This window comes from Rutidosis leptorrhynchoides, chromosome 6, assembly GCF_046630445.1.
Source record: "Rutidosis leptorrhynchoides isolate AG116_Rl617_1_P2 chromosome 6, CSIRO_AGI_Rlap_v1, whole genome shotgun sequence".
Classification (NCBI taxonomy): Eukaryota; Viridiplantae; Streptophyta; class Magnoliopsida; order Asterales; family Asteraceae; genus Rutidosis; species Rutidosis leptorrhynchoides.
The window spans coordinates 342342713-342414801 of NC_092338.1; the positions used below are offsets into that span (position 1 = coordinate 342342713).

The following is a 72089-nucleotide window of genomic DNA, read 5'->3' on the forward strand; positions in this document are numbered from 1 at the left end:
ATTTTTTAGGTGCATAACTATATGCATCAATCTTTTCTCCCGTAAATGAAGTGCGGTTGGTTCATCCTATTGATTGAGGTATTTTTCAAGAATCATGAAAGGTTTGAACGCAGAATGTAATTGTGATGATACGAATGGGGTTTAAAATGAAATCAAGTGGCAAACTTGAAGAATTGTTTTAGTTTCATATATTATAATCAATATTTTAATTTATTTTAATTGTCCAATGTTATTAGTCTACAGTCAATAGTCCACAGTTGACATCCAATAATTCATATATAATTTAATATATAATATTCGAATTAATTAATACGTATCGTGACCCGTATACGTCTCAGACTCGATCACAACTCAAAGTACATATATTATTATAGAATCAACCTCAACCCTGTATAGAGAACTCGATCATTACTGCATATAGAGTGTCTATGGTGATTCTAAATAATATATATAGATGCGTCGATATGATATGTCAAAACTTTGTATACGTGTCCCGATATTTAAAGTGCGTAAAATAAATAACAGAAATTAAATGACGATAAATAAAATTACGAGAATATAAATTGCGATAAAATAAATTGCGATAATTAAATTGCGATAAATAAATTGCGATAAATAAATTGTAATACGGAATTAACAGTTAGCTAGGAACAGTTAGCTAGGATTTTGTTAGCGTGGATTCTTAATAAAATTTCATATTGTTAATTAGTCTGTTTCTAATCAATTTTTATTGTGCCCATTATTTCTTCATTATGCCACTTGTTGGATTCTGATAGTTCAAAATCCAAATATGTAATTGGATGAATATGGTTATTCTGTGGTGAACGGATTTGTATATCGGTGGATGTAAGTAGGATAGTATATGACTGTTGAAACAGATTCGAAGAACGTACAATGTAACTTATTAATGTGAAATTTAAATAGTTCTCGGGTATTACCTACCCGTTAAAATATTTTCACCATTACCAGTTTTTACAAGAGAATTTTTAATTTACAATCTTTATGAAATTATATAAACATGTATATTTTTTTCAGATGTAATTATAGATTTAATGAGTTAATATGATATTAAACTCATTTGGTTTACCGTTAGAACTAGAATAAATAATCTTTAAAATTTTAGAGATTACATATTCGACATGTCGAACGAAGATCTTACTCAAAGTACAGATGATGATATTGAAGCATGGATTGTTGATGGTACTGGTGCTGTTATTGATTGTACTGTTGGTGCCGGTGATATTGCTGAAGCTGGTACATTTTGCACCAAATTCTCCTGAATTGATTATTCGAGCGCGAAGTTCGCTAATTTCTTCTATTATTTTGGGATGATTGTCGGTCGGAACGAGCGGATGAATAAGGTTCAGAATTGTGGATAGGATATAATCTTGTCAAGTTACCTCGGAAATGAGACTGAAAATGGTGTCTCGAACAGGTTCGCCGGTAAACGCTTCAGGTTCATTGTCAAGAGGTGAATTTGGTTGGTGAAAGGGATTGCCTTTTGCGCGTTTCCATTAATTAAGTCAACTACGAACCCATCAGATGAATTGATAATGGCTGATTGGTTGATTCATGCCGATGACGCTGTTTTCGGAGCTTAGGTGAACATCTATGTCGGAATAGCTGTCGGAATAACTATCGGAATAGCTTATCGGAATCTGAGGGACTCGAACTGGTTTAGGGATTCATCCCGTACGATCAGATGAATGATTTTCGATAAGAAATAGATTATAGGATATAGATTAGTACCCTGCAGTACATAATTTACATATGCATATATAATACTAAAATCTCATAAGTTACGGAGGAATCTACGGAAGCTGTCAGGCATCGGTAACAATAACATGTACGCTAAGGTATGAATTAGCAGATATGCTAAGATATAAATTTTTGTCTATACACTAATCATGCAATTAATGCAATAAGATGTGTCTAGACTAAGGATGATAAGCAAGTGATTCTCTAAGAATGATAAGCAGAAAATTTTCGAAACAAAATGATAATCAAAACTTTTGACATGCAGACACGGTCGAAGTCCAGACTCACTAATGCATCCTAACGACTTATCAGTTAGACACACTAATGCAGACATGGTTCGCTAAGACCACCGCTCTGATACCAACTGAAAGGACCCGTCCTAATCCATCCGGACGAAGTCCATATCGATTATAAACGATTCACAACAGTTGATTACATCGCGAGGTACTTGACCTCTATATGATACATTTTACAAACATTGCATTCGTTTTGAAAAGACAATCTTTCATTTCATCTAAAGTTGACGGACATGCATACCATTTCATAATATATCCAACTATAATTGACTTAATAATGATCTTTGATAAACTCAACGACTCGAATGCAACGTCTTTTAAAATATGTCATGAATGACTCCAAGTAATATCTTTAGAATGATTAAATGCATAGCGGAAGATTTCTTTCGTACCTGAGAATAAACATGCTTTCAAGTGTCAACCAAAAGGCTGGTGAGTTCATTAGTTTAGCATAAATAATCATTTCATAATTTTAATAGACCACAAGATTTCATATTTCCATTTCTCATAAACATACGTCCCATGCATAGAGACAAAAATATCATTCATATGGATTGAACACCTGGTAACCGACATTCACAATATGCATATAAGAATATCCCCATCATTCCGGGATCCTCCTTCGGACATGATATAAATTTCGAAGTACTAAAGCATCCTGTACTTTGGATGGGGCTTGTTGGGCCCGATAGATCTATCTTTAGAGTTCGCGTCAATTAGGGTGTCTGTTCCCTAATTCTTAGATTACCAGACTTAATAAAAAGGAGCATATTCGATTTCGATCATTCAACCATATAATGTAGTTTCGATTACTTGTGTCTATTTCGTAAAACAGTTATAAAAACAGCGCATGTATTCTCAGTCCCAAAAATATATATTGCGAAAGCATTTAAAAAGGGAATAATGAAACTCACCTAATGTATTTTGTAGTAAAAATACATATGAAGACATTTAACAACTGAACAATGCAGGGTTGGCCTCGGATTCACGAACCTATATCATTTGTGTATATATTAATACACATGTGTGAAATCGACAATTATATATATGTGAATTTATTAGTTCTATCATATTTATATTAGTAATTGTATATGTTCCCTATATTCATTTTGTATATAAATTTTGTTATGTTATATGTATTACATATATTCATATATATATATTCATATATCGTTTGGTTGCTAATGAAAATATTAATTATAACAATATTAAAATAATATTAAATATGGTAATAATTATAATACTTTAGTTTTCTAAGAAAATAATAATGTTAATATTTCTATTAGTGATAATAATAATGATATGAATATAACTATAAAAATATTAATTTTTCTATTAATGATGGTTATGATAATGATGTTAGTAATTACATAATAATAATACATATTCGCATTTTATAGTTTTACTAACAATTAACTTAACTATAATAATAATCATATTGATATAGATAATCATTTTAGTGATATTAATTGTAATATTATTAATAACATTTATATTAATAACAAAGATAGTAACGATAAATATAATGATAATACTAATTTTTAAGGATAATAATAATAGATCCAACATGATAATTATAATAATACACATCTTAATAATAATAATAATAATATTCAGTTTTGTATTTATAATCATAACAATAATAATATTTACTATTTGCATTAATAATAACAATAACTAATAATAAGAATAATAATAACAATAATAATAATAATAATAATAATAATAATAATAATAATAATAATAATAATAATAATAATAATAATAATAATAATAATAAAACATGGGACTACCTTAGGAGTCTAAAAAGAAATAACCCGCCAGAGCCGGGACTCGAACCCGTGACCACTCGCTCGCCCGCAACACCCTCTACCACTCATCCCTCTCTGCTTTTCTGTTTTAATCTAACCATTACATATATATAAACTGTATTTATTTTTGTTCCAGCTTTCCTCTCCTTCACAGACTCCATCGACCGAAACCTTTAAGCATCGATACAAATCAAATCTTGGTTCTATATTTGAAAATAGAAAAAGATTTTTAATTTTGAACATCAATAAACTCAACAAACAACCAAATAAAATTAATAAAAAAAAAAAGGAGCCACTGCTCGTCGCTAATGAAGAAGAAAAAAAAATTTGATTTTTATTTTATGAAAGTTTTAGAGAATTGTTATAACATAAAAAGGGTTAGAAATCATTTATGTAATCTTTTTGAATTGTCAATTGATCCTAAAACTTAACAACCAAATCGAATTTTAACCAAGAACATAGCATTTGACTTTTGAATAAATAACTTTGACTCAGAAATTGAAGTTTGATATCATGAATTGGAATACAAAATTTTGCAGAAAGATTGTTTAGACTATTCCTAACAAAACTGTATTATCACAATTTAAGATGGTAATCGAATTCGAACCTTGACTTGAAAGATGCAGTAAACAGGGAACGACCCTTTATATCTTTATCTATTTCTCTTTTAAAATCGATTAGACAAAAAAAAATGTGAGAAGTGTTTGTGATAAATAAAGGAGGAAAGCTGAATGATTCTCTTATGAATGTAACTGATTTGATTTATAACAGAAAGAAAGAAAAAAAAAATATAGGTGTCAACTAACCCAGACAAAAGAGAGAACAGAAGAACAAATAGAAAAAAAAAAAACACAATTTCTAATAGAATCAGACAGGAAATAAATTAGGTAAAAAGTGATGGTGATATCAAACGAATTTTGGACTTATCAACTGATTATATACATATTTATTACTTATAATTTAGTAAATATAAATAAATATATTAATAACAATAATAATTTTAATAATAATAATAGTTAATAATGATAATAAAAGTATTAATTTTAATGAAAGTGATAGTTTTAAGATAATAATACTTTTAGTAATGATGATAATAATAATACTGATAATCATAAAATGATACAAGTAACACTTATTGATAATACTAATAACAATATTGTTAATCACAATAATAGTAACAAAAGTGATAATAATAATAATAATAATAATAAAAATAATAATAGTAATATTACATGTAGCAAGTTTATGTTTCACTAAATTAATTTGTATCTTAGTTTACATACTTAGTTTTAATGTTTAATTTTTATAATTTTATGAATCTTAAATTATTATATGTACATACATTTATATATAAATATATATATATGTATTTTTTTTATTTACAAACAATTGTTCGTGAATCGTCGAAAATGGTCAAAGGGTAAATACATTCATGTAATCCGTTCCAAAGTTTTTGAGACTCAACATTATAGATTTTGCTTATCGTGTCGGAAACATATAAAGATTAAAGTTTAAATTTGGTCGAAAATTCCCGGGTCATCACACATAATAAAGGGAATATGCCACATTAATTGTTAAGTATGATTACCGAAGCGCTCAACAACTTATAGAATACTTTTATACACTTGCGAGTGTACATATATATACATATATATATATAAACAGAAATCTTGTGGTCTATTAAAATATTGAAGTGATTGTTATGATAAACCTATGAACTCACCAACCTTTTGGTTGACACTTTTAAGCATGTTTATTCTCAGGTATGAAAGAAATCTTTCGCTGTGCATTTGCTCATTTTAAAGATATTACTTGGAGTCATTCATGACATATTTAGGTCAGTACCTCGCAATGGGACCAGATATTGATGACTTCATCCAGGTGGATTAGGACGGGTCATCACAATGTACAACTTGATGGTAAAACATCCAATGACCATATATACAATATTTGAAGCAGTGTTGTAAAAAATTCGATTACTCACCGATTAATCCCCGATTAATCATTTTTAAGAGCAATCCGTTTCGATTTTCCAAAATTCGTTTAATTAATCGGTCAACTTCAATTGATGGGTCAAAATCGAATTTTGTAATCAAATTTGGTCAAAGTCAAAATTGGTCAGCATTTTAAAATGATTTTAAACTAGAAATTTATAGTTTTTGAATAAATTCAACAAATTTAGACAATTATGTTAAAGTATATGTTTATATATATGATTTTCTTCTATATTTAAACATATAATTTTTGAAATTTAATATTTATGCATAAAGTACAATCTGATTAATCATCAATTAATCCCCGAATTGCCGATTAATCCTTCCAAAGTTCTGACCGATTAATCCCCGAATAGCGAATTTTGCAACCTTGATTTGAAGTATTATATACAACCTCATGGTAAAACACCTCATGACTATATGTACAATATTTGAAGAATTAGATACAACCTTATGATAAAAACACTCCAATAACCACATATACAATGTGTAAAATAAATTATACAATATTTTACAAAACACATCATGAACACATGTACAAACTTTGAAGTATATTGTACAACCTTCCTATAGTAATGGTATTTTAATTAAAAAAATTTAGTGTCATTTGTTATTACTATTACTAGTAATTATTATTAAAAACATAAATATTTAATTCTTAAGAAAACTTTATTACCTTATAATTATAATTATTATATTATTTTATTATTATTCAAATAAATATAGGTTCTTTTTAAAGGGATTAAATATGTTACATATACATAATTATAATGTAGGTTTTTATAAAAAAGAAAATAGTAATTGTGATGAAAATTAAAGAAGAGTGGTGAGAGAATGAAGGTAGTTCATTTATATGTTTGTAGTTTATCTTTGATTATTTTAGATACATATGTTACGGGAAAAATATATGTGGTACGCTTTCGTTGTAATTATTTGCTATATGCATTTTATAAATTTGAATTATTTAATACACCCGTGATTTCAAGGGTCTTTTACTAGTTGTATGATATTAGGGAAATATAAAAAGAAAATTTCTTTACATAAAATTATATAAATATAGTAAAGCTAAAATCTCTTTACATAGAATTATTAGTTAAAGTTATATTTATTATAATATAATTTAGTTAATATTCTAAGTATTAAAATTATTTTGTGGCACTTTTATAAAAAGTAAAATTACATGAACTTAATTATTATTTAAATAATAAAATTAATATAATTAATTATTTATTTATGTAAAAACTAAAATAAACATATTTATTTATTTAAAAATCGATTATTAAAAAATAATAAAAAGATAATAACAGTTTTTTATCATTTTCTAGAATTTTCCAAATTTCATCAATCTTTTTATATTAAGATAAGATTGTACATTTAAATTTGAAAAATAATTTTTTTCTAAACCTTCGGCCGAAATTTTTTATAAGGGAAGGAGATAATGTTTTATTAAATGCAAATCTTATTCTCCAAGTATTTTAATTTAACTACAATTAGGACTAGATTCAATTTCTTGTTGTCAAAGTTTTTTTTGTTTTTGTTTTTAATTTTTTTTCAGTATTATCTCTTTATTTTTTAAATTTTTATTAAACCCACATCTTCTTTTCAACTATAAATGCCCCATCAAAAGTTTAAAAAGTTTAAATCAAGTTATTTGAAAAAGCTCTCTAGAATTTTTGAAAGAAAAGATTTTAAGGTATTTTTTATTTTCTTTTCAGTTTCTTTTTTTTTCCGATTGTTTTTTTCTATAAATTGTAACTTAATTTAATTAATAATGTTATCTTATAATAATTATTAATTATTAAACCTAAATCTAATATCTATGATTAATATTAATGTAACATCGATTAATATATGTATTTATAATTATTTATAAATTATAAATAATTAACACTTTAATTATACGTAATATTGTATATAATATATTATGTAAAATTTATAAAAAATAATTCTATCTATTGAAATACTTATAATCGGAATAATTATATATATTTAATAATCAGTTATATATTTATTTATATTTAATGAAATTGAAAATATATATATATATATATATATATATATATATATATATATATATATATATATATATATATATATATATATATATATATATATGTTATAAAATATCTAGATTGGATGTTAATTTTATTATTATTATATTTCTTGCATAGTAATATTTTATGCTATAAATAGACATGTATGGTAGCCATTTAAGGCGTACCATTTCTCTTGAAATATCAATATCAATATTTCTTCTCTCCTTCTTCTCTCTTTTTCTCTCTTTGTTCTTATAACCATTAAAGGTAGTTATAAGCCTACTGAATTATAACACGTTATCAGCACGAAAAGCTTAGTGTAATTAAAAGATATCTCAAATGATCACGAATCACTAATCAAGGTATGAAATTATTAATAATTTTCAGACTCGAATATATCAAATTTTGGACTACTAACATTTATATTTATGTTATTTAAGTTATATATGGTCGGTTATACCACCTGAATTATATTTCTGTAATCTAACTTTTACTAACTTCACTAACATTTATATTTATGTTATTTAAGTTATATATGGTCGGTTATACCACCTGAATTATATTTCTGTAATCTAACTTTTACTAACTTCACTAACATTTATATTTATGTTATTTAAGTTATATATGGTCGGTTATACCACCTGAATTATATTTTCTGTAATCTAACTCTTATTAACTTCACTAACATTTATATTTATGTTAATAAGACCTCATGATTGTACGCAACACGTCATTTGACAACACGGTACTTTATGTACGCAACACGTCATTTGACAACACGGTACCATGGGTCGAGATTAATTCCGATCAATACGAATACGACGGGGTCTTTATATGTTATCTAACATTTATGATTACTTATGCAATTAATCATTATTTATTTCATGCATACTAATGTTTATTCTTAAATTTATAATTTTAAAAGTTAAAATAAAAAAATAGTTTGTATTTTTATTAAAAGTAAATCTTAAAAGTTAAAATAAGAAAAAGTAGTTTGTACTTTTATTAAAAGTAAATCTTAAAAGTTAAAATACAAAAAGTAGTTTGTATTTTTATTAAAAGTAAATCTTAAAAGTTAAAATAAGAAAAAGTAGTTTGTATTTTTATTAAAAGTATATCTTAAAAGTTAAAGTAAGAAAAAAAAGGGGATGGTAAAATGGAGTAGCTTTTTGTCAAAAATGAAGTATTGGAAATGAAGTGGTCTCCTTCTATAATAAAAAAAAATATACTTTCATCAAATGAATTTTTTTTGTGGCAGACAATTCCAAACACGAGTCAGTGTTTAGTTTATCAAGAATATCTCTTGCTTTGGTGAAAGGTCACGATCACGATATCGGGTGTTGTGAAAGAATTAAAAATTGGTCAAGTGGCTTTTTTTTAAAAAAAACTAGAAAGTTTATTTTTTAAACAAAAAGTTTTTTTTATATATTTATAATTTACGGGTAACGTAAAAAAAGAAGTTTTAAAAAAAAAAAAAAAAAAAGAAAGTGTTTAAATGAGTTTTACAGAAAGGGGGAAAGCAAAGTAAAAAAATTTTTTTTTTTTCAAAACTTGTCAAATGTTTTGTTAAAAACGTGACCGTTGAAAAAATGAGGTTGAATAATAAAACTTAAAAAACAAATTATTTTTTTTAAGAGTGTGCATCAAAATGACCCGTTTAATAATGGGGAGTTAAAAAGATAGTCAAATTGTTTCAACGAACAAGGGTTCAATTGGATGTTTCTTAAAAAAAAAAATTCCAAATTTCCAGTTATTTGATTTAAAAAAAAAATAAAAAATCCGCGGGTACGGGTGATGGATCCAATGGATCCGCATCCACGACCCACGGATGCCATCCCTAATTGTGACGAGTACAAATCAACTAAAAGTCTAAAAGATAAATGCTCTTATAGGGACCAAATGTTCACAATAATTGCCTAAGCTATATATGAAACAAATAGTTCATCAAAAAAAAAAAAAAAAAGGTCGTCGTGCGTTTTCTGGATAATAGCCGAAATACACTTACAAAAGTAGGTCAGCCGTCAATTCTTTATGGCCATATCAACGTAGATCAACAAAATCATTTATGGTTTTGATAAAAGATTAATTGAAAATTAATTGTTTTTTTGGTCTTGGATTCTCGGTAACAAAAGCAAAGGTTGTTTTTGGTTGTCACAACAAACAAGACAGAGGTTGTTGACCTTTGTTGTTAAACATGGCACAAGTGAACAATAACAATAGATTATTGTTTTTTTTTAAAAGAATAATGATGCGTTAATTTTATTGTATAAAATAAAATTAAAGAAAATGGTTTTCATTGATGACTATGAACAAACGCAAACAAAGTGTTTGTGGTATTTGGTGATTAAAAAAAAGTGCATCTAAAGCTTCTACTGAAAATAATATGCATCTAAAGCTTCTACTGAAAATTAATGTGCAAGGTACAACATATAACTATATGGTCAAATTCATTTGAGCCTTCAGAGTCACAAGTATATGATGTATATATATATTACTCAATTAACAAAATAGTAAATCTAAATTAATTCATATGAATAGTAAAACGAAATTAATTAATTTACTATTCACATAAAAAAGCGCATATGATAAAAAGCGCATCGCATATGATAAGCGCATATGATAAAAAGCGAATATGATGAAAAGCACAACGCATATGATGAAAATCGCATATGATTAAAAGCGCATATGGTGAAAAACACAGCGCATATGATTAAAAGCGTATATGGTGAAAAGGATATATGATAAAAAAAAAAAACACATATGGTGATTTATAAAAAAAAAAAAAAAACACATATGGTGATTAATGGAAAGCACATATGGTGATTAATGAAAAGTATATTGTGAAAAAGAATCACAAATGTTTCTTGAAAGAATTCAAGGTAAGATATATGAACCAATTCATCCATCATGTGAACCATTTTGATATTTCATGGTTCTAATAGACGCATCTAGCGGATGGTCTCATATTTGTATGTTATCAAGCCGTAATATGGCATTTGCAAAGTTTCTTGCACAAATTATTAAATTGAGAACACATTATTCTGATTACACCATTAAAAGGATGAGACTTGATAATGCTGGTGAGTTAACATCTCAAGCATTTAATGATCATTATATATCTACAGGGATTGTTGTTGAACATCCAGTTGCTCATGTGCATACACAAAATTGGTTTAGCTGAATCAATAGATAAACGCTTACAGCTAATAACTAGACAATTGATAATGAGTACAAATCTCTCAATATTTATATGTGGACATGTAAATTTACATACTGCGACATTAATTCGCATTATACCATGTGGAAGTGGTAAATATTTTCACTTAATACTTGATTTTGGCCAAGAGCCAAATATTTTCTACCTTAAAACATTGGTTGTGCAGTGTATGTTCCAATTGTATTACCACAACACAATAAAATGGTTCTTCAAAGAAAGATGATAATATATTTTGGATATAAAACATCTTCAATCATAAGATATATTGAACCCATGATGAGTGATGTTTTTACAGCACGTTTTGCTGATTGTCATTTTAATAAAACATTGTTCCCTAGATTAGGGGGAGAAATAAAAATAAAAAATAAAATGATGCTTCATGATGTGAACATCAATTAAGGTATATTGAACTCGCACAAAAGAATGTGAAACGAAAGTTCAAAAATAATGCATATGCAAGAACTTGCAAATTAATTACTTTATGCATTTACAGATATAAAAAAGTGACTAAATCATATATACCAGCGATAAATGCTCCAGCTCGAACTGAAATTCCAAAAGCTGGCAATAATGTCACTGTTGAGTCTTTGCCACACATCAAACGTGGAAGATCAATTGGTTATGAAGATAAAAATCCTCGAAAAAGAAAATCAGCTGATAATGAGGTAAGAGAAAGTGTTCAAGAAGAACCACAAATCAATATTCCTTCTGCAGAGGATATTGATAAATGTAAATACTAAAATTGTGATAAATTATGCAATATTATGGAATCGAAATGAAACTAAAATCTCTATGAGATATTTTCATATAATGTTACAATGACATCATGAATAAAGATGATGATCTGGAACTAAAATCTGTCATTGAATATACAAAATGGACATGATTGAGCTCAATGGAAAGGAGCAATAAGAGCTGAATTAGAATCGCTCGATAAAAGAAAAGTTTTCGGATCAATCGTTATCACTTTTAAAGATGTGAAACGTATGGGATACAAATGAATTTTTATCCGAAAAGAAATGTGCAAATGAAGTTACAAGGCAAAACTAGACTTGTAACTCAATATTTCCCACAAAGACCAGAAATGAATTAGGAGGAAAAATTATCCTCCTGTAATGGATACAATTACTTATTAGATACTTAATCAACCTGGTAGTTATTTAAATGCATCTCATGAATGTTGTTACTACTTATCTGTATGAATCACTTAATAGTGATATATATGAATATACCTAAAGGGTTAAGGTATCATAAGCATCTAATGTAAAACCCAAGGGAATATATTCCATTAAATCACAAAGATTTCTAAGTGGGTTTATACAAACGGGACGTATGTGGTATAACCGATTAAATGACTACTTGATAAAAAAAAGGGTATAAATATAAACTTATTTTGCACGTATGTATTATAAAAACAATGTTCGGATATGAGATCGTAGTTGTTTATGTCAATGTTCTTAACATCATATGAACAAATAAAGAGATCTATGAAATCATTCAACTTCTAAAGAATTATTTTGAAATGAAAGATCTTGAAAAAACCAAGTATTACCTTGGATTGCAAATTGAGCATATGCCTAATGGTTTACTTGTACATCAAACAACTTATACCGAAAAGATTTTAAAACATTTTTTTTAAAAAAACAAACTCATTGTTGTTAGATCACTCAATATTGACACTGATCTATTTCATCCCTGCGAAGATCATGAAAATCTTAAACAGATCGGAAGTTCCATATTTTAGTGCAATTGAGGTTCTTATGTATCTTATAGATTGTACAAGACCTGACATTTCTCTTGCAGTTAATTTTGTTGGCAAGATTCAGCTCAAATGACAATGGAGCGGGATCAAACACATATTTTGATACCCTTGAGAAACTGCTGATTTAAAATTATTTTATTCTAACGTTTCAAAACAAGATTTGGTTGATTATGTATATGCAGGTCATTCATCAAATCCTCATAAAGATAAATCTCAAACTCGATATGTATTCCTAAATGGAGGTACCACAAAATCATGGCGTTCTTAAAACAAACACTTATTGCAACATCATCAAATCATGACGAAGTGATTGCATTATATAAAACTACTCAAAAATGTGTTTGGTTGAGATCAATAACACAAATCATTAATGATTCTTGTGGACTAGAACGCTATAAAAGACCAACAACTATCTTCACCAATAACTATATATGAAGATAATGCAGCTTGCATAATACAAATGAAAGAAGAGTATCAAAAGTGACTGAACAAAATATAAATACTGAGGAGGCGCCAAAGCCATAGACGGTCTTAACGGTCACAAGTTTGATGGAAAAGAATGGTATGTTGGTAAGGCTCAGAAAAGACTACAAGGGAATAGGAATTGAAACAAGGGTTTGAGCAAACCATGAAGGAGACTGTAGACAAATCACAGGGGCTAAATTTGTACATAAAAGATTTAGATGATATAGTTTCAGATGAAAACCTCAGATTCTTCTCATATACTCAAGATCTCGTAAAAGACAACCAGATTAAAATGAGATACGTTCAATCAACAACTCTGCTGATCTTTATACCAAAGCACTGCCAACTGCTATTTTCAGAACACACGTTCATAATATTGACATGAGGCATGTTCAGAAGATGTAACAACTCAGACGTTGCCTACTTGAGGGGGAGTCAACTCTATGCTGCACTATTTTTCCCTTAGCTAAAGTTTTATCCCAATGGGTTTTCTTTAGCAAGGTTTTTAACGAGGCAGTACTAGTTATTCTCTAATAAAATTGTCATCCAAGGGGGAGTGTTATAAAATATCTAGATTGGATGTTAATTTTATTATTATTATATTTCTTGCATAGTAATATTTTATGCTATAAATAGACATGTATGGTAGCCATTTAAGGCGTACCATTTCTCTTGAAATATCAATATCAATATTTCTTCTCTCCTTCTTCTCTCTTTTTCTCTCTTTGTTCTTATAACCATTAAAGGTAGTTATAAGCCTACTGAATTATAACAATATATATATATATATATATATATATATATATATATATATATATATATATATATATATATATATATATATATATAATCGGTTTAATTTTTTTTATTCGTTTATATATTTATTTTTTATTAACCGAAATATATTAACATATATATGTTAATACAAATATTTAAGATAAGTAAATAAGATGTATTTATTTATTTAAAACTTTCGAATATATATATATATATATATATATATATATATATATATATATATATATATATATATATATATATATATATATATATATATAATTATATATATATTCGGTATTTCTAATTATTAATATATATTCTATATCAGTACAAGATAGTCAAAAGATTCAAGGTTACTTCTGACCAGCATAGGATGTATGCAGAACCAGCACGAGCATTCAAAGAAGAACTAGCATCTAAAGAACCAGCAGAGGCAGGAGCAGCACACAATACTTAGACAAATCATGCTCCATTACTAGCATGATGGTTTCCTGTGTTGTCTACAACAATTGGCACTATTCAACTGACATCGAAGACGAAGTTGAACAGTGAAGGAAATGAGTCGATGGCTGGCAAGTGACCTTACAAGATGACAAAGGAATGCAGAAGCTTAACCCATGCGCAGTTCATGGTTAACGCTTTGTCAACACCTAGGGAACCCAACATTCTATTTATTTAATCAATTCGAATGTCCAAAGGGGTGTTCCTGCAATTAACTACCAAAGAAGGAAATGGGAGCCACGTGCTCTCTGCAACAGTTGTTGGCTGAGTACAAACATCCTTTGTACTAATGGACAATAGATCGATTACACGATTTCTAGGGCTCCTATAAATAGATCAAACCACAATTGTATAAATTAGTGGTGCGAGTATTAAATCGATAGAGTCCATACCTTGTATAAGCTTCATTCGTTTGAAAGATATCTTGGTTTTGTAATCTGTATCAACCGTTTATCTATTCCGCCAAAGGATAACCGTGATTCTTTGAGATTTATATCAATAAAAGAATATCGTTGAAAATTACATATGACTCTGATTTAATTGTTTGTTGATTATATGCTTAAACTGCTTAACTTGTTTAATTAACAAAAAGAATTGTATTTACCCCCTCTACAAATTTCTTGTTGTTAAATCGGGACCAACAATTATTAATATTAATTATTATTACTATTTTATTAGATTATTATACTATTAGAAGAGTGCCAGGTCGGATTAAATAGGACTGACTGTGAATAAGCTGAGCTGCTCGAGACTGACTCTTTACAAACTCTATTCGAGTCGAACCTAAACGAGCTCGAGCTCGAACATATTTTGAAGCTCGTTTACGCTTATGAATTATTGTTGGATTTAAGATATGTTATTTATAAAATTAGTTTTGACAATATATATAAAGTAAGTTTGACTAAATTTATTTAAAAAGAAAAATGATTTTTCCTGCTACCTTTTGTGCCTACTAATCCAACTACTCAATAGGATGATGACAAGTGTTTTTCTTTTTTTAAGTAGTCAACAAATATTAATTAAGCCTTTATATTATACCTAATATGCCCTTTACTAATTAATTTAGGGAGTATTTTACAATACGGAGTATCCTTTACGAAAGGGGGATGATTCTCACACACACTTTTTTGATCCTCACACACCTATTTTAACCTTTTACTCTTCTAATAATACTCAATTGGTGTGTGAGGATCAAAAAAGTGTGTGTGAGAATCATCTCCCTTTACGAAAGTAACATGACATTAGGTTTTTACATTCTTCATCTTTATCCTTTTGCTATTTTTATTTTTCACTGTAATTAATTTTTCAATCTCAATATGCATATTAGAAGTTAAAAATTATCAAATCATAAATGTCATCCAGTTAACCACTAAACTCGATTACGAATTGAATTCACAAGATACAAACTTGGTCTAATTAATTCAAGAACATATTCGTTATAGTCACGTACTCACATCAATCACGTTTATAGGTATGTAGCACCAGGTATGCGAATCCACTAACAATTAACATCAATCACATTGTTATTAGTAATATAAAACTCTAATTAACACAATACGAAGATCGTTGTATTTTTTAGCCGGAAATTTAGATAAATCGGAAACCGGTATGAGCTTTGAAACGGTTTCAAGAAACAACCTGTGGTAGTCTTCGCTCGAACTCCGATTATGGTGTAGTGCTGTATTCGAATGTTAGTGACGTTGAAGTAGGTTGATCGAACGTCGAAGATTGTTGCCGAGATGATTCCCGGTCACATCGTGAGGAGAGATCACGATTGGGATAATGATAATTTGTAAAAGATACGCAAATTAACTAGTTAGGGTAAATTAGGTAAAATGTAATAGATTAAATATTAATTATTGGATGACAAATAAAAGAAGACACATGTCATTATTTGATTGAGTATGTTGATTTGGTAGGCATAAATGGTTGTAAAAAAAATCATTTTCCAATTAAAAAAACTTAATTTTTGAGAGTAATAAATCAGGATAAATAGTGAGTTTAATACTAGTATTTAATAACAGATATTTTTTTTTTGCAATTAAACAAACAAGTTTTGGAGGTCAACCGCGCTTCGCTGCGGTCGAAGTGCAGTTGATCACGTAAGAGCTTGTCGATTTCTGTAAGAAAAAAAAATAAAAAAATTACTCCCATGACTTGAAGCTAAGACTATCCAATAAACATGCAAGACACCTAACCATTCATCCATTAATATTTTTGTTTTTTAAATACAACATTAATTATTTATGGTTTAAATAAATTGGTGTTTAAGATAATAAAATAAATAAATAAGAAAACAAAGCCCATCCATAAGCTCGAACCCGAGGCCAATCATTTGAAAAAGCGGGAACCGAACCAATAGGCCAACGACGTACTTCTATTGTGTTTCATAACTACTTATGAATACTTATTTTAAAATAGGGGTTTTAAAGTCAAAATCAATTTTGACTTCTACTGGTCATATATTCTTTAATTGAATATACATACTCCGTAGAATATTTTTATATTGGAACATAATTAAATAATAACGTGTTTATTTATTTTAGATGGAGGGATTATGTTTTTAGCCTAAGGTCACTCTTAACCATGACGTTATATCATGATTCGCGGACTGCCACATCAGCGCCACATCAGCACTTCCTTTCCATCACTAACCAATAACTAACTGCTAACAACCATGACATACCCTTCACACTCTTCCTCATACACACTAAATTAATTAATTATTTACGGGTACAAGTAATGAGGCAAAATGTACAACAAATATTAGCATCTCTTCCGTGATTGAAATTGTCATCCAACGACGAAATGCATCACGGATCAAGCAACGGCGGCCCTTGACGGATTGCTAATATTGGCGCTAATCAACCACGGATGCATTCACGGTTGAACCACGGAACCGATAAGACCCACCTAAAAACAAAAAGAAAAAACCCATAGATATATCGGACGCCTCAAATTTAATGGATAAAGAAACAAAGTCCCAATCTTCTTCGTCATCACACAAACTCACAGACCGGCCAAACCGACTCATCAAAAAAAAAAAAAAAAAAAAAAAACACACACACACACACACAGATACACACTTTGACTCTGTCTATTTTCATTTGGGTTTAGTTTTAGGGTTTGTAAAAATAGTCTTGATTGATTTTCTAAAATCAATCATCATAATAATATCATAATTCATATTCATATTACTATACTATTATAGATTATAGAGTCTCAATTAAAATAGTCTTAATTGATCTCAAATAAAGCAAAAAATAATGTCTCAAAGTGGGAAATTAATGCCAAATATTGATCAAAACAGCACAAAAATTCTTAATCTTACAGTTCTTCAAAGAATGGATCCTTACATTGAAGAGATCTTGATCACTGCTGCTCATGTCACTTTCTATGAATTCAACGTTGAACTCAATCAATGGGTTTGTTCTCTTTTAGTTATATATAAACATACATACATACATACTTATTGTTGTGTTGTTGTTTATGGTTGATTATGTTTTGTTTCTAAATTATTAGGCTTTTCTTATTATTTCAAAAGATTGGATTTTTTTCAAGGCTTTTATTAATTGTAGTGTGAAGTGTGATTGTTTTGTTACTATACTTTTATGATTCAAATATATATAGGTGTACTAAAACTATGCTTTTGTGATTCATATATATATATAGGTGTACTAAAATTATGGTGCTCTGGTTTTAGTTTATTTTGGATGGATGAAAAATAGAGAAGGTTGTTGGAAGGGATTGTTGTTTCAATTTTAAAGTGTAGTGATTTTTAGGTCTAGTGACTTGCTATGTAACCAAGTTTCAATTTTTATTCTACTATTCAATGCAATAAGTGGATTTGTCATCAATTTATGAAAAAAGGTGAAAACTTGGTTATGTTTTGAAGTTGAGAAGGCGAAACTTTGTTGCACTCTTAAGACCGAGTTTCATTATTGGTTGATAAGTGGAAACATGGTGAAATGAATTCATAACACGGAAAGTTGGTTGCATTAAAATAGTGTTTAGTTTAATATTTGAAAAAAATTTCCATCTTTTTATGAATATACGAAGTTTTTTTACTATGCTTTTTCTTGTTTTTGATCAATCTAGCAGGCTTTTTGAACTTCTTCAATTGCATGTTGATCGTATGCCATATAAAATAACCTTAAAACAACACAATGGCATGCTATAAAACATCCGGAATTATGTGAAAATGTAAACATACAAAATCCGTAAAGAAAGTTCGTACCTTTTACACTATGGTTTCTTATACATTATCATTATTTTCTTCAAGCTTGACACTGAAACTAAAATTCATAAAAACTATAGATAAAAGTATTAGTTAGACTAAAATTTGGTATGTTCTGCATATATATCTTCAATGTTAAACTCAATAGTCTTTACCTAAGTTCAAATTATACATCATGAGTAATATTCTTTTCAATTTAAAAATATTTTGAGCTTTCTTTGTTATCTTCTGCTTCTCAGAGTCGAAAGGATGTTGAAGGGTCACTCTTTGTTGTTAAAAGGTAATAGTTTGTGCACATAATGTTACAGAAATATCAAATTGCAAAATGACTTATCTGATGTAATATCTTTTCCACTCTAATCACAGGAACACTCAGCCAAGGTTCCAATTTATAGTAATGAATCGACGAAATACAGGCATGTTTTGTTTAAAATTTTCCCACATTCTATGATTTTTTAAAATTTAATATTCTTGACATATCTTCTATAAATTAGCAGAAAACCTTGTGGAGAATTTGCTTGGAGATTTTGAGTTTGAACTTCAAGTTCCGTATTTGCTTTACCGAAACGCTTCTCAAGAAGTCAACGGTATTTGGTTCTACAATAGTCGTGAGTGTGAGGATGTTGCAAAGCTTTTTACTAGGTACGTAAACTTATGTTTATCTCTTCAGTTTCATTTTTATAGTTATAGTTATAGTTACCTGTCAATAGTTAAATACAAAATCAAAAACTAATTAAGAATGATTGATCAAACACAACATTATCATTTTCCGGCCATATACTAAACCTTATAATTTTGGCTGTTGGTACATCATTTATTAACCGAATTGAGGAATCTGGAGAACCTGTAACCCAACTCAATGAACATATATGGATTCAATTTATGCCCCTTATTATAATGAAATTAAACCGAATAATTTAATTGGGTATAAATGGGTTGCTTTAGGTTGTTTTTTTTTATCTCATTAAATTTGGTATAACTAAATGGCCAATTTAACTAACAAGCTGCTCAACTACATTGACTGGGTACAATTAGTTCAGTCGTCTCAAGTGTATTTAAATGCCTAAAAAGTAAAATCCTTCTAATTCACTTTATCAAGGAAAAAAAGGATAAAACTGTTTTAGTAATAGTATAGTCTTGCAATATTTTATAACTAATAAGCTATTTATACAATCAAGGAAATGGATTAAATGGTGTTTGTAGATCAGAACAAGTTAAGCTGAGTGTTTCGAGTTTCGACCCATAATGAAAGTTAGCTCTTTTTAACTCATTACGCAATCCCTCTGATCTTCCTTTTTTTTTTTTCCACCTCTGCTTATGGTGGTGCGAATAGGTGTAACTGTAAGTTCATTTTGTGTGATATAGATGTAAGTTCATTTCAGACAAACGGTTTTTCGGTTTTCCAATTCTTTAGTTCATTTTGTGTGATATTCTTCATTTGTTAATTAATGTGTTACATTATTTTTAATACTCATGTATCATGATGGTAAGGAGAATATCTTTAATGTAATGTTTAATTGTTCTCGCTCCAATTTTACTTGGTACTATAGTATCATGTTTGTACATTTGAGCATAATTGGCATAACTACAATATAAACTTTTTTTATACTTATATATTTACATAGTTACATTTATAATCTACAGGATACTTGGTGCATATTCAAAGGTTCCCCCAAAGCAGAAAGTAAACAAAAGGTAGCAGCCAGTATCATATTGTAATTTTTAGTCAACTTTTGTTGCTCAATATTGGATGCAAAATCCAACCTATTGAGTGCGATTTTGAAACATTCAAATTTCTATAATTATTTTGTCTCCGTTTTCTAGATTTGATAAATAAATCTAATCTATAGAAAACTAGTAAAATTTTTTAAAAACGTGTTGAAATGTTATCACTTTCTACTTCAAAGAATACAATGATGCTTCTATATTTGAAAGAACAATAATTGAAAACTGCTGAACGGAGTTTGAAAAGGTGTAGCTATAAAATAGAAAAGTAGTTCATAATTTTCGATAATATATTTATAATGGAAACGTCATATATGAATCCTACCAACAAAATTACATATATTGACCCATTACCCAACCCACCCGACCTACCCATATTCCTACCTCAAAGTTACAGTGTACCTAAACAGCTTTGGGTGGTTGTAAGTTTTTGATCCAATTTTTCGTTTAAACTTGTGTTATATATTAGCTCATACTACTACAAATTTGTCGGCTAGTTTTTACCAATTTTTTGTTTTTATTTTGTTGTGTAGTGAGTTTGAGGAACTTGAAGCAGTACCTACCTCTGCTGTTATTGAAGGACCGCTTGAACCAGGGTTGACTACCGCTCGCACTACAGATGTACCTGAGGATACTTCATTTGTGAACTTCTTTAGTGTATGTATCCATCTATCTATTTATCATCGTTTTTTAGAATTATATGTTTGCTTCATATGGCTGGATGATAGGTGGCTAACTGGGCGGGTCAGTGGGTTGAGGAATGTGCCAAGTGTATCGTTAGGTAATGAGTCGGATTGCCCCGAAACATTTCTTGTCTAATTGTCCTATTTCGATTTTATTCCTATACATTAAAGAGTACACAACTTCACCAAATTTCTCATTCTGGGTACATAAATTGTCCTATTTCGACTTTACTGTACTTTATCTTATGTAAAGAGATTTTATGATGATGTGATTCTTCAAAACGCAAATAATCACTTTTTATGGTACAGTTCAGAACAAAGTCCCACAACCATCCATAGAACATCTTTTCAACTATTATGTCATAATGCTTCTAAAGATAAAATTATGATCAATTTTGATGGGATAAAAAAACATAGCTACCCTAAAGTGATTAAAAATGTTAAATAATTTAAAATGATATATTTTGTGTAGCTGGCTTATTTTTTGTTTTAATACTCTTTTAAATAGAAATTGCAATGAACTTTATCAATGATGTCGTTTTCCGTTTTACTATAACAGCATTCATTTCTTTATCGTTACTAAAAGCTAACTAGATATTATTTTCTGCCAAGTTGAGTATCATGTTCCATTATATGTAGTAGTTTATATGACTTGGTATCATTAATTAATTATTATTATTTTTAAATTAAAATTATGTCATAACTTATCTTAATATTTTGTATCTTGTTTTTTAAGTATTTTGATAAGTAATTATTACTGATAAATTGATAAATCCAAGTAAACTAAAGTTGGGATTCTAGATTGGAAAAAGGGTGACATGTCCCAAATTTTTGTGGTTTGTTTTTACATTAAACAGTCATAAGCTGAAACTTTATTTCATTAATCGTTATATTTGAAAATTTATTATAATCAATAGTTTTTTTGTCTATAATTCACTATGTTTTCACTTCAATAAGCCCTGAGGTTTTGTGCATGCACTTGCATATCCTTATGGTTCACTTTTATTACCGCGTAACACATCTTCTATTTATACTGTAAATTTTTTATTACTGCAGACTGCTATGAATTTGGGACATAATGCTCCAAATCCCCCCGTACAACCTTACCGGAATTCAATGACGATTCCGTTATCTTCACGTGACACACCTTCTCCCACTCTGTCATCAACCCCACTGATGCTGCCAAATGACAATGTTGACCCGGTCAACATCAACAATCATTTGACTAATCTTATCAAGCCTCTTTCTTTCTTTACACCCTCTTCTTCATCATCATCCTCAACGTTGATGAGACAACCGTCACCGGTGCCGGTTACCGCCCTTCAGCCGCCACAAAGAAACGTTGGTATCCCGTTGCTTCAACCGTTTCCGCCACCCACACCACCGCCATCACTCACTCCTACTTCAACGTCTGGGTTGACCAGGGAAAAAGTTCGAGATGCACTTATTATGCTTTCGCAGGTACTAAATTATTTTATCATTTTCATATCGTTAATCATGATTTTGGTGTCTTAAATGGGTTGAAATGTGTTTGTTTTATGTGCAGGATAACCAATTCATTGACATGTTCCACCAAGCGTTACAAAAAGTGCACCAGTCGTAACATATTTAGGTTCCATCAGAAAATTACATATGTAGATTGAGTTTGAATATACACCCAAATCCTTAGAAGATACATGGCCGATCGTTGTTGTCATGAAATTTCATTTCTAGTAACGTAACTCGGTACAATTTGAAGACTTCTATATCTTTCCCTAGAACATGTTAAGTTTATTATGGTTGTATTGTCTGAACTTCAGGTTATAATTCAACTTTTATTTGTATCTTATTATGCAAGTGCATTATTTTTTTTTTTTTTTTTTTTGTTATGAAAATAGTATAAATTTAGATGTGGATGTAGCTGAGGCACAAATATTACACTCTTTACGATTATGTATTTGCGAAATTATCCGAAGTGACAAATTCACAAAGTAAATGAGTCGAGATTGCCGTCTATAATAGAGTATAGCGCATGCTGTTACAACACCAAAGTCCCTAAGATGATGTTCGATACCGCATGATTATGAACCAGATAACAGATGTGAAAGAAAGTTGATACAACACACATGTACCACCTTACATCATCAGACCGCCGATTGAGCAACACCAAAAATTCTATATTCACCTAAAATAGGGGCTACTACTACAAACTAAACTTAATCTACAATCACTCAAAATTACGGCCAAACCCTCAGACAACATAATAAAAATCAACATAATAAAAATCGCTGATTGAACTTTTCCTGGTCGGGGCGAAGCCGGGAGTTGACCCAAGTTGCCGAAAGTAACCCACCAAAGCAAACTGCTAATAAAGTGAAGTGCGGCATCAACAATTGGTTTGACCAGAAGAGGAGAACATCACCGAGCTTAGGAAGGACAACTACACGAGAGCTTGGTCAATTAGTTCGTTACATAATGTTATGCCAACACACTTTTTGATGAACTACTTGTATGTTCTATAATTTTATGTTTTATAATTTAGATTGCTGACATGATCAACGATAAATTTTGTGACAAACACGATTGCCTATCATATGAGCCGGCGGTAATGCATCATGTTTTCTCTTAAAGTTTTAATAGGTTCGAACTTGTTAATTAAACATGTTGGAGTTGCTAGGAGAATGGTTGGAAACAGTTATGAAATACCTTAATTAACTACAAGAAAAATGATCTTTTCAGACGCCACTTTTACGGGCGACATATAGTCGTCTGAAATACTTGCACCGCACGACAAAAATTCTAGTTTTTTTACCAGATAACTTTAACTTAACTACCGAATGATACGTCGTCCGAAAATATAAATGTATTAATAATATGACGATGTAATGTGGGCGTGATGTATGATGGTGGAATGTGAGGGAAATGTATGACAGTGGAATGTGGCTGTGACGCATGAGGGTGGAATGTGGCGGTGATGTATGACGGTGGAATGGGTGGTGACGTATGACGGTGGAATGTGTAACGTGGCAGTGAGGTATGACGGTGGAATGTGGCGGTAACGTATGAAAGCGGAATGTGGCGGTGATGTATGACGTTGGAAAGTGGTCGTGATGTATGACGGTGGAATGTCGGGCGATGTATGATGGTGGAATGTGGCGTGATGTAAGACGGTGGAATGTGGCGTGATGTATGACGCTGGAATGTGGCGTGATGTATGACAGTGGACTGTGACGGTGGACTGCGACGATGATGCACGACGATGGACTGTGCGGTGTTGTATGACAGTGGAATGTGACGGTGATGTATGACCGCGAAATGTGACGATGATATATAATTATTGATCAAACCAAAATCGTTATGGCGAAATAGATTTCGGGTTTGAGTGTTGATTTGTGGAAAAGAGTGGATTGAATGTTTTAACTCCAATAATTGTGCGAACCCCGATTTGAAATCTGGATTTCAAGGTCGTAAAAAAATCGATGGGATTAACCTTGTTCGATCAGAATCGAATAAGTTAATATCTTAGAGTGGAGATTAATTCCGATAATGACCGGAATCTTTATCGGAATTGTATTATTAGCTGGAGAGATGTTATTGTAATTAATTTGAGCATAGTAACATTAATGCATCTAGTGTTGTTGAATGAATGACTTTGTCCGTGTATTTATAGGTGTTATGAGGGAATGGTAACGTGACACATGTCCCTTTCATGGTCATAACAAACTTTGCTAATCCCGAGGATTGACGTGGCATCTATCCCTTTCATGGGAATAACAAGCAGATCCTAACAAACTTTCTTAGATTTGTGGGCTGACTTGGCGTGCAGTTGTTTGTGTCTTTGCTCACGGATCATGTGCTTGTTCCTGGACGGCGCACTTATTCCGGGACAGTATGCTTGTTCCGAGATGGTGTGCTTGTTCTGGGACAACGTGCTTGTCCCGGGACCAGATACCTAAGCTGGGAAGACATGGTAGTTCCGAGAGTGTGGTAGATCCATCTAGTTTGTGACGGGTGGATGTCTTGCTCTTTGTCCAGGCAAGAAGGTTTTGCCTGATGTTTATTCCAAGTGTTTCTTCACGGTAGTGTTATAACCGGGCAAGATTGTTGCCGGTTTATAAGTAACTTTGTAATGGTTGTCGGATGCTAGACGCTCATAGTTCATCAGGCTTTTTTGTGCGGTGATATGGTTCTTGGCTCCTTAATGCCTTTGCATCCGGCTAGGTGATGCCGGTAGCCGGCATACCTGTCCAGACTGGAATTTTATGTAGCGTTCCAGCTGACCTTTGTCTGGTATGATCTTTCACGGATGCGTACATAAGTAACCTTCTGATCAGGTTACTAAGATGAGGCTGGGAAGATGTTCTTTGCCCGTGATGATTTATGCCGGATATACTCTAGCCGGGATGCTGCTAATAGTGTACCTTTGAGACGGATTATTATGCGTATCATCAATTATATTAATTTAATAAAATATAATATGAATATAAAATAAATAATATATTATATCTAATTATATTAATCTAATATGATAATAACAAGCATGAGGTCACCGCGCGCTGTTGCGGAAGAAAAGCTTTTCTTTATATACAACTATAAGTTTCATATTAAATATTTAATCGTTAATAATCGTAACATAACGAAAAAGACAATATTGCCTAATATAATCTCCAATAGTTAAATTAATTGAAATCAATATAATTCGAATACATTTTTAAATAACAATAAAATGTAGGAAAATAAAAAATTTGTAAAAAAAGAAGAAAAAAGTTGTTAAAAAATATTGTAAAATAGGATTGAATTGGAATTAAAAATATTAAAAGGGTTTAGTATGAAAGATAAAAAACAGGAGGATTAATAGTTAGAATTATAAAATTTATTAAACAAAAAGGAAGGGGCTTAGTACACGACAACTTGGTCAATTAGTTCCATACATAATGTTATGCCAAAACACTTTTTTGATGAAGTACGTGTATGTTTTATAATTGTATATTTTATAATTTAGATTGCTGACATAATTAACGATAATTTTGTGTCAAACAATATTGCCTATCAGATCAGCCGGTGGTAAGGCATCATGTTTTCTTTTAAAGACTTAATAGGTTTGAACTTGTTAATTAAACATGTTGGAGTTGCTAGGAGAATGGTTGGATACAGTTATGGAATACCTTAATTAACTACAAGAAAAATGATCTTTTCAGACGACACTTTTAAAGGCGACATATAGTCGTCTGAAATACTTTCACCGCACAACAAAAATTCATAGTTTTTTTATGATGTGGTAGCGGAGTGGTATAAAATAGTTATTATTTTTAGTGCGAAATACTATTAAATATGCTACAATTTTACACAAGTTATTTATTTATTTATCGAGTGGATATACTTAAACCTTGCTACAACACTTATAGGCAGTGTACCTAATCGTATTATAGTATAGTTTTTAGTAAGTCCGGTTCGTTCCACAGGGAGCTCGTGAAGTATAACACTATATTTTTTTTACACACAATAATTGTAAAAATACAAATATATATATATATATATATAAGTAATATTATTATTATAAAGGGGGGTTTTTACCGTTTAATGACCGGTTTGTCGATTTTAAAACTTTAGTCGCAGTTAAAACCAAATGTAAAATATTAAAAATAAATACAAGACTTAAATTAAAGCATAAAGTAAATAACGATAATGAAATTGCGAATAATAAAAGTGCGATAAAATAAACTTGCGATAATTAAAAAGTACGATAATTAAAAGTGCAATTAAATACAATAACAATAAAAATGCGATAATTAGAAGTGCAATTAAATATAAAATAAAGGAAATTAAATATGAAATAAAAGAATTACGCTTATTTAAACTTCCGTAATCATGATGTTTGACGTGTTGATTTTAGTTTTATGCCCATGGGTTAATTGTCCTTTGTCCTGGATTATTTAATATGTCCGTCTGGTTTTTGTCCATAACAGTCCATCAGTCATAAATATAAAGTGCGAGTTGTAGTGACCCGAACTTTTCCATGTTTATATATATTAATTGAGATTGATATTTACATGATTAAATGTTTCCAACATGTTAAGCAATCAAACTTGTTAAGACTTGATTAATTGAAATATGTTTTATATAGACAATTGACCACCCAAGTTGATCGGTGATTCACGAACGTTAAAACTTGTAAAAACTATATGATGACATATATATGGATATATATATATATAGTTAACATGATACTATGATAAGAAAACATATCATAAAGTATATTAACAATGAACTACATATGTAAAAACAAGACTACTAACTTAATGATTTTTAAACGAGACATATATGTAACGATTATCGTTGTAAAGACATTTAATGTATATATATCATATTAAGAGATATTCATACATGATAATATCATGATAATATAATAATTTAAAATCTCATTTGATATTATAAACATTGGGTTAACAACATTTAACAAGATCGTTAACCTAAAGGTTTCAAAACAACACTTACATGTAACGACTAACGATGACTTAACGACTCAGTTAAAATGTATATACATGTAGTATTTTAATATGTATTTATACACTTTTGAAAGACTTCAATACACTTATCAAAATACTTCTACTTAACAAAAATGCTTACAATTACATCCTCGTTCAGTTTCATCAACAATTCTACTCGTATGCACCCGTATTCGTACTCGTACAATACACAGCTTTTAGATGTATGTACTATTGGTATATACACTCCAATGATCAGCTCTTAGCAGCCCATGTGAGTCACCTAACACATGTGGGAACCATCATTTGGCAACTAGCATGAAATATCTCATAAAATTACAAAAATATGAGTAATCATTCATGACTTATTTACATGAAAACAAAATTACATATCCTTTATATCTAATCCATACACCAACGACCAAAAACACCTACAAACACTTTCATTCTTCAATTTTCTTCATCTAATTGATCTCTCTCAAGTTCTATCTTCAAGTTCTAAGTGTTCTTCATAAATTCCAAAAGTTCTAGTTTCATAAAATCAAGAATACTTTCAAGTTTGCTAGCTCACTTCCAATCTTGTAAGATGATCATCCAACCTCAAGAAATCTTTGTTTCTTACAGTAGGTTATCATTCTAATACAAGGTAATAATCATATTCAAACTTTGGTTCAATTTCTATAACTATAACAATCTTATTTCAAGTGATGATCTTACTTGAACTTGTTTTCGTGTCATGATTCTGCTTCAAGAACTTCGAGCCATCCAAGGATCCATTGAAGCTAGATCCATTTTTCTCTTTTCCAGTAGGTTTATCCAAGGAAATTAAGGTAGTAATGATATTCATAACATCATTCGATTCATACATATAAAGCTATCTTATTCGAAGGTTTAAACTTGTAATCACTAGAACATAGTTTAGTTAATTCTAAACTTGTTCGCAAACAAAAGTTAATCCTTCTAACTTGACTTTTAAAATCAACTAAACACATGTTCTATATCTATATGATATGCTAACTTAATGATTTAAAACCTGGAAACATGAAAAACACCGTAAAACCGGATTTACGCCGTCGTAGTAACACCGCGGGCTGTTTTGGGTTAGTTAATTAAAAACTATGATAAACTTTGATTTAAAAGTTGTTATTCTGAGAAAATGATTTTTATTATGAACATGAAACTATATCCAAAAATTATGGTTAAACTCAAAGTGGAAGTATGTTTTCTAAAATGGTCATCTAGACGTCGTTCTTTCGACTGAAATGACTACCTTTACAAAAACGACTTGTAACTTATTTTTCTGACTATAAACCTATACTTTTTCTGTTTAGATTCATAAAATAGAGTTCAATATGAAACCATAGCAATTTGATTCACTCAAAACGGATTTAAAATGAAGAAGTTATGGGTAAAACAAGATTGGATAATTTTTCTCATTTTAGCTACGTGAAAATTGGTAACAAATCTATTCCAACCATAACTTAATCAACTTGTATTGTATATTATGTAATCTTGAGATACCATAGACACGTATACAATGTTTCGACCTATCATGTCGACACATCTATATATATTTCGGAACAACCATAGACACTCTATATGTGAATGTTGGAGTTAGCTATACAGGGTTGAGGTTGATTCCAAAATATATATAGTTTGAGTTGTGATCAATACTGAGATACGTATACACTGGGTCGTGGATTGATTCAAGATAATATTTATCGATTTATTTCTGTACATCTAACTGTGGACAACTAGTTATAGGTTACTAACGAGGACAGCTGACTTAATAAACTTAAAACATCAAAATATATTAAAAGTGTTGTAAATATATTTTGAACATACTTTAATATATATGTATATATTGTTATAGGTTCGTGAATCAACAGTGGCCAAGTCTTACTTCCCGACGAAGTAAAAATCTGTGAAAGTGAGTTATAGTCCCACTTTTAAAATCTAATATTTTTGGGATGAGAATACATGCAGGTTTTATAAATGATTTACAAAATAGACACAAGTACGTGAAACTACATTCTATGGTTGAATTATCGAAATCGAATATGCCCCTTTTTATTAAGTCTGGTAATCTAAGAATTAGGGAACAGACACCCTAATTGACGCGAATCCTAAAGATAGATCTATTGGGCCTAACAAACCCCATCCAAAGTACCGGATGCTTTAGTACTTCGAAATTTATATCATATCCGAAGGGTGTCCCGGAATGATGGGGATATTCTTATATATGCATCTTGTTATTGTCGGTTACCAGGTGTTCACCATATGAATGATTTTTATCTCTATGTATGGGATGTGTATTGAAATATGAAATCTTGTGGTCTATTGTTACGATTTGATATATATAGGTTAAACCTATAACTCACCAACATTTTTGTTGACGTTTAAAGCATGTTTATTCTCAGGTAAATATTAAGAGCTTCCACTGTTGCATACTAAAATAAGGACAAGATTTGGAGTCCATGTTTGTATGATATTGTGTAAAAACTGCATTCAAGAAACTGATTTCGATGTAACATATTTGTATTGTAAACCATTATGTAATGGTCGTGTGTAAACAGGATATTTTAGATTATCATTATTTGATAATCTACGTAAAGCTTTTTAAACCTTTATTTATGAAATAAAGGTTATGGTTTGTTTTAAAAAGGAATGCAGTCTTTGAAAAACGTCTCATATAGAGGTCAAAACCTCGCAACGAAATCAATTAATATGGAACGTTTTTAATCAATAAGAACGGGACATTTCAGTTGGTATCCGAGCGTTGGTCTTAGAGAACCAGAAAATTTGCATTAGTGTATCTTATCGAGTTTGTTAGGATGCATTAGTGAGTCTGGACTTCGACCGTGTTTTCTTTAAAAATGATTGCTTAACATTTTTGTTGGAAACTATATATTTTTAACATATGAATATTATGTGATATATTAATCTCTTAACGTGTTTGATATTATGTGATAGATGTCTACCTCTAGAACAAGTCCCATTGACTCACCTAATAATAATGAAGAGTCAAATGTAAATTGGAATGATTTGTGGACTGATTCACAAGTTCCCGAAGAGGAACCGGAAGAAGAGTCGGAACCGGAAGAAGAATCGGAACCGGAAGAAGAATCGGAACTGGATGAAGAAATAGAACCGGTGGGGGAAATAATAAAACGGTTAAGTAAAAGAAAATCCTCAACCAACCGACCAAAGTTAATTATGGTCAATCGTGTTTCCGCCAAGGAAGCAAAATATTGGGAGGATTACCAATTCTCCGATGAATCGGATTCCGACGAGAATTCCGATGATGTTATAGAAATTACCCCAACTGAATTTAAAAAGGCAAAAGAAAATAATAAGGGAAAGGGCATAAAAATAGAGAAATCTAATTCCAACCCCGATGAACTTTATATGTATCGTCAACCCCCGAAGTCATTAAGTTGTAACAATGACCCGGGAACCTCTAAACCACCAGGTTTTTCTAAACCAATGTGGACAACGACGGCTCGTATTAGGGGAACATCATATATCCCTAGAAACTTGGCAAAACGAACCAAAACCGAAGAAGAAGAAACGAGCGAGTCGGAATAAGATAGTTGTATTCGTGTGGTGTAATATATGTAATATAGTGTTCTTATGCTTTATGATATATGTAAAAATTGCTTGTATTAATAAGTATTTTTTTTATGAATCTAACTCTTGTCTATTTTACAGTTTAAAAACACAAAATGGATAGACAACCCAATATTTTAAGAGACCTACCCGGAGACATGATTGATGAAATCTTGTCTAGAGTCGGCCAGAATTCTTCGGCACAACTATTTAAGGCGAGATCAGTTTGTAAGACATTCGAAGAACGTTCCAAGAATGTCTTGGTTTATAAGAGACTTTCGTTTGAAAGATGGGGGATATCACATTGGGAAACCCATAAGTTACGATGTGTTTACTTTGACGCATATATTGCGGGGAACCCAAATGCTATTTTACGCAACGGGTTAAGAAATTATTTTGACTCAATATATCCGAATATTGGACTTCGTGATTTAGAAAAAGCGGCTAAACATGCAACATAAAGAAGCATGTTATGCTTACGGATTAGTAATGTTCGCTTCTCACCAAAGTGAGAACAAGAACATCGGGCTACAACTATTAAACAAAACGTTTCCACAAGTGACGGAGTCGGTAATTGGGGTAAGAAATGAGGTTTTTAGATTATTATGGGACTGTTGGACGTTACGTAACCCTCGTCCCTTTGATGACGTTACAACACGCTGTCTTATCAACAGCCATAACGGTTATGTTGCACAAGACCAAGGATGGGAAGTAGTCCTAGTAAAACCGGAATGCATGACTTGTTTCTGGACGTATGAATTACGTGTCTTTATTGCCTTTGCTGAACGACTTGTGTACTAGCTAGAATTGTCTTCACAACTATCTTGTATCAAAGTTATTGTGTGCTATATTTCATGCTTTATGTAAAATAAGCGGTAATGTAAGTTTGTAAAATATTGTATAAAAGTTTGAACGCGAAATATTATTATAATCAGTTTTTCATATAGAATTGTAGTAGTTGAATTGTATATTAGCTACTAAGTATGAACTTAACGGGTAGGTACTACCCGAATTTAAACTTATAAAACGCTAATATGAAGAAAAAGCTTTTATAAATGAGTTCATATTATGCTACGAAATACTATTAACTACTCTTAATATTCTGTATGATTAACTTGTTCCATTTAACTATTTTGAAGGAAATGGCACCGACTACTCGACACACCGTGAATATGAATGAAGAGTAATTCCGTACTTTTCTAGCTTCAAACATAGCCGCAGTACAGGCTGCGCTACATACCAACAATAACCTTGGATCTAGCAGTACAGGAAATCGTGTAGGATGCACCTACAAAGAATTCACTGCCTGCAAACCTTTGGAATTTGATGGAACCGAAGGACCGATCGGATTGAAACGGTGGACCGAGAAGGTTGAATCGGTGTTTGCCATAAGTAAGTGTACTGAAGAGGACAAAGTGAAGTACGCTACGCATACCTTCACAGGTTCTGCGTTAACATGGTGGAATACCTATCTAGAGCAAGTGGGACAAGATGATGCGTACGCACTACCGTGGTCAGCATTCAAGCACTTGATGAACGAGAAGTACCGTCCTAGAACCGAGGTCAATAAGCTCAAGACAGAACTTAGAGGGTTACGAACCCAAGGATTTGATATTACCACGTACGAAATACGATTCACAGAATTGTGCCTATTGTGTCCGGGAGCATTCGAAGATGAGGAAGAGAAGATCGATGAGTTTGTGAAAGGATTACCGGAAAGAATCCAAGAAGATATAAGTTCACACGAGCCCGCCTCCATACAACAGGCATGTAAAATGGCTCACAAACTAGTGAACCAGATTGAAGAAAGAATTAAAGAACAGACTGCTGAAGAGGCCAATGTGAAGCAAGTCAAAAGAAAGTGGGAGGAAAACGGTGATAAGAATCACCAATACAACAACAACAGCAATTACAACAATAATCGCAACAATTATCCCAACAATCGCAACATCAATCGCAACTACAACAAACGGCCCAACAACAACAACAACAACAACAACAGCAACTACAACAATCATCCCAACAACAATAATAACCGCAACAACAACAACAATCAGAAGCAGCTATGCCAAAGGTGTGAAAAGAATCACTCGGGGTTCTGCACCAAATTTTGCAACAAGTGTAAAAGAAATGGTCATAGCGCGGCGAAGTGTGAGGTCTACGGACCAGGGGTTAATAGAACGAAAGGAACAAATGGTGTCGGAACGAGTAATGGCGGAGCAAGTAGTGTCGGAGCAAGTTATGCCAATGTAGTTTGTTATAAATGTGGAAAACCAGGCCACATTATTAGAAATTGCCCGAACCAGGAGAACACGAATGGACAAGGCCGTGGAAGAGTTTTCAATATTAATGCGGTAGAGGCACAGGAAGACCCGGAGCTTGTTACGGGTACGTTTCTTATTGACAATAAATCTGCTTACGTTTTATTTGATTCGGGTGCGGATAGAAGCTATATGAGTAGAGATTTTTGTGCTAAATTAAGTTGTCCATTGACGCCTTTGGATAGTAAATTTTTACTCGAATTAGCAAATGGTAAATTAATTTCAGCAGATAATATATGTCGGAATCGAGAAATTAAACTGGTTAGCGAAACATTTAAGATTGATTTGATACCAGTAGAGTTAGGGAGTTTTGATGTGATAATCGGTATGGACTGGTTGAAAGAAGTGAAAGCGGAGATCGTTTGTTACAAAAATGCAATTCGCATTATACGAGAAAAAGGAAAACCCTTAATGGTGTACGGAGAAAAGGGCAACACGAAGCTACATCTTATTAGTAATTTGAAGGCACAAAAACTAATAAGAAAAGGTTGCTATGCTGTTCTAGCACACGTCGAGAAAGTACAAACTGAAGAAAAGAGCATCAATGATGTTCCCATTGCAAAAGAATTTCCCGATGTATTTCCGAAAGAATTATCGGGATTACCCCCACATCGATCTGTTGAATTTCAAATAGATCTTGTACCAGGAGCTGCACCAATAGCTCGTGCTCCTTACAGACTCGCACCCAGCGAGATGAAAGAACTGCAAAGCCAATTACAAGAACTTTTAGAGCGTGGTTTCATTCGACCAAGCACATCACCGTGGGGAGCTCCTGTTTTGTTTGTCAAGAAGAAAGATGGTACATTCAGGTTGTGTATCGACTACCGAGAGTTGAACAAACTTACCATCAAGAACCGCTACCCACTACCTAGAATCGACGACTTATTTGATCAACTACAAGGCTCGTCTGTTTATTCAAAGATTGACTTACGTTCCGGGTATCATCAAATGCGGGTGAAAGAAGATGATATTCCAAAGACTGCTTTCAGAACACGTTACGGTCATTACGAGTTTATGGTCATGCCGTTTGGTTTAACTAATGCACCAGCTGTGTTCATGGACCTTATGAACCGAGTGTGTGGACCATACCTTGACAAGTTTGTCATTGTTTTCATTGATGACATACTTATTTACTCAAAGAATGACCAAGAACACGGTGAACATTTGAGAAAGGTGTTAGAAGCATTGAGGAAGGAAGAATTGTACGCTAAGTTTTCAAAGTGTGCATTTTGGTTGGAAGAAGTTCAATTCCTCGGTCACATAGTGAACAAAGAAGGTATTAAGGTGGATCCGGCAAAGATAGAAACTGTTGAAAAGTGGGAAACCCCGAAAACTCCGAAACACATACGCCAGTTTTTAGGACTAGCTGGTTACTACAGAAGGTTCATCCAAGACTTTTCCAGAATAGCAAAACCCTTGACTGCATTAACGCATAAAGGGAAGAAATTTGAATGGAATGATGAACAAGAGAAAGCGTTTCAGTTATTGAAGAAAAAGCTAACTACGGCACCTATATTGTCATTGCCTGAAGGGAATGATGATTTTGTGATTTATTGTGATGCATCAAAGCAAGGTCTCGGTTGTGTATTAATGCAACGAACGAAGGTGATTGCTTATGCGTCTAGACAATTGAAGATTCACGAACAAAATTATACGACGCATGATTTGGAATTAGGCGCGGTTGTTTTTGCATTAAAGACTTGGAGGCACTACTTATATGGGGTCAAAAGTATTATATATACCGACCACAAAAGTCTTCAACACATATTTAATCAGAAACAACTGAATATGAGGCAGCGTAGGTGGATTGAATTATTGAATGATTACGACTTTGAGATTCGTTACCACCCGGGGAAGGCAAATGTGGTAGCCGATGCCTTGAGCAGGAAGGACAGAGAACCTATTCGAGTAAAATCTATGAATATAATGATTCATAATAACATTACTACTCAAATAAAGGAGGCGCAACAAGGAGTTTTAAAAGAGGGAAATTTAAAGGATGAAATACCCAAAGGATCGGAGAAGCATCTTAATATTCGGGAAGACGGAACCCGGTATAGGGCTGAAAGGATTTGGGTACCAAAATTTGGAGATATGAGAGAAATGGTACTTAGAGAAGCTCATAAAACCAGATACTCAATACATCCTGGAACGGGGAAGATGTACAAGGATCTCAAGAAACATTTTTGGTGGCCGGGTATGAAAGCCGATGTTGCTAAATACGTAGGAGAATGTTTGATGTGTTCTAAGGTCAAAGCTGAGCATCAGAAACCATCAGGTCCACTTCAACAACCCGAAATCCCGGAATGGAAATGGGAAAACATTACCATGGATTTCATCACTAAATTGCCAAGGACTGCAAGTGGTTTTGATACTATTTGGGTAATAGTTGATCGTCTCACCAAATCAGCACACTTCCTACCAATAAGAGAAGATGACAAGATGGAGAAGTTAGCACGACTGTATTTGAAGGAAGTCGTCTCCAGACATGGAATACCAATCTCTATTATCTCTGATAGGGATGGCAGATTTATTTCAAGATTCTGGCAGACATTACAGCAAGCATTAGGAACTCGTCTAGACATGAGTACTGCCTATCATCCACAAACTGATGGGCAGAGCGAAAGGACGATACAAACGCTTGAAGACATGCTACGAGCATGTGTTATTGATTTCGGAAACAGTTGGGATCGACATCTACCGTTAGCAGAATTTTCCTACAACAACAGCTACCATTCAAGCATTGAGATGGCGCCGTTTGAAGCACTTTATGGTAGAAAGTGCAGGTCTCCGATTTGTTGGAGTGAAGTGGGGGATAGACAGATTACGGGTCCGGAGATTATACAAGAAACTACCGAGAAGATCATCCAAATTCAACAACGGTTGAAAACCGCCCAAAGTCGACAAAAGAGCTACGCTGACATTAAAAGAAAAGATATATAATTTGAAATTGGAGAGATGGTCATGCTTAAAGTTGCACCTTGGAAAGGCGTTGTTCGATTTGGTAAACGAGGGAAATTAAATCCAAGGTATATTGGACCATTCAAGATTATTGATCGTGTCGGACCAGTAGCTTACCGACTAGAGTTACCTCAACAACTCGCGGCTGTACATAACACTTTCCACGTCTCGAATTTAAAGAAATGTTTTGCTAAAGAAGATCTCACTATTCCGTTAGATGAAATCCAAATCAACGAAAAACTTCAATTCATCGAAGAACCCGTCGAAATAATGGATCGTGAGGTTAAAAGACTTAAGCAAAACAAGATACCAATTGTTAAGGTTCGATGGAATGCTCGTAGAGGACCCGAGTTCACCTGGGAGCGTGAAGATCAGATGAAGAAGAAATACCCGCATCTATTTCCAGAAGATTCGTCAACACCTTCAACAGCTTAAAATTTCGGGACGAAATTTATTTAACGGGTAGGTACTGTAGTGACCCGAACTTTTCCATGTTTATATATATTAATTGAGATTGATATTTACATGATTAAATGTTTCCAACATGTTAAGCAATCAAACTTGTTAAGACTTGATTAATTGAAATATGTTTTATATAGACAATTGACCACCCAAGTTGATCGGTGATTCACGAACGTTAAAACTTGTAAAAACTATATGATGACATATATATGGATATATATATATATATATAGTTAACATGATACTATGATAAGAAAACATATCATAAAGTATATTAACAATGAACTACATATGTAAAAACAAGACTACTAACTTAATGATTTTTAAACGAGACATATATGTAACGATTATCGTTGTAAAGACATTTAATGTATATATATCATATTAAGAGATATTCATACATGATAATATCATGATAATATAATAATTTAAAATCTCATTTGATATTATAAACATTGGGTTAACAACATTTAACAAGATCGTTAACCTAAAGGTTTCAAAACAACACTTACATGTAACGACTAACGATGACTTAACGACTCAGTTAAAATGTATATACATGTAGTGTTTTAATATGTATTTATACACTTTTGAAAGACTTCAATACACTTATCAAAATACTTCTACTTAACAAAAATGCTTACAATTACATCCTCGTTCAGTTTCATCAACAATTCTACTCGTATGCACCCGTATTCGTACTCGTACAATACACAGCTTTTAGATGTATGTACTATTGGTATATACACTCCAATGATCAGCTCTTAGCAGCCCATGTGAGTCACCTAACACATGTGGGAACCATCATTTGGCAACTAGCATGAAATATCTCATAAAATTACAAAAATATGAGTAATCATTCATGACTTATTTACATGAAAACAAAATTACATATCCTTTATATCTAATCCATACACCAACGACCAAAAACACCTACAAACACTTTCATTCTTCAATTTTCTTCATCTAATTGATCTCTCTCAAGTTCTATCTTCAAGTTCTAAGTGTTCTTCATAAATTCCAAAAGTTCTAGTTTCATAAAATCAAGAATACTTTCAAGTTTGCTAGCTCACTTCCAATCTTGTAAGATGATCATCCAACCTCAAGAAATCTTTGTTTCTTACAGTAGGTTATCATTCTAATACAAGGTAATAATCATATTCAAACTTTGGTTCAATTTCTATAACTATAACAATCTTATTTCAAGTGATGATCTTACTTGAACTTGTTTTCGTGTCATGATTCTGCTTCAAGAACTTCGAGCCATCCAAGGATCCATTGAAGCTAGATCCATTTTTCTCTTTTCCAGTAGGTTTATCCAAGGAAATTAAGGTAGTAATGATGTTCATAACATCATTCGATTCATACATATAAAGCTATCTTATTCGAAGGTTTAAACTTGTAATCACTAGAACATAGTTTAGTTAATTCTAAACTTGTTCGCAAACAAAAGTTAATCCTTCTAACTTGACTTTTAAAATCAACTAAACACATGTTCTATATCTATATGATATGCTAACTTAATGATTTAAAACCTGGAAACACGAAAAACACCGTAAAACTGGATTTACGCCGTCGTAGTAACACCGCGGGCTGTTTTGGGTTAGTTAATTAAAAACTATGATAAACTTTGATTTAAAAGTTGTTATTCTGAGAAAATGATTTTTATTATGAACATGAAACTATATCCAAAAATTATGGTTAAACTCAAAGTGGAAGTATGTTTTCTAAAATGGTCATCTAGACGTCGTTCTTTCGACTGAAATGACTACCTTTACAAAAACGACTTGTAACTTATTTTTCTGACTATAAACCTATACTTTTTCTGTTTAGATTCATAAAATAGAGTTCAATATGAAACCATAGCAATTTGATTCACTCAAAACGGATTTAAAATGAAGAAGTTATGGGTAAAACAAGATTGGATAATTTTTCTCATTTTAGCTACGTGAAAATTGGTAACAAATCTATTCCAACCATAACTTAATCAACTTGTATTGTATATTATGTAATCTTGAGATACCATAGACACGTATACAATGTTTCGACCTATCATGTCGACACATCTATATATATTTCGGAACAACCATAGACACTCTATATGTGAATGTTGGAGTTAGCTATACAGGGTTGAGGTTGATTCCAAAATATATATAGTTTGAGTTGTGATCAATACTGAGATACGTATACACTGGGTCGTGGATTGATTCAAGATAATATTTATCGATTTATTTCTATACATCTAATTGTGGACAACTAGTTGTAGGTTACTAACGAGGACAGCTGACTTAATAAACTTAAAACATCAAAATATATTAAAAGTGTTGTAAATATATTTTGAACATACTTTGATATATATGTATATATTGTTATAGGTTCGTGAATCAACCAGTGGCCAAGTCTTACTTCCCGACGAAGTAAAAATCTGTGAAAGTGAGTTATAGTCCCACTTTTAAAATCTAATATTTTTGGGATGAGAATACATGCAGGTTTTATAAATGATTTACAAAATAGACACAAGTACGTGAAACTACATTCTATGGTTGAATTATCGAAATCGAATATGCCCCTTTTTATTAAGTCTGGTAATCTAAGAATTAGGGAACAGACACCCTAATTGACGCGAATCCTAAAGATAGATCTATTGGGCCTAACAAACCCCATCCAAAGTACCGGATGCTTTAGTACTTCGAAATTTATATCATATCCGAAGGGTGTCCCGGAATGATGGGGATATTCTTATATATGCATCTTGTTATTGTCGGTTACCAGGTGTTCACCATATGAATGATTTTTATCTCTATGTATGGGATGTGTATTGAAATATGAAATCTTGTGGTCTATTGTTACGATTTGATATATATAGGTTAAACCTATAACTCACCAACATTTTTGTTGACGTTTAAAGCATGTTTATTCTCAGGTGAATATTAAGAGCTTTCGCTGTTGCATACTAAAATAAGGACAAGATTTGGAGTCCATGTTTGTATGATATTGTGTAAAAACTGCATTCAAGAAACTGATTTCGATGTAACATATTTGTATTGTAAACCATTATGTAATGGTCGTGTGTAAACAGGATATTTTAGATTATCATTATTTGATAATCTACGTAAAGCTTTTTAAACCTTTATTTATGAAATAAAGGTTATGGTTTGTTTTAAAAAGGAATGCAGTCTTTGAAAAACGTCTCATATAGAGGTCAAAACCTCGCAACGAAATCAATTAATATGGAACGTTTTTAATCAATAAGATCGGGACATTTCACGAGTGTCCTCGTCAAATTATCCTTATACCCGAAGTTAAATATTCCAACTAATTGGGGACTTAAACTGTAACAAGATTTTAATACTTTGTTTAATAATTACACCAGGATGTCGACTGAGTGTAACCCAAGGTTTTAATATTTTGTTGTCAATTATACCAAGTGTCCTTGTACATAATTTCACCCCTGTTTTAATTATTCTAGTGGCTATTAATCCATTCCCGTGTCCGATTAAATGAACGATTATTCGTACATATAAATACCCCGCCCATCGTGTCCGATTGAGTGTATATGGTAATTTATAGGGACGCCCAATTGTAAATCTTTATATTAACATTAACAAACTATCATTTAGTTAAACAAATATAAAGCCCATTAATAGCTCATAGTCTAATTTCCACAAGTGTCGTTCTTTTGTCCAAACCCCAATTATGGTACAAAGTCCAATTACCCAATTTTAGTAATTAGCCCAACATCATGATTACTTCGGATTAAATAAGCATAATAATAACTTAGCTTATAGACATTAAATTAAAAAGGTTGAACATAACTTACAATGATTAAAAATAGCGTAGCGTTACACGGACAGAATTTCGACTTACACAATCAAAATATTCTCTATCATAATCTTATTATTATTATAATTTAAAATTAAAATTAAAATTATTATTATAATATTTATATTTATATTACGATAGAGAGTATAGATTGATTTAGGATTGAAAAAGGTGTGTCATATATCGATCGAATACACTGCCTTTTATAATTGAATTTTCATTTACGACCCCTGAACTATGCTCAATTAACAACTTTTTATTATTTAATATTATTCTTATTATGAATTATTTAAATATTATATTTTATTCTTGTGCATAGTTGACTCGTAATTTTTACACCGTTGCGTCGAGCGTTGAGAGTTGACTCATGTCCTGGTTCCGGATTTTCGAACGTCCTTTCGTACAATTTTATATCGTGTACTTTGCGTTTTGTAACTTGTACTCTTGTCATTTTTAGACGTTCTTCATCAATAATTTGAACCTTTTTGATTGTATCTTGTACTTTTGAGCTTTTTGGACCTTTATGTCTTCAATTCGTCGTTTTCGCCTTTTGTCTTCGCACTTATTTAATATAAACGAATATTACTTGAAAATGGAACAATTGCAACTAAAATCTTGTCTTTCTTGGGGGATAATGCTATGAAATATATGTTCCTTTTTAGCCTTATCAATATTCCCACACTTAAGCGTTGCTTGTCCTCAAGCAATATAGTCTTGAAAAACACTTGAATCACTTCTTTATTCTTCACACTTTGTACATCAGTGACTTCAATACGGCGGTATAAACAATGGTAGTAACGATGTGGTTAAAGGTGGGTGTGTCTTTTATAGTTGCCTCGGGTTTAGGTCAACGACACTGGCAATCAAATAGCCGATTTACTTTCGGTTTCCAAAGCAAAGTGCACATTTGAAAGGCGGTTTACAGTCCCACATGACTATAAAAATTTAGATCCTTTAAGGAAATTGGATCTTTATGAAAACATTTGATCTTTTGAAAATTCAAGCTAGATTTTACCCTAGACAAGTTTTCTGATTTGATCCATCATTGGTGTTGCAAAATATATTTGTGGATCAATATTTTGGCTAAAACTTTTAGGCTCATGTAATCCACTGCTATCCCGGTATCGAATAGCACACATCCAGTTTACTTGTTCCGTATATTACCTTTCGGTAAACTACCGTCCGGTTGTAAAGGAAAGCGATGAACAAGAAACTGTTAAGGCAATGTCTAATGACATGCATTTGTTCATGGTCTAATTACGTGTCGGATGCTAGTACTATCCTTGGTAGGAGCAATAGTAAAGATCATCCTATGATTTTTCGGTCTGGCACAAGGTCCTGTCTCCGACCATGCTATGCAACCACCGTTCTTACGGTTGACACCCGATTTGGTTCAGGTGACCTAATGAATTCCCGGTGAATTCCTAGGTTTTTACGTTCAATGGTAATGAACGCATTGAAAATAGGGTTTTCAGAAAACAAATCGGTTTGTAATTTTGATCAAAATATTTTCTCGTTCAAGCTCGAGTTTTGATATCATTGAATTCCATGAGTTTGAATTCTCAATCTTTAAGGTCAATCTCTAGGATTGAATAATATCAGTCTTAAAAGCTGATTTTTAATCTTTAAGGAGATTATCCTTTCTTGGGATCTGATTCATTAGTCTTATCCAGCTAATTTGCATGGTGCCCCCCCATTGTACGAGATAAATCCTTCTCATGGTTAGGATAAATCTGACCACTTGGCGACCCTGTTTAATGCTGAGGTCCGTGGATTTCCTGCTGATTTTAGTGATGACTTTTCTAGATTTTTCGTCAACCTACAGCTGGTCTGGACGACAACTTCATGACCTAAATCAAGAAGCGCGTTTCTTTTTCGGAAGACTTTACTTCCTTTTAATGATGGAATTGATTCATCGTGTAGATCCATCTCTTCTTTTCTTTCATCGGGTAAAACAGTTTAGTTTAGTCCAAAGCAAAAGTATTTTCAGTTATTTGTTACAGATAGATGTGACATATGTTTAAGATAACTTGGTAAATTTTCCCACACTTGGCTTTTATTTTCCTTTTTATCGTCCTCTATTCCATTTTAAATGAATTTTAACATTTTGGTTTGTTTCTCAATTTATGTCCTTTCCGAGGTAACAATAATTTCGGTGTTAAAACCTAGTTTTATCGTTCATAAATATGTATAAACATGATTTTGAGTTCATTTAATTGAAAATTTTGAAAAATTTTACTAGAATTGGGTAGTCAGTATATAAGACTAGGGCTGTTCTTTATTATCAGAGAGCACTAGATTCTAATACAACTACTGCTTTACTAGTATTTTTAATGGTAACCAAGTGTATAAAGTAAAAAAATTTTAAAATCCGAAAGAATTTAATCCCTTCCCACACTTAAGAGCTTGTAATGCCCTCATTTGCAAGAAATCAGTAACAATTTAAATTATTGAGGGTGATTTGCGTAGAAAAATGATTAAATTTTACCAAAGTTTCCAAACATATTGGATTTTTTTTTTTAGAAATCTTTAACTTATAAAAAAAATATTAATTAATTTTAAAAATTTGTTTCTCTTGTTATTTAGGACGAGGTCGTTTCGGATCGATGTCCTAGTCCGTCCTTCGACAAAATTTTAAAATTTGTCTTTTTGTAGCGATTGTTTTAAAAGCTAAGATTTTTAGGTTTTTTTTTTTTTTTTTTTTTTTTTTTTATGTTTTTGGCATACTTTAATTCAATAAGATTAAAAATAATGATAATAAAAGTTCTCGTCCCTCCCTCGGGTAAAGCAATTTCGGTTCAATGACCTAGTCTTCAACTTACGACGAATTTTAAAAATCATATTTTTAACTTAATGTATAAAGTAAATTTTTGTTTTTAAATTCACACAATTTAAATATAAAATTCAAAATTAATATTAAAAATTCACACCAAACTTAAAATTTGAAATGCATAAAATTAAAAAATTCATATTTTAAAAATTAAAAATTCACACCAAACTTAATTTAAAAAATTCATATTATAAATTCACACCAAACTTATATTAATTTTTCAAATATTTACAATTTTAAATATATTGTTTTTACAAAGTTTACAATATTAATTTAAGATTTATATATTAATTTTAAAAACATGGTAAAAATAAAATTAAAAATCTTTTTGGCTTTTTATCCCACTTTAATCAATCAAATATTATCAAAAATATACGCCCCTCTTTTCGGTAAAGTAATTTCGGTTCCAAGACCTAATTTAACTCATGACGAATTTTTGAAATATTTTGGGTTGATTGTTTAAAGATATTTATACCTTAAGAATAAACGTTAAATTTCGCAGTGATGTAATAAATTTTTGAATGATATCAATAATTTCGGTCGCCAAACCTAATTTTATTTAATACCAATTTAATACTTTTTAGCGAACAAATTAGCGTTTATTATCAAAAGGTTAAAAAAAAAAAAACAAATAAAAACTGTACAGACATACCTGTGAAATAGATTTCTTAGTTATATGATCTATTCCATTCATAAGATAGTCAGTTTAATTGGTTTTCCATGGCTACATAGGCGTAACCTCGAGCATTCAGTGTCTTTTCTTCTAAACATATGAACGGTCCGTCTCTGCATAAAGTAACAAATTCGGTGTTTGAATAGGTTTGATTATTTGAACATTTACCTCCATGTGACCATTTTCCGCATTTGTGACATCTTTCTAGGTGTCGTGCTCTTCTTTTTGCTTGGGATTTTGATTTTTCTTTACCAAATTGTAACTTATTATCTTCGCATCTGGATTCTTTTCTAACTCCGTCCATTCTTTCTCTGATTACTGATACTAATTCACTCGGTAGTATGTCATTATTACGTTTAGTGATCAAAGCGTGTAGCATTAGACCATGGTTTAGTTCACAGGCAGTCTTCATTTTGTAAAAACCTAAAAAAATAAAAATTCAGAATGGGGGGAGAAGACTAGTTCTTTAGGGTCTGCTAGGGAAAGACCATTCGGGTTCCATTTTCGAGAACTACATGAAAACAGACAATCTAACTCTAACAGAAATACATATTATCCTTTAAAGACTTGATTCTCCCCACACTTAGTTAGCTGTGGTATCGAAATTGTGATTAACTTCATTGTCGAATTCCATCGGACTATCTATGTAGTGTTTAACTCTGTGACCATTAACTTTAAATTCAATCCCATTTGAATTTATTAATTCTATCGTTCCGTATGGGAAAACTCTTTTGACTATGAATGGTCCAGACCATCTTGATTTTAATTTTCCCGGAAATAGCTTGAATCGTGAATTGAAAAGAAGAACTCTGTCTCCTTCTTTAAATTCTTTTGAACTTCTGATTCTTTTATCATGCCATTTCTTCGTTCTTTCCTTATAGATTAACGAATTTTCGTATGCTTCATGTCTTAATTCTTCTAATTCGTTTAGTTGACTTAATCGTAGACGTCCAGCTTCATGTATATCAAGATTACATGTCTTCAAAGCCCAAAATGCTTTGTGTTCAATTTCTACTGGAAGATGACATGCTTTTCCATAAATAAGTCTAAAAGGTGTGGTTCCAATTGGAGTTTTGTAGGCTGTTCTAAAAGCCCAGAGTGCATCCTCCAATTTAATGGACCATTCCTTCGGATTTGATCCTACGGTTTTTTCTAGAATACGTTTTAAAGCTCGGTTGGTATTTTTAACTTGTCCACTTGTTTGTGGATGATATGCGGTTGAGATTTTATGAGTTACTCCATAACGTTTGAGAACTTTCTCAAGTTGATTATTACAAAAATGAGTTCCCCGATCACTTATTAAAGCTTTCGGTGTTCCAAACCTTGCAAAAAGACGTTTTAAAAAGTTGACTACAACTCGTGCATCGTTAGTTGGGAGAGCTTGTGCTTCCGCCCATTTAGATACATAATCAATGGCTACGAGTATATATAGATTATTATGAGATTTTGGAAATGGACCCATAAAGTCAATACCCCAAATGTCAAATACTTCACATACTTGGATGACATTTTGTGGCATTTCATCACGTTGACTTATTTTTCCGGCCCTTTGACAAGCATCACAGGATTTGCAAAGAAAGTGTGCGTCTTTGTAAATTATAGGCCAATAGAATCCAGCATCATAAACTTTTCTTGCTGTTAGTTGAGGCCCATAATGCCCTCCTGTTGGTTCTGTGTGACAATGGTTTAATATTTTACTAGCTTCATCTCCAAATACACATCGGCGTATTATTCCATATGGACAACTTTTAAACAGATGTGGATCTTCCCAGAAATAGTGTTTTATATCACTGAAGAATTTCTTTCGTCTTTGTTACGATAATCCTTTTTCAAGGAATCCACAAACTAAGTAGTTTGCATAGTCTGCAAACCATGGTATTTCTTTATAATCTATCTTCAATAGATATTCATCAGGAAAGTTGTCTTTTATGGCTGATTCATTTAGAATTTCTAAATCGAGATTTTCAAGACGAGAAGGATGATCGGCGGCGAGATTTTCTGCTCCCTTTTTGTCTCGGATTTCAATATCAAACTCTTGTAATAGTAAGATCCAACGAATTAACCGTGGTTTGGCATCTTGTTTCGAAAATAGGTATCTAAGAGCAGAATGATCGGTATAGACTATTGTTTTTGATAGAACGAGATATGAACGAAATTTGTCAAAAGCAAAGACAATAGCAAGGAGTTCTTTTTCAGTAGTTGTGTAATTCGTCTGTGCTCCTTGTAATGTCTTACTAGCGTAATAAATAGGTTGAAATCGTTTTTCAATCCTTTGTCCTAAAACGGCTCCCATTGCAAAATCACTTGCATCGCACATTAGTTCAAATGGTAGATTCCAATTTGGTGTTATCATGATCGGCGCATTAGTGAGTTTCTCTTTAAGAATATTAAACGATTTGATGCATTCATCTGAAAAGATGAATGGAGCATCCTTCTCTAGGAGTTTATTCAAAGGAGTGGCAATTTTAGAAAAATCTTTTATAAAACGTCGGTAAAAACCGGCATGCCCTAGAAAACTCCTAACTCCTCTAACATTTGTGGGATGTGGAAGTTTAGCAATTACATCTACTTTAGCTCTATCCACTTCAATTCCTTTCTTTGAAATTTTATGACCAAGAACGATGCCTTCTTTAACCATGAAATGGCATTTCTCCCAATTAAGTACTAGATTTGATTGTTCGCATCTAATTAGCGTTCGTTCCAGATTAACTAGACATGATTCAAATGTATCACCGAAGACTGAAAAGTCATCCATGAAAACTTCCATGCATTCTTCTATCATGTCGTGAAAAATCGCCATCATGCACCTTTGAAAGGTTGCAGGGGCGTTGCAAAGTCCAAATGGCATTCGTTTGTAAGCAAAAGTACCATAAGGGCACGTGAATGTGGTTTTCTCTTGATCTTCGGGTGCTATTGGAATTTGAAAATATCCGGAAAATCCATCTAGAAAACAATAGTAACTATTTCCGGCTAATCTTTCCAACATTTGATCTATGAAAGGTAAGGGAAAGTGATCTTTTCTGGTGGCGTCATTTAATTTTCTATAATCAATACACACACGCCATCCTGTTACGGTTCTAGTAGGAATAAGCTCATTTTTCTCATTTGTAATGACAGTCATGCCACCCTTCTTAGGTACGCATTGAACTGGGCTTACCCATGGACTATCAGAAATTGGATAAATTAATCCTGCATCTAGCAGTTTAATTATTTCTTTCTTAACAACATCTTGCATATTAGGATTTAGTCTTCGTTGGCGTTGCACATACGTTTTATGACCTTCTTCCATAAGGATTTTATGAGTGCAATACGAAGGACTTATGCCTTTGATATCATGAATCTTCCATGCAATAGCTGGTTTATGAGCTTTTAGTATAGAAATGAGTCGAGATTTTTCATCGTTTGTGAGAGAAGACGATATTATTACAGGTAATTCAGATTCACCATGTAAATAAGCGTATTCCAAATGGGTTGAAAGTGGCTTTAACTCTAAAGTTGGTGGTTCTTCTATCGATGATTTATATCGATATCGATCTTCCTCTTTTAACATTTGAAGTTCTTCTGTTGTTGGTTCATATCCATTATCTATAAGTGTAGCTAACATTTCAGCTTCATCAATTGGTTCAGTTCCTTCTCCTACAGAACATTCTCCCGTTCCTTGTAATTCTGGAAATTCTTCTAACAATTCTGCATATGGATCTACAGTTTGAATATAATAACATGTATCATCTGCAGATTGAGGTTGTTGCATGGCTCTATCAACTGAAAAGGTAACACTCTCGTCCTCTATACTTAGGGTCAGTTTCTTATTGAACACGTCTATTATTGCTTTAGCCGTGTTTAAAAATGGTCTTCCTAATATAAGAGGAACTCGAGAATCTTCTTCCATATCTAGAATAACAAAATCTACTGGAAATACTAAATTACCAACTTTAACTAGCATGTTCTCCATTATCCCTCTAGGATATTTTACTGATCGATCGGCTAGTTGTATACTTATTCTTGTTGGTTTCAATTCTCCAAGGTCTAGTTTAGAGTATAGTGAATACGGCATTAAATTTATACTAGCACCTAAGTCTGCCAATGCTTCTATTGAACTAAGACTACCCAGAAAACATGGAATTGTGAAACTTCCTGGATCAGATAGTTTTTCTGGTATCTTATTCAACAGCACTGCTGAACAATTAGCATTCATAGTAACAGCCGAGAGTTCTTCCATTTTCTTTCTATTTGAAATTAGATCTTTCAAGAATTTAGCATATCTAGGCATTCCTGAAATCACATCAATGAAAGGAAGATTTACATTTATCTGTTTAAACATATCCAAGAATTTGGATTGCTCGGCTTCAAGTTTCTCTTTCTTCATTTTACTCGGGTAAGGAAGTGGTGGTTGGTATGGTTTAACATAAGGTTTAGCCTTAACTGTGTTATCTTCATTAACCTTTTCAACTACCGGTTCTTTTTCCTTATCTTGATCAGATTGTGGTTCTTGTGGAGTAGGAATAGAATCATCTGAAATTACAGGTATTTCAGGTGGTTTAAGTGTAATACCACTTCTTGTGGTAATGGCTTTGGCTGTTTCATTCCTGGGGTTAGCATTTGTATCACTAGGTAGACTTCCCGGTTTTCTTTCACCTATTAACCTTGCTAGGTTACTTACTTCTTGTTCCAGATTTTGAATAGAAGCTTGTTGATTTCTAAATGCTTGAGCATTTTGTTCATTGGTTTGTTTTTGAGATGTGAAAAACTGCGTTTGAGTTTCAACTAGCTTCGTCATCATATCTTCTAAATTCGGCTTTTTATCATCGGTTTGTTGTGGTGGTTTGTTTTGAAAATTTGGTCTTTGCTGATTGTAAGTATTATTGGATACTTGTTGATTGCTAGGACCTTGTTGGTTGTTGTATGGAATATTTCGGTTATAATTCTGGTTTTGATTGTAAATCGGTCTTGGCGGTTGATAATTATTCTGATAATTATTTCCAGGCCTTTGGTTTATGTATGAAATATTCTCTCTTTGTTCCATTGTTAATTCAATACTGAGACAATCTTTTGTCAAATGTGGTCCTCCACACAACTAATTCGTATTGAGTGAATATCCTTAGTCATCTTTTCCATTCGTCTCTCCACAGCATCTATCTTTGCGGAAATGGAATCTAAGTCATGGCTAGAATCGGCTCTAGCTGCTTTAGATGATCTAATGATATCTTTTTCTTGGTGCCACTCATGTGAGTGGGAAGCAGTGTTATCAATAATTTTGTAAGCATCAGTTTCGGTTTTCTTCATAATGGAACCACTAGCTGCTATATCTATGTCTTTTCTTGTAGTGATGTCGCATCCTTGGTAGAATATTTGTACTATTTGACAGGTGTCTAAACCATGTTGCGGACATCCTCTTAACAACTTTCCATATCTTGTCCATGCCTCATATAGAGTTTCATTTGGCTTCTGTGTAAACGTAACAATTTCTGCTTGAAGTCTTACGGCTTTAGATGCAGGAAAGAATTGTTTAAGAAATTTGTCAACTAAAGCATCCCATGTATCAATCGCCCCTTCAGGTAACGATTCCAATCAATCTTTGGCTTCTCCCTTTAAAGTCCAGGGAAATAACATGAGATATATCTGTTCATCCTCCACTTCTCGGATTTTAAATAGTGTGCAGATCCTATTAAAGGTACGTAGATGTTCATTTGGATCTTCCTTCGGCGCACCACTAAATTGGCATTGATTAGTCACCATGTGTAGAATTTGTCCTTTGATTTCATAATCTGGCGCATTAATGTCTGGATGACTAATTGCGTGTCCTTGGCCAGTGCGTTTAGCTCTCATTCGGTCTTCCATACTTAAAGGTTCCAGATTTTCCATAATTGAATTTGTTGAATCGGAATCACTAGAGGATTCTGATTTAATGGTTCGTTCCTCAACAATCTCTGTTTGAATGATTGGTGGTTCCGGGGGAAAGTTTAGTGGTTCAGGATCTACGAACCGTTCCTGAATATTCTCCGGATTCTCAATTGTGAGGTCGGGTTCAAAAAATGGATTATCGGAAATTTGAACTGAAGTACTTGGTCGACTGGATGACGATTCTAAAGAAAAATCAACGGCGGTTATATTTGCTAAATGTCTTGATCTAGTTACAGGTGGTGAACGTACAAAAGGTGGTGATCGTCTTGCTCGGTGCATTCACTGAATATCCTATTAGTTTTTAAAAGGAAAGAAAAATTATATAAGTTATCCAATCAATAGACTTTTCTGATTTTGCCCACGTTTCGAATAGCCAAAAGATGCAGCAGAGGGGCAGGATTCGTTTGGTCTCAATATAATTGAGGACTGTTTGGCTCCAATAACCCGGTCCACGTACAAATCCAACTATTACTACGAACCAGAAAATTTTGATGTCTATCAATTTAACCACTTAAAATAAATTTTCGTAATTTTAAGAAATTTAGAGAAGAAGTAGAAAAAATTCTAAGTCCTAAAAACTAGAATGGCGAGAAATAAGAGAGAAAAAAATTGCGCGTCGAAAAGTGTCGAAAAATGAAAAAGACGAAGAGTGATTTGTAAACACGCGGTTAATCCAACCTTATAACTATCACTATCTTAAAATTAAAACTACAAATAGAGATCACTAATTGGAATTGTAATTGATACATAGGTAAACGGCGTCGAAAGATAAATAAAAATAAGAAAGTAGCACGAAAAATGGCGTCGCAAAATTCTAAAGCGCCTAAAACTTAGTTTAAGGAATAAGCACTTAAGGGATTTTACGGCAAAGCCTAAAAATTCTAGAAGTAAAAAAAATACTACGGCAAAAAACTAGACTTAATACTAAAAGTTGTAACTAGATTCTAAAAATCTAAAGGTAATAAAACTTAAATTTTTTTTTTTTTTAAAATTTTTTTTTTTAGTACAATACTTACAACTAATAAAAAGAAAATATTACGGAGTAGGCAAAAATGGGTTGGCAGAATCTTTCTTTGAATGCTTTGAACTTGTAAATCACATGGGGTTGAATATTGGTTTTTGTGTGTGATTCATTGAATTTTGTGTAGGTAGTCACAAGTCCCAGTGAACTAGCTAGCCTACTGATCCTATCACTCTTTTATTTTTATTTTTATTTTAATTTTTTTTTACGGTAGATTTTTGGGAGTAGTTGGCCATATGGTGTCACCAAATTGTACGAATTTAAATGTAGACAATTTAAAGAATTAGAAATCAAAAATTGTCACCAAATTGCTCCTTACTTGCTTTCTACTTTATGTTGGCCGAGATAACCCACAATTGGAACAAGCCAATTGAAATCCCTTTTTGTGATTTTTTTTAATAGAAACAACCAATTATTGGTTTAAAATATTGTTTGATTGAATAACTACAAACAGTGACGGAACTTGACTCCGACTCGAGAGGGGGCGAAACTAATTGAATGGGGTAAAAAACTAATCGAAGGGGGGGCAAACACTAAAAAAAACCTTATTTTTTCGTAATTTTTTTTTTTTTTTTAGTGTAAGTTTTTTTTTTTTCGAAATCGAGGGGGGGCGGATACCCCCTTTTGTCCCTTAAAAGCTCCGCCCCTGACTACAAAAGAACTACAACATGTGAAAACATTTCCATAATTGATTGCACAACTAAAAACACATAAATAATTCATACATAATTCGGTCGATAAGTATTTATAATTCGTTTACATGGAGTATATGTTTGTAATTGTAAAAATTAATGAGTTGTCTAAATAATGAAATGATTTTTAAAGATGACCGATGGTGGCAAGAACAACTGGTTGTGTAGACTTCTAATTGGCGTACAGCTATTTGGGGTAGTCTGAACTTTGAACCTTGCCATGCACCATTTTCTTCATGTTTCTTTTTACTTTTTATTTTTTTTTAAAAAAAAAACTTTTTTATAATTATATTTTTACAAATATAAATAAAAAGATAGTGTTTTAGCGCTCCCCGGCAGCGGCGCCAAAAATACTTGATGTGGTAGCGGAGTGGTATAAAATAGTTATTATTTTTAGTGCGAAATACTATTAAATATGCTACAATTTTACACAAGTTATTTATTTATTTATCGAGTGGATATACTTAAACCTTGCTACAACACTTATAGGCAGTGTACCTAATCGTATTATAGTATAGTTTTTAGTAAGTCCGGTTCGTTCCACAGGGAGCTCGTGAAGTATAACACTATATTTTTTTACACACAATAATTGTAAAAATACAAATATATATATATATATAAGTAATATTATTATTATAAAGGGGGGTTTTTACCGTTTAATGACCGGTTTGTCGATTTTAAAACTTTAGTCGCAGTTAAAACCAAATGTAAAATATTAAAAATAAATACAAGACTTAAATTAAAGCATAAAGTAAATAACGATAATGAAATTGCGAATAATAAAAGTGCGATAAAATAAACTTGCGATAATTAAAAAGTACGATAATTAAAAGTGCAATTAAATACAATAACAATAAAAATGCGATAATTAGAAGTGCAATTAAATATAAAATAAAGGAAATTAAATATGAAATAAAAGAATTACGCTTATTTAAACTTCCGTAATCATGATGTTTGACGTGTTGATTTTAGTTTTATGCCCATGGGTTAATTGTCCTTTGTCCTGGATTATTTAATATGTCCGTCTGGTTTTTGTCCATAACAGTCCATCAGTCATAAATATAAAGTGCGAGTGTCCTCGTCAAATTATCCTTATACCCGAAGTTAAATATTCCAACTAATTGGGGACTTAAACTGTAACAAGATTTTAATACTTTGTTTAATAATTACACCAGGATGTCGACTGAGTGTAACCCAAGGTTTTAATATTTTGTTATCAATTATACCAAGTGTCCTTGTACATAATTTCACCCCTGTTTTAATTATTCTAGTGGCTATTAATCCATTCCCGTGTCCGGTTAAATGAACGATTATTCGTACATATAAATACCCCGCCCATCGTGTCCGATTGAGTGTATATGGTAATTTATAGGGACACCCAATTGTAAATCTTTATATTAACATTAACAAACTATCATTTAGTTAAACAAATATAAAGCCCATTAATAGCTCATAGTCTAATTTCCACAAGTGTCGTTCTTTTGTCCAAACCCCAATTATGGTACAAAGTCCAATTACCCAATTTTAGTAATTAGCCCAACATCATGATTACTTCGGATTAAATAAGCATAATAATAACTTAGCTACGAGACATTAAATTAAAAAGGTTGAACATAACTTACAATGATTAAAAATAGCGTAGCGTTACACGGACAGAATTTCGACTTACACAATCAAAATATTCTCTATCATAATCTTATTATTATTATAATTTAAAATTAAAATTAAAATTATTATTATAATATTTATATTTATATTACGATAGAGAGTATAGATAGATTTAGGATTGAAAAAAGTGTGTCATATATCGATCGAATACACTGCCTTTTATAGGCGAATTCTGAAATTGAATTTTCATTTACGACCCCTGAACTATGCTCAATTAACAACTTTTTATTATTTAATATTATTCTTATTATGAATTATTTAAATATTATATTTTATTCTTGTGCATAGTTGACTCGTAATTTTTACACCGTTGCGTCGAGCGTTGAGAGTTGACTCATGTCCTGGTTCCGGATTTTCGAACGTCCTTTCGTACAATTTTATATCGTGTACTTTGCGTTTTGTAACTTGTACTCTTGTCATTTTTAGACGTTCTTCATCAATAATTTGAACCTTTTTGATTGTATCTTGTACTTTTGAGCTTTTTGGACCTTTGTGTCTTCAATTCGTCGTTTTCGCCTTTTGTCTTCGCACTTATTTAATATAAACGAATATTACTTGAAAATGGAACAATTGCAACTAAAATGTTGTCTTTCTTGGGGGATAATGCTATGAAATATATGTTCCTTTTTAGCCTTATCATTTTACAAGATAATTTTAACTTAATTACCGAAGACCGAACGACACGTCCTTCGAAAATATAAATGTATTAATAATATGATGATGTAATGTGGGCGTGATGTATGACGGTGGAATGTGAGGGTGATGTATGATGGTGGAATGTGGTGGTGACGTATGATGGTGGAATGTGGCAGTGACGTATGACGGTGGAATGTGGCGGTGACGTATTACGGTGGAATGAGCGGTGACGTATGACGGTGGAATGTGGCGGTGACCTATGACGGTGGAATGTGGTGGTGATGTATGACGGTGAAATGTGGCGGTGATGTATGACGTTGGAAAGTGGTCTTGATATATGACGGTGGAATGTGGCATGATGTAAGACGGTGGAATGTAATGTGATGTATGACAGTAGAATGTGGCGTGATGTATGACAGTGGACTGCGATGGTGATGCATGACGGTGGACTGTTCGCTGTTGTATGACGGTGGAATGTGACGGTGATGTATGACAGTGGAATGTGACGATTATATATAATTATATTAATTTAATAAAATATAATATGAATATATAATATTTGACATTTTATATCTATTATAGTAATCTAATGTGATAAGAACAACCATGAGGTCATCACGCGCTGCTGCTTTGGACGAAAAGCTTTTTTATATACAAAACTATGTGTTTCATATTAAATATTTTATCTATAATAAGTGTAACATAACGAAAAAAACAATATTCCCTAATATAATCTCCAATAATTAAATTAATTGTAATCAATATAATTTGAATACATTTTTTAAATAACAATAAAATGTAGGAAAATAAAAAATTTGTAAAAAAAAAGAAGAAAAAAATTGTAAAAAAGATTATTAAAAAATAACGTAAAATAGGATTGAATTGGAGTTAAAAACATCAAAGGGGTTTAGTATGAAAGATAAAAAAACATGAGGATTAGTAGTTAGAATTATAAAATATATTAAACAAAAAAGGAAGGGGCTTAGTACACGAGAGCTTGGTCAATTAGTTCATTACATAATGTTATGCCAAAACATATTTTGATGAAGTACTTGTATGTTTTATGATTGTATGTTTTATAATTAGATTGCTGACATAATTAACGATAAATTTTGTGACAAACACGATTGCCTATCAGATGAGCCGGTGGTAAGGCATCATGTTTTCTCTTAAAGTCTTAATAAGTTCGAACTTGTTAATTAAACATGTTGGAGTTGCTAGGAGAATGGTTGTAAACAGTTATGGAGTACCTATATTAACTACAAGAAAAATAATCTTTTCAGATGACACTTTTACGGGCGACATATAGTAGTCTGAAATACTTTCAACGCACGACAAAAATTCTAGTTTTTTTTTGCCAGATAATTTTAACTTAATTACCGAATGACACGTCGTTCGAAAATATAAATATATTAATAATATGACGATGTAATGTGGGCGTGATGTATGACGGTGGAATGTGAGGGTGACGTATGACGGTGAAATGTGGCGATGACGTATGACGGTGGAATGTGGCGGTGACGTATGACGGTGGAATGTGGCGGTGACGTATGACGGTGGAATGTGGCGGTGATGTATGACGGTGGAGTGTGGCGGTGATATATGACGGTGGAAAGTGGGCGTGATTTATGACGGTGGAATGTGGTGTGATGTATGACTGCGGAATGTGTCGTGATGTAAGACAGTGGAATGTGGCGTGATGTATGACGGTGGAATGTGGCGTGATGTATGACGGTGGACTATGATAGTGGATTGCAACGGTGATGCATGACGGTGGACTGTGAGGTGTTGTATGACGGTGATGTATGACCGTGGAATGTGAGGATGATATATAATATATAATTATATTAATTTAATAAAATATAATATGAATATATAATAAATAATATTTTATATCTAATTATATTAATCTATGACAATAACAAGCATGAGGTCACCGCGCGCTGCTGTGGACGAAAAGCTTTTCTTTATATACAACTATATGTTTCATATTATATATTATATCGTTAATAAACATAACATTACGAAAAAGACAATATTCCCTAATATAATCTCCAATAATTAAATTAATTGAAATCAACATAATTTGAATACATTTTTTAAATAACAATAAAATGTAGGAAAATAAAAAATTTGTAAAAAAAAAAGAAAAAAGTTGTAAAAAAGATTGTTAAAAAATATTGTAAAATAGGATTAAATTGGATTTAAAATATCAAAGGGGTTTAGTATGAAAGATAAAAAAACAAGAGGATTAATAGTTTGAATTATAAAATATACTACGTATTAAACAAAAAGGAAGGGACTTAGTACAAGAGAGCTTGGTCAATTAGTTCATTACATAATGTTATGCCAAAACACTTTTTGATGAAGTACTTTTATGTTTTATAATTGTATGTTTTATAATTTAGATTGCTGACATGATTAACGATAAATTTTGTGACAAACACGATTGCCTATCAGATAAGCCGGTGGTAAGGCATTATGTTTTCTCTTAAAGTCTTAATAGGTTCGAACTTGTTAATTAAACATGTTGGAGTTGCTAGGAGAATGGTTGGAAACAGTTATGGAATACCTTAATTAACTACAAGAAAAATGATCTTTTCAGACGGCACTTTTACGGGCGACATATAGTCGTCTGAAATATTATCACCGCACGAAAAAAATTGTAGTTTTTTTAGCATATAATTCTAATTTTTAATAGAATTATAAAATATATTAAACAAAGATTAGGGTTAGAGGCAACATGGGTTTTGATCCCATGACCTTTTGGTGATTAAAGTGAGAGCAAAGCCGCTAAACTAAAGTCACATGTTGTGTATAAATAACCTATAATTATTTTAAACTCAATAAAGCGAAAAATAATACAATAACAAAACCCAGTCTCACTTGTGTGGGTATGGGAGATGTGAGAAGTAAACAATCCTTCCTCTATCTCAAAATATCCCAAAATGAGACGCCATAAAAATGGTAGAATCAAAATTACATGGGTTTTAAATCTTGACTGGAATTCAATTTAGACTCTAATCAGCAATCAAGTCGCCAATAAATTGACGCTCGCCGTTGAATCAAATAATATAGCAAAAAAACGAAAAATAATGCAAAATGTAAGAGATAGTTATGGACATTGAACATTAAATGAGTGTTTTTCTCTTTGATAATACATATACTTAAAATATAATAGATGTATATAATATGATATAACATAAAATTAATATATATATATATATATATATATACATATACATATATATATATATATACATATACATATATATATATATATATATATATATATATATATATATATATATATATATATATATATATATATATATATATATATATGGGTAGGATCAAGAGGGAAGTAACCAATCGGGGGGAAGCGGGGGGAAGCAAAAACTTTTTTTTCTTCGTTTTTTGAAAAAACTTTGTTAACGAACATTATAGATGAGATGAAAATATGAACATTTAGTAGAGACACTTTGTGATAAATGTTTTTATTTTGGCGGGAAAACGCTCGAAGAAGTAATATATAACAATTATCGTGTTTTTCGAGCGTATGTTGAGGTTTTAGCTATTGGGGTTTAGATATTAGGGTTTAGATATTAGGGTTTATAGGGTTTAGATATTAGGGTTTAGAAATTTAGGGTTTAGGGTTTAGATTTAGGGTTTAGATTTAGGATTTAGATTGAGTTTTTAACACGAACGGTTTAGAGTTTAGGGTTTAGGGTTTAGGGTTTAGGGTTTAGGGTTTGGTGTTTTGGGTTTATTGAATAAACCTAAAACACCAAACCCTAAACCCTAAACTCTAAATCGGGCTAAATTTTACTCCACAAAATATGGAAAAAAAAAACGTTCATATTCTTCACGAACAATATTATCTTGAATGTTATTTTTGTCGATCATTTTCCCGCCTAAATAATAACATTCATCACGAAGTGTCTCTTCTAAATGTTCATATTTTCGTGTGATCTTGATGCCGGAAAAAAAAATTTCAAAAAAAAAAAAAAAAAATTTGCTTCCCCCCGCTTCCCCCCGATTGGTTACTTCCCCATTGATCCTGCCCCTATATATATATATATATATATATATATATATATATATATATATATATATATATATATATATATATATATAAGCTTGGCTTTAGTGGTATGGGGTGTGATCCAATTTGTGGTACTGCCAACTCAGGTTCGATTCTCACTCAAAGCAGGGAGTTTCCAATATTTGATGGTACCACCAACATCATTGCGTTTTGGAAAGTTCTCTGGGGGGGTTTTACCAACCTTCGATGATACTGCCAAAATCGTCGTGAATTGGGGTTTCTCTTAACGCGTGTGTGGGTGACAGATGAGAGCATTCGATGTCGAAATCTCCGTCCAAATATATATATATATATATATATATATATATATATATATATATATATATATATATATATATATATATATATATAGGGGCAGGATCAATGGGAAAGTAATCAATCGGGGGGAAGCAAATTTTTTTTTATTCGTTTTTTTGGAATTTTTTTTCAGGCATCAAGATCACACGAAAATATGAACATTTAGAAAAGACACTTCGTGATGAATGTTATTATTTAGGCGGGAAAACGATCGACAAAAATAACATTCAAGATAATATTGTTCGTGAAGAATGTTAACGTTTTTTTTTCCTCATGTTTTGCGAAGTAAAATTTAGCCCGGTTTAGGGTTTAGGGTTTGGTGTTTTGGGTTTATTCCATAAACCCAAAACACCAAACCCTAAACTCTAAATCCTAAACCTTAAACTCTAAACCGTTCGTGTTAAAAACTCAATCAAAATCCTAAATCTAAACCCTAAACCCTAAATTTCTAAACCCTAATATCTAAACCCTATAAACCCTAATATCTAAAACCTCAACATACGCTCGAAAAACACGATAATTGTTATATATTAGTTCTTCGAGTTTTTTCCCGCCAAAATAAAAATATTTATCACAAAGTGTCTTTATTAAATGTTCATATTTTTATCCAATCTATAATGTTCGTGAACAAAGTTTTTCAAAAAACGAAAAAAAAGAAGATTTTGCTTCCCCCGCTTCCCCCAGATTGGTTACTTCCCTCTTGATCCTACCACTATATATATATATATATATATATATGACAGTTAGTAGTCACTGACATAGAATTACTATATTAATAATCATTATATCGGTTATGGAATACCTTAACGTATATATGTATAAAAAACTTGTCCTTCTTGAAAAACTGTAGCAAGGAGAACCTTGTTCATTTACTTGTGTTATTTACAATGAAGTAAAAATGGAAAAAGGCTTGACTCGCTTCGATTGGCCAAACAGACATGTAAAAAGTTATTGAGAGTGGGATGTTTATCGGTGTACAAAACTATATATTTCCTATCAAAATCTTTGACTCTTACTGTTCTTAAAAGTTTATAAAAAATTCAGTTAAACCCACCAAATCTACATAATCCACTTTTTTATAAATTAACCAATCAAAATAAATTGAAAAAGTCAATTATAATTGTTATGTACAACACATTTATGATATAATAGAGTTATCATTAGATTTGTTTCTGAACCAGGGTGGAATCACTGATGGCGACCATCAAAGAAGTTCCTACCACCCGATCATATTTGTTTCACATGTCAAGATGTTCTACCGATCAACTGCCATAGGACGGGATCTGTGTGTAGTCACCTTTGACAATCACCCCAGAAAAACTGTCATAAGACATGCTTAGACAACGAAGCCTCCAAAGGACACACCCTGAACAACTGCCATAGGACATGCTCAGACAGCGATGCCTCCAGATGACTTCAAAACCAACTGCAAAGCAAAATGCATTATGAAATCCCCAGGTGAGACTCAAACTTGAGACCTCACGGACATCGAGAAGTGCGGTAACCATTCAGCTAAATAGAGATGGTTGAGCTATCGTTAGAATTACAAATTAAATAAAAAAGATATAAAAAGTTAAACATAATTAAAAAGTTCCCGCAATTATTTATTTTTATTAGTTATAGTTCAATTTGAAGGTAACAATAAAATAAAAAAGCTTCTAAGATTACCCATGAAAATCTGGACATTTCAAAATAAAGATAAAATTATACGTGAGTTTCACATGATAGAAATTAAATGTCACATCGCACAAAGAGAGAAGTTAACTCGAGCTGCTGGAAGCAACCCACCAAACCAGACCCAAAGTGAAGCGAAGCGATAACGCCAAAAATTGGTTTGACCAGAAAAGTAGAGGATCACCAAACTTAGGAAGAGCAACTACACGAGTTAGTTAAAACAAAAAGGTGGATGGATGATAATGAATATGTGTTTTCCGATAAAAATGGTAGGAATAATTGGCTGCCTTTAAACTGCCAAACAGAAGACAGGCGAGTAAAATCACACAAGGTGAAAACCATCACCATACAAACGAAAAGTGAACCGGAGTAAAATGGCCACCTAGAGAAAATGCGATCAAATTTCGAAGGAGAAAATAATTTTTCCGATCAAACGTTTTTCTAATTAAAATAACACTTCTTCGGCGAACGAAATAAAAGAGCTTTTCAAAGTGGAACTCTGATGAGTTTCGACAACTGAAGCCAATTAACTCCGATGAGCAAGCAACTAATCGTCAACCCGAGAGGGTAGGGTTGAGAGGGTACTTGAACGGTGGTTGAAATGTTGAAAGAGAAGCCCTCCAGACCACTGGCAAATGCCGGTGGCAAGAGTAAATGAATCCAAACTTGTGTTTGAAACAAAGTGAAACGTATGGAGATAGAGAAAATATGAAAAGACACCCTTTTCCTACTTTCTTTTAATGATGAGTAATGCCAAACTCTCTCTGGAACGACTTTCTAGTTTAAAAAAAAAAAAAGGTTCTCACTTGGTTTTCCTCCATTTACGGCCAAAATTTTGTAGCCGGTGTTCGGGATCCTCTTTCCTCCTTCTCTTGGTATGATAGTCTTTCTCCCTCCGCTCTTTCGTGTTTTTTGAGTTTTCGACAATTTTTCGGGCAATTTTCGGCGAGCTTAGGTGACGAAAGCTTATGCCCTCCGGGTTTCGAATGAGGTATGTTTGATAGGTTTTCTTGTTTCTCTCTTTCACGTCAGTTTCTTTCCTTGGATTTTTCTATTGTCTCATTCGTCTGGCCTTTTTCGATCTGGTTTCATGGAGCGTTTGTCAGACTCAGCCGTCAAGAATGGTTATGGCAGCTGTTCTGTGGGTCTCTCCAGTGGTTCGCACGAGGATTGACTGCTTCTTGTGTTGGATTTCTTCCCTTTTTTCCTTTTATGTTTTTCTCAGCAATTTTTCGGTTGTGTCCAATTTCTTGCCTGAAAATTTAAAGCAGGCCACCCTTTCATTAAACTTTTGTGTGTTAGTTTGTTCAGGTTTGCATACGTGCTCCGAGTGTTTTCTTTTTCTCACTTTGTCTCGGATGCCAGTGTGACTACCAAACTTTGTTCCTTCTACCACCACCATCTCTTTATGTGCTTCTCTATATCTGGTTGGCTATGGTGGCTGTAATGGGGACGAGATTCGGTTTGGTTGCTTGATTTATCTTGAAAGGAGTGTTTTTCGATGGTTTGGTCGCCGAAAATTTTTCTGGTGGTTTGCTTCGGCTGTTCAAGCAAGATAACGACTCTGATTCTTGTTAACATTTTCAAGGAGTTTTAAGCAAGTGGATCAAGTGTGGATTTTTTTTTTCTTTTCTAAAGTTAGTTTTCATATGTTCAAAGATTTGCTGCAAGGTTTCTATATGCTTGTTTGTTCAGGTATCCATTTGGTAGTTACATGTCCAGGAGGTGGTATTCAAGTAATGACCGAGTTTGTTTGTGGTTGTAATTTTGTACAGTTATACCCAGACCCAAGTTCGGAAATTTTGGATTAATAGATGTACTTTGGGTGATTCCTTATTCTAGTTAGGGTGTTGGTTGCGATGGCTATTGCTGCTTGGGTGTAATCTTTTACGGGTTGTCTTTCGGGATTTCGAAAATGTTACGGCTCCAATTTAATTAGGTCCAAGTGTTAGGGAGTCTCAATTTTAGTTATGCGTGCTAGTTTTCAGTTGATATGTATTTGTGCATTGTAATAGTTTGTAATGGGTCTAGTTTCAATCGTTCAGGCAAATAGATCGTAAAATATATCAATCAGACGTTATTAGGTCTGAGTTAATATTATACCTCAATTAGATCTTTTCGAACCATATTAATAATTTTTTTTTTGTTTTTAGCCATAAAAATAAATAGATGTACATGTTGGGTTTTTTCTATAAACACTGAACCAAATTGTAGTCGTTGAAGTCATGAAATATTGACATTCAGATACCTTTCCCTATCTTGCACTAAGACTATTTGTAGTGGTTGGGGTCGTGAGTTGCTTTTTATACTTTTTTTGATGACTAGGATGTGTGGGTTGTTTTTGTAGAGTAGTGGTGGTGTTTGGTGTGGGTTAGGAGTATTGTGATGATGTGTTAAAATATAACTGAGTTAAGTATTAAAAGTGGGTAAAAATGTAAAGATTGTAACAATAACGATGCAGGTTCGATTCTCGTTCCTGACATGCTGTAGGGGCATTTGGTGATGGTGTTTCGCCAGGCTCCAGTGGGCTACGGGGGACCGCTGAATGGGTTGACATAGTCAACACAGGGCTAACATGTCCCTGCCGATACACATGTTTTGTAACAAAAGTGGGTAAAAATAAGATTTTTAAAATAATAAAAATTAAAAAAATTGCAACCCCTCTCCGTTGCAAGCCTGTTGCCATCCCAGGATCGCTCCAATTTTTGTTGTGAGCCACACCTTGATACGGCTTGATGGGGGCGGCGCCGGGTGCCATGTCACCTCCCAACGCCGTTGCAACATACCGCTACAAGCGGACTAAGATTGTTTGGCGTGAGTGATATTTTGGTCAAGATACGGAGCATTACATTAAACCTGGAGCCAAACAATTTACGCCAGTGGGTTGGCGTGAGATGATGAAAATTATGTGGGACCCAATGATTTTTTAATTTGTAATTTTTACTTGGTAACTTGCACATTTTATATTTGTAGGTATTATTTATGGTTATTATTTATTAAAAGGATGAAGAGTGTTTAATGAAACGTTAGTAAAAGGAGTTAGTGTTCATGTGACGCTGGTATTAAAGAGAGAAGTTCAGTTAAAGATTATAGTTAGGAAGTAGCCACCATTGTTGATCATTTAATTATTACACTACAACGTAATGGGGATTAAGATTTTTTTTAATAACTAAAATAATTTGATATTTAAAATAAACAATAAATTAAATTAAAATTATTGTTTTTAAAAAACTGATACAAAAAAATAACAAGATTGCCGATTTTTTAAAAATTGATTTTGTACCAAAAATAAATGAAGATAAACAACTCACTTAGCTAGTATGACGGTTAACGAAGAGAACTCGAGTTGAGCAGCAAAACTTTGAGCTCGACTCGTTTAACTATTATCCAGTTCGAGCTCGACTTAAACTCAATAAACACTTTCAAGTTTTGTTCAAGTTCGAACTCGAATTCGACAAGGTGACCTATCAATTGTTTCTTCTTTCGCTATCACTTTCTTCTTCATCCTTCTAAAAAAAACCTACATCCTACTTCGTACAAATTCATTTCTAATTCAAATTTTTTTTTGTTTTTTGTTTTTTTTTTTTTGGAAAGCAAGAATTTCAGAAAACCACAAGAAAAGGATATGAACGAGGGACCAATCCAACTTCTGAAATCTCGATCTTTGTGATATCCATTCGAATGACTTGAGTTGTATTTCATTTAGGGCCACCGGGGCATTTCACATTTTACCGCGAAAAACTATATTGTTCCGATTTTTCCAAATGATTATCAGAATAAATCAACTCCGAGGAAAATCCATAAACATTTAACACACTTCGAAGGAAAACTTATAGAAAACCAAAATTAATAAAGAAAAATACGAGAGAGTAGTGTTGCATAGGCGATGGTGAAGGATGGCGCAGTCGGTGATGTCGATGGAGAGTAGGGAACGGCTAATGACGTCGTCTCGCTTAGATTTTGTTGTTTTTATATTAGAAAAAATTACACGGAAGTTTTATATAATTTGTACCATATAATTGATCGTGCCCTTAAACTTCTTTATGAAGTGAATACTCCTTCAACGACCGTCTAATAAGTAAAAAATGATTGCATATTATCAACGACCGTCTAAATTTTACATACAATTTAGAGAAGTAGTGATCAGACTAATCGTCAAATTACATATTTTAGTTCATTTGTATGCTTAGTATTTAATAATAGTACATTGATGACATACTTATCTAAGTATAGTAACCAAGAAATCACATCTCAACGTAGAATACACTTTATATATTCCCAAGTCACTTTTATTTTAATGCCTCAATATAAAAGTCAATAAGCTCATTTAGTTTTATAAAGTACAACAGAGAACAATTACAATGAAAAGGTATAATTATTAAATGATGACATAATAATGGAACTCATAGGAATAAAAAATGCAAAAGGTAAACTTATTTATTTATAAAGAACAACAAAAATATAAAACATAAAAAACCCTATTAATGTTGAACTAGAAATTTACAAACTCAAGTACATTTTGAAATTACTTGAGAACAATAAGAAAATATGAAATCTATAATAAATGACACTACAAGAAAGTAGATAATTTATAACGATTTTTACACTGCTTTTAAACGCTTTAGATTGTAAGGAATGAAAATGTCGACTCTTCATACTTACGTGGAAATTATTGGCGTCAGAAATGATTGGAAATTACTAACGACATTATTTGTCGAAATCTATTCATTTTTTGACACTTTTGTATGTTAATAATAAACCAGGTTTTAACGTTTACAAATATGAGTAAACTACTCACTGTTTGACACCTCTGCATGTCAAAAAATGCACTTTTCTAACGCCTTCAACAGTCAACACACACAATCTCTATGTGACTTGGTCAACTTATTTTTTGACGCTTACACGGGTCAAAAAATGAACAACTCTTTTTTGACACTTTACAAATAAGCGTCAAAGACTTCCGAATTTGGATTTTAGAATATATATATATATATATATATATATATATATATATATATATATATATATATATATATATATATTGGAAATTACTATCGACTTCTTTTGTCGAAATCTATTCATTTTTTGACACTTTTGTATGTTAACAATAAACCAAGTTTTAACATTTACAAATATGAGTAAATTACTCACTGTTTGACACCTCTGCATGTCAAAAAATGCACTTTTCTAACGTCTTCAACACTCAACACACGCAATCTCTATGTGACTTGGTCAACTTACTTTTTGACGCTTACACGCGTCAAAAAATGAACAACTCTTTTTTGACACTTTACAAATAAGCGTAGTCTTTTCTTCGCCAAATTGCCCGAAGCCTATGCTTTTTTGAATCCAATCGTAGATATTATGCCAGTCATACCTCTGTTCTTTTTTCTTTTAGCCTTTGTTTGGCAAGCTGCTGTAAGTTTTCGATAAGATCTTTAACACTATCCTAGAAAATTAATTATTCATCATTTTTATTATTTATTCGAGAAAAATTATAACACTTGATATGATAAGATCAAATAAGTCTGATAGTATGAACCTTCAATTCAAACATTGAAATTTTGAATAGCCGCGAGAAATAAGGTTCGTCCTATTTCCCAATTTTAATCCTTTTTTCGGCTAAATACCCTATTAGATTAGGGTCCCTTACAATATCTAATTGTGGGTATGAAAGTGATTTGTGGTAATCAAAGACTCTTATTACAAATTTCAACTTTATTTGAATTTCTGAACATTTTTTTCTATTTATAGAATTCATTTCTTGGTGTCAAAATAGGATATGTGATATAAAAATGGAGGATCTATTATCTTTTCTCGTTTTTCTTTTTCAAAAAATGATCTTGGAGGTTGTGTAATGCTTACTCTCAAACTTTTCGTTTACAGAGTAGTAATATTTGTTGTTTCTCTCTTCATCTTTGGATTCCTATCCAATGATCCAGGACGTAATCCTGGACGTGAAGAATAATTTTTTTCTTGCTTGATTTTACAATTTTCTTAAGATTTTTTTTTAGCTATTCCACGCATTTAACTAGGAAAAAAATAAATAAGGGGTTTCCAAAATTTTAAAGAAAAAAAAGTCATCAACGGAAACGGAAAGAGAGGGATTCGAACCCTCGGTACGAATAACTCGTTATTTCAGAAACGGAAAAGAACAAAGAATGAAATAATTGGAATCACTAATGCATACATTGTTGTATTAGATATTAGATTAGATCGAAACTGAAGGTTCTTTATTGACTAACTACAAAGATGCGGATTTCTAATATGGAAAGATACAAAATAGAACTTCTAAAGTAAAAGAGAATAGAAACGACTAGTCTTATAATATAGTTGAACCAAAATACCTATTTTTTTGAGTGATCATCTGATAACTTTTTGTTCTCATTCATTCAAAATCAATCAAATACAAATAAATAATATTAATATTATATCAGTGAACCTATTACGGAATCTAATTAGTTAAAATGAAATTAAAATTATTCTAAGATTACTGTTCGCTCTAAAATAGAAAATAGATTAGATTCGATACAATAAAAATAAAAAAAATGATAAAAATAGGAATAATTTTCTAATTCGATTCCATAATGATTCGAAAAGAGTTTCATTTTCATTTTAAAAACGAAATTACACGACCCAGTTCTTATTATTCGTTTATAAGTTGAGTTGAAAAAGGATCCAAGAATGCATTCGCTGATTGCAAACGTGGTATCGGTAGATGTTACAGATGCTGAATCAATTTATTTTTATACAGTTGTGACTTTTTCCTTGTTAGTGCTGTCTATAATGATAGATGAATCAAAAACTTTCAATTGGTATTTTTGTTTCTCTCCTATTTTGCAAAAAAAGTAAACTCAGGTAAGTACTTTTTTATAAACATATGTATAAAAAGAACATATTTCATTTAGCTCCTTAATGCCTACCATAACTAGTTATTTCGGTTTTCTACTAACGGCTTTAACTATAACCTCAGCTCTATTTATTGGTCTGAGCTGTAGTGACCCGAACTTTTCCATGTTATATATTAAATGAAAACTATATTTGTATGATTAAATGTTTCCAACATGTTAAGCAATCAAACTTGTTAAGACTTGATTATTTGAAATGTGCTTCATATAGACAATTGACCACCCAAGTTGACCGGCGATTCACGAACGTTAAAAATTTGTAAAAACTACATGATGTTATATATATGGATATATATATGGTTAACATGAGATTATGATAAGTAAGTATCTCACTAAGTATATTAACAATGAGTGATATACATAAAAATGAGTTTATTGAATTAAGAAACTCGCAAACGATATATATATAACGATTATCGTTATAACGTCTTACTAAATACATATGAATCATATTAAGATATTGATACACTATGTTTAACATGATAAAATGATAATTAAGTATATCATTAAGTGTGTTAACAATGAACTACATATGTAAAACAAGACTACTAACTTAAGAATTTCGAAAGAAGGCATATATGTAACGATTATCGTTGTAACGACATATTAATGTATATATATCATATTAAGATATATTCATACATTATAATATCATGATAATGTAATAATTTAACATCTCATTTAAGTATAATAACAATGGATTAATTACATTTAACAAGATCGTTAACTTAAAGGTCTTAAAACAACACTTACATGTAATGACTAACGGTGACTTAACGACTCAGTTAAAATGTATATACATGTAGTGTATTAAGATGTATTAATACACTTTTGAAAGACTTTAAGACATATATCAAAGTATTTCTACTTAGCAAAAATGCTCAAAATTACATTCTCATTCGTTTCCATCAATAATTCTACTCGTGTACACCCGTATTTGTACTCGTACAATACACAGCTTCTAGATGTTTTTACTATTGGTATATACACCTTTAATCTTTCATTTTTAGCAGCCATCTTAGAGTCAAAAACATGTGGAACTATTATTTAACAACTTGTATGACTAATGAGATAAAAACAAACTTAAGGATCTTTTTTTTCTTTATAACAAGTAATTTCGTTTTTATGATTTCACCCCATTTTTCCATTCCATTTTCTCATACTTACACTTCAAATTCTCTCTCAAAATACTCCTAACATCATACTTGATCATCTCCAAGCATTTTCACCATCTTTTAGCTTCAATTACAAGCTTTAATCATCATAAAAACAACCATTCAAGAACACTTCAAGAAATTTTGCTAGCTTACTTCCAATCTTGCAAATCCATTTCAAGTGATCATCAAATCTCAAGAAATCTTTCTTATTTACAGTAAGATATCTTTCTAATTCAAGTTAATACTCATATTCAAACTTTGATTCAATTTCTATAACTATAACAATCTTATTTCGAGTGGAAACCTTACTTGAACTTATTTTCGTGTCATGATTCTGCTTCAAGAACTTTCAAGCCATCCAAGGATACTTTAAAGCTAGATCCATTTTTCTCTTTTACAGTAGGTTTATCCACAAAACTTGAGGTAGTAATGATGTTCATAACATCATTCGATTCATACATATAAAGCTATCTTATTCGAAGGTTTAAACTTGTAATCACTAGAACATAGTTTAGTTAATTCTAAACTTGTTCGCAAACAGAAGTTAATCCTTCTAACTTGAATTTTAAAATCAACTAAACACATGTTCTATATCTATATGATATGCTAACTTAATGATTTAAAACCTGGAAACACGATGAACACCGTAAAACCGGACATACGCAGTCGTAGTAACACCGCGGGCTGTTTTGGGTTAGTTAATTAAAAACTATGATAAACTTTGATTTAAAAGTTGTTCTTCTGGGAAAATGATTTTTCTTATGAACATGAAACTATATCCAAAAATCATGGTTAAACTCAAAGTGGAAGTATGTTTTTCAAAATAGTCATCAAGATGTCGTTCTTTCGACGGAAATGACTACCTCTTTAGTAAATGACATGTAACCTATATTTCTGACTATAAACTTATACTTTTTCTGCTTAGATCCATAAATTTAAGTTCAATATGAAGCCATAGCAATTTAATTAACTCAAAACGGATTTAAAACAAAGAAGTTATGGGTAAAACAAGATTGGATAATTTTGCTTCTTGTAGCTACGTGAAAATTGGTAACAAATCTATATCAATCATATCCTAGCTAACTTATATTGCATTATACATGTATTCTAATATATTATGTAATCTTGGGATACCATAGACACGAATGAAAATGTTTTGACATATCATATTGAAATACCCCTTTCATATTAATTATAAACGTTTCATATTAATTGGTTTCTTTGCGATGTTTTGACCTCTATATGAGACGTTTTTCAAATCTTGCATTCATTTTTAAAAACAACCATAACCTTTATTATTGAATAAAGGTCTTAATGACATAATTTAGATTGTCTATCAAAGACAATCTCTTCAAATAAATAAGTTTTTACACAACCCATTACAATATGATCAAATATATTACAACAAATACTCCGAATGCAAGTTTAAACAATATAAACAATTATGCCGACTCCAAATCTTGACCTTGGGTTGGCATATGACAGCGGAAGCATTTTTAATATTCACCTGAGAATAAACATGCTTAAAACGTCAACAAAAAATGTTGGTGAGTCATAAGTTTAATTTCTATATAATAATCATAACATTTAATAAGCCACAAGATTTCATTTAATCAAATGCGCAGGATCATTACAACTGCAAAAATCATTCATACGATGAGTCGCCTGGTAACCGACCTTAACATAGAGCGCTTAAGATATCTGACATTATACATTCCACTATTCAAATGTATGACAAGAACCCTTCGAAGTACTAAAGCATTTCCACTATTCGAAAATGGGGGTGGTTGGTGCCCGTAGATCTACCTTTAGGATTCGTGTCAATTAGTGTTTTTCACTAATTCTTACGTTACCAAGCATAATAATAATAAGTACATATATCCGATATAACAAAACAGTCGTAGAATGTAGTTTCATGAACTTGTGCTTATTTTGTAAAACATTTATAAATTTGCATGTGTTCTCATCCCAAAATAATTTAGATAGTAAAAAATGGGACTATAACTCACTTTCACAGATTACTAATTCGTCGAGAATTAGACTTGGCCACGGGTTGATTTATGAACCTATAACAATATATACATATATTAAAATATGATCGAAATATATTCACAATATTTTCTTTATTACGTGTTGATGATTTTAGTTGTCCAGTTAGCAGTCCAATGTTAGTAGTCCATAATTTGTCGTACATGAATAACTTAATATATATCTTGAATCAATCCACGACCCAGTGTATACATATCTCAGTATTGATCACAACTTAAACTATATATATATTTTGGAATCAACCTCAACCCTGTATAGCTAACTCCAACATTTTCATATAGAGTGTCTATGGTTGTTCCGCAATATATATAGGTGGGTCGACATGATAGGTCGAAACATTTTATACGTGTCTATGGTATCTCAAGATTACATAATATACAATATAAGTTGATTAAGTTATGGTTGGAATAGATTTCTTACAAATTTTCACGTAGCTAAAATGAGTAGTTTTTACCAATTTTGTTTTACCCGTCATTTCTTCGTTTCAAATCCGTTTTGAGTGATTTAAGCGGCTACGGTTTCATATTGAACTTAACTTTATGAAACTAAATAGAAAAAGTATAGGTTTATAGTCGGAAATATAAGTTACAAGTCGTTTTTGAAAGAGGTAGTCATTTCCGTCGAAAGAACGACATCTTGATGACTATTTTGAAAAACATACTTTCACTTTGAGTTTAACCATGATTTTTGGATATAGTTTCATATTCATAAGAAAAATCATTTTCCCAGAAGTATAGCTTTTAAATCAAAGTTTTTCATAGTTTTTAATTATCCAAACCAAAACAGCCCCCGGTTGTACTACGACGGCGTATATCCGGTTTTATGGTGTTCTTCGTGTTTTCAGGTTTTAAATCATTAAGTTAGCAGATCATATATATATAGAACATGTGTTTAATTGATTTTAAAAGTTAATTTAGAAGGATTAACTTTGTTTGCGAACAAGTTTAGAATTAACTAAACTATGTTCTAGTGATTACAAGTTTAGCTCTTCGAATAAGATAGTTTTATATGGATGAATCGAATGATGTTATGAACATCATTACTACCTCAAGTTTTCTGGATAAATCTACTGGAAATGAGGAAAATAGATCTAGCTTCAAAGGATCCTTGGATGGCTTGAAAGTTCTTGAAGTAGAATCTTGACACGAAAACAAGTTCAAGTAAGATTTTCACTTGAAATAAGATTGTTATAGTTATAGAAATTGAATCAAAGTTTGAATATGAATATTACCTTGAATAAGAAAGATAATCTACTGTAAATAACAAAGGTTTCTTGATCATAGATGATGAGTTGGAATGGATTAGAAAGCTTGGAAGTAGTCATGAAGACTTGATATGATTCTTGAAGTGTTCTTGAAAGATGGTTGTTTTTATGATGATTAAAGCTTGTAATTGAAGCTAAAATATGGTGAAAATGCTTGGAGATGATCAAGTATGATGTTAGGAGTATTTTGAGAGAGAAATTGGAGTGTAAGTATGAGAAAAGGAGTGAAGAAATGGTGTGCATTCATGAATACGTTTTTTACATTTTATAAAGAAAAAAGATACTTAAGTTTGTTTTCTTGCTAAATAAT

General features: G+C 31.8%; 1 protein-coding gene across 1 annotated transcript; it reads left to right on the forward strand.

Annotated features, from left to right (window-relative positions):
* Window positions 1–17674: 17674 nt before the first annotated feature.
* On the forward strand, window positions 17675–23091 carry LOC139852554 (mRNA-decapping enzyme-like protein). The gene is made up of 8 exons (XM_071841851.1): window positions 17675–18045; window positions 19097–19137; window positions 19224–19273; window positions 19355–19499; window positions 20502–20552; window positions 21116–21239; window positions 22322–22726; window positions 22812–23091. Exons 1-8 carry the CDS (start codon window positions 17887–17889, stop codon window positions 22866–22868), a joined length of 1032 nt encoding a protein of 343 aa, XP_071697952.1. The 5' UTR covers window positions 17675–17886; the 3' UTR covers window positions 22869–23091.
* Window positions 23092–72089: the final 48998 nt, after the last annotated feature.

What these genes read in the sequence shown, in the direction of transcription:
- LOC139852554 (XM_071841851.1), top strand. Translation starts at nt 17,887, where the DNA reads ATGTCTCAAAGTGGGAAATTAATGCCAAATATTGATCAAAACAGCACA. An exon ending in ACGTTGAACTCAATCAATGG is followed by an intron (nt 18,046 to 19,096) that starts GTTTGTTCTCTT and finishes TCTGCTTCTCAG; the next exon opens with AGTCGAAAGGATGTTGAAGG. An exon ending in GTTGCAAAGCTTTTTACTAG is followed by an intron (nt 19,500 to 20,501) that starts GTACGTAAACTT and finishes TATAATCTACAG; the next exon opens with GATACTTGGTGCATATTCAA.